A 71,613-nucleotide genomic window follows, 5' to 3' on the forward strand; every position below is an offset into this window, starting at 1 on the left:
AAGAGCAAACATCCCAGCGCATCGTCTTGCAAAGGGAGGAAATAACACAGCAAGGGGGCTGATGTGAAAAATTAATTTCATAGCATCACCTCTTGGCACCACACCACTGGGGATGTGTCACCCTTTTCCACACTGTTCCTGCATGGAAAGGTGCTGCAGGGCCATGAGGGCCATGCTTGGGAGCACCAAATCTGAGTGCTCAGCCTCCGTGGAGCCAGCACTGAGCTGCCAGCTTCTGCCTGCGCATCTTCTGAGTCATCGCTCCCCCCTCCTCCCCGTTACCTTGGCAAACATAGTCGCGGGTACCATTAGAGGAGCTCCAACGCCAAGAGAACATGTTGTTTCGTGTTCTTCCACCGGCACAATTCTGATTCCAGAATCTCAACCTGTTGCTAATTAATTAAATACAATCAGGAGCACATTAGCGGTTGCGGAACGGACTCTCCCGGTGGCACATGCTGCGTGAGCACCCATGAGTGCAGGCAGGGTGCTGCCTCCAGCCCCCTCCACAGCATCCCTGCGGAACTGAGCTCTTGCCCTCAGCACTGCTCGGTTGGGGATTTTTCCCCTCCATTTCCTCCTGTTTCTGGCAGAAAGTACAAAAGGCAGTTCTTTGCACTGGGAGGGGATAGGGTCTGGGCTGATTTTGGATGGGAAGCTGTGCCAGGTGGGACCCAGGCACCATAGGGGACCTCCTGCCCCTCTCCACAATGTCCCTAGGTGCTACAGCCTGGATCGGAGCTTCTGCAGTTGCACCCGCTCCTCTGCCAAAATGCATAAAATCCTCCGCTTTTACCTTACATAACCACAGCCACTAATTACTTCCTTGCAGGGCCTTTGAAGCTGCTGAATAATGCATCAGATTCCCTCTCACATCTCACAGCTTTGGATGAAAGAGGACTGAGCCCTCGCAGACACCAGTGCATCGTGCAAGCCACATTCGCACCACGGCACAAGCAGTACGCGTGTGGCAGGATGGTCTCATCAAGGATGCCGTCCACAGGGATGCAAAGGGAATGGAAAACACTCTCAGACAGCCTTGTAGCAACACTCTGTAAAATCAGGCAGGGAAATTGTCCTTGACCAGCCACCTCTCTCAGCCCTGCTTCATGGAGCTGGCATTAGCAAATGGGCTCTTGTGTGAATAGATCTGTCAAAAGCCATGGCTTTGCTTAGCAGTGTGAGTGACTCCCACCCCAGCCCTGCCTACTCAGTGACATTATTTTGGTACCTGACTACTTAAAAGATGCAAGCATATTCTTTCTAATTTGCTAAATTGACAAATTTACTCCTCTCAGGAGACCACCTCATCTCCACCTTCACACGCTTCAGCCTTGCACACTTGGTTCATAACATGAAAAGGTTTTTCCTTAATTCCTTCTCCAGGAAAGAAGAAATTGATCTTTATTTGTAACAGTTTAAATTGACATGTTGACTGCAAAAATTCACTGCTCATCAAATCAAATGCTGATCCAATAGTGCCTATTACTCCAGTAATGGAGGTCTTACCAGGGCTGAGTGGATTAGTACAAAGGGAAGCATGGGCGGGAGAGGTGAAGTGACAGGGCTGAAATGGATGGGTCTTCTCACTAGAGGTGTGCACCAGTGCAACGAGGCAGAGGAGGAAGCAGAAGCTGAGAAGGCAGCGCCGCTTTAAATCAGGTTATCTGCTGTACAGGGCAAGATAAAACATGACATATTTCTCATCTTGCCAATGGATGCAATTCCAGCCAGTCATCTCCAGCTGTGGAAATGTGGTGCAGTCTAATCCTCACTCACCTGGTAAATGACACAGCTGATCTGAGCTCAGCCTGGAATCCTCTGCTTTGACTTCACGGACTGTGACTCGTGTGTTTGCAATGAGCACAGCAACAACTACTGGCCAGTGGCAGGGGAAGGCTTGCTTATTCATCCTTCCTACTCTCCAAGTATTTCCCTAATAAAATGTACACTGCTTTTTGGACCAAAGCAGTAGAGATGTGAGGTTTTGTGCGCCCCAACAAACCAGCAGCCGATTCATCCCATGGCTCTGCCACTCACGACCGTCAGTTCTGCACAGAGCAGGCAGCAAACCGGTCACTATTTGCATTGCCTGTGGGTTTGGAGTGGGAACTGTGGATCGTCATCAATCCTCAAGTATTTTTGAGTGTTAAATGCTTCACATAATCCCATCCAGATTCTGGTTTTAGGCCAGTCCACACTAGGTTTTGGGAGTGTCCATCAGTGCTCAGGTCAAGAGGATTTCATCACCCTGGAGTGGGGGCTTGTGGCCTCCCTCCAACCTATAACACATTAAAAAAATCTGTTAAGGTCACAATGAAAAATCCTGTGCTAAGCCTCCTTTAAACTCTCTTAACTTATCATTCTGACTGTGAAATGCTATTTAGGAAGATGAGCTTGATCAAATGCAGGACATTTTTGTGTATTTCTATAAAAATGTTTTTTGAAGGTTTAAGATGAAGGATTTTCATGGAACACATTGCCTTCATCACAATTTTTTTCAGCATCCTGTTATTTTGAAGTTTCCACTTTTATCTCCTGCCAACTTTTACCTGCCCAGAGTAACTCATTTTGCTGACAGCTGTCATCTCCATGTACCATTTGCTGAGCCTCAAGCTGCACGAAGGCTCAGGTGCTCACTAAGGGAAAGCTCACTTCCTGCTTTTCAGGACCAAGGAAGGTCTTGCTTGCTCAGTTGGGAAGTGAGACAGTTTGCTTCTCAAACCTACTCCATATGGCAGCACGGATGTATTTTTGACTCAAAGAAATCTGCTGATTGTCTGCTCTTAAATAAAGAGTGAGCGGCTCCTGTGAGCGACACCATGGTGCAGGAAATGCAAATAAGCTGTTACTTAAACACCGTTTCCGAAGGGATTGTGCTCTGCTTTTCAGATAAGATTAAGAGCTCAATTACAGTACAGAAAGGGTCTTTCATTAAAAATTCTTTCATTAAGTCACACATAGAACATAATAAGGACAAATTATAAAGCTCTTCAGAAGCACATCTGTGCCAGACTGCTAGGTAGGGAGGCCCATCAAGGGAAGCATCAGCTATTTCTCCTATCCTTCTAAAGAAATGAGTCCCATTTACCTCATCTAACCATATTTTTGAGAAAAACACATAACCAGATACCTATGGGGCACCCAAAACTTTGAATGCAGCTCTTCCTGTAGTGGAGAGGACCACCATAAGCATCCATCCACTCCTGTTTCCAATGAGCCAGATGAAGCCTCGGGTTAGTACTGACATGCACAGTTTAGATGTGCAGCAGCGTGTTCAGCTAACTCAAGAAAAGCCCAGATGATCGGTGTGTTCCCAGTCCTGGACAGATAACAGAAGATCAGCTGTAGAGTTTAAAGAGTTTTCAAGCCTAGCAGCTAAGGGATGAATCAACTACCTAAAAGCCAGTTACTGCACATCACACCAAAAAACAAGACACTCTCATTCTAGCAATCCTGCCATACTTTCCTGTCTGCAAAGGCTTCCACCAAGGAACCTTCAGATAAGGGGGAAAACCAGGTGAAGAAAGACCAGGTGCAAGCACCTTTTGCAGAGGAGAGAGCCCAAGGGCTCTCAGCCAGAGCGCTCAGTGCCCTAGCAGCCAGGCTGGCCAAATTTGCAAAAGAGAAGATCCTGTGTGCAAAGCCCAGGCACATGAACCACAGGCAGAAATACCCACTGGCCACTTTGGGTTTGCAGGTGGTTGTACACGTGCGAACCTGGAGCAGAGTGACAGGATGCTTTTTTTCCCCAGCTTTTCAAGGCACTGCATAGCAGAGCTCAAAGGAGATGGCAGTGAGTTATGGGGCTGTTCAGGATCCTGCACCTGGGAAAGGGTGGGTCCAAATTCAGTCAGTCTCTCACAGAGTTTTCACTACTTGATTTTGTCCTGTTGTTATTCTGTTCTCCTGAAATACATTATGATTAATTACCAAAGGCAGTTAGCTAATTAGACTGTAAGCGGGTGCTAGTGAAAAAAACATTCCCCTTTGAAACCCTGAACAGAGACTCACTGAAATTCCCTTTGAAAAGAAATCCCAAAAGCTCGTAATCTGTTGATGAAAACAGTCACCTGAAAGGAAAGAAACAGAATTTTTCAGAAGGTTTCACAACTCAGGCAACTGCAACCCCCATCAAGCATTCCCACATTGGCATTCCCACACCAGAAAGTCTGGTCCCTTCCGTGGGAAACAGTGCCAGAATGCACAAACTTGAAAGATGATCCACGAAGGCCTAATATTTCCATCAAGGACAGGACGAGATGAGTAGGAGAGCGTGTCTGGGGCTCTTCAAAAGCCAGACCTCAGAGCTGAGGGGGGATTAAATCCTAACGTCACTGATTATTCCGGAAAAGGATCAAGCCATGAGAGAGCTCAAAAAGCAAAAGTGCTCATAACAAAACATTAGCACGTACACAGAGGGAGGAAGAGAAAGTATGACTGAATACATCCTAATGCTATTCTTTAGACTGACCTGATGTCTAACACACGGTGCAGTGAGTCACAGACACCTCACTCAAAACGTGGGTGGCAGAAATGAAAAGTCCACCAATAAGCAACAGAAATAATTAAAAGCATATAGGAGTGAGCATAGCGATTAGGACTTGGAGAAGAAAGAACCTAAAAAGGCTAGACATCATATAATAATATGTACAATGAAGGTAAAATAGATGCTGTTATTCATTACATATCAAAAGAACGACAGATTGTTCAAAGAAACAAAAAATCCAAAACATTAACTGGCAGATGAAAACTATATTGAAAGCAATCTAGAATTAGAGCCAATACAGCAACTTATCACCTTTGATCTAAAGATTTATCAATATACAGATAAAGGCTTAGCTATTCATATAGATGGCATGGTATCCACATTGAGCTGGGGCAGAGAAGGATGCAAGGTTATGCCCTCCAGGGTGTTGCAATCAGCAGCTGAGTAAGAGAGGGACAACAGAAAGCCTGAGCTCACCCCTGAGGTCTCCAGCTCTGCTCAGGCTCCTTTGCAAGACAGGGCGAAATGAGCACAAACACACTGGCATAAGCTGCAGTCTACAAACCTGGTTTGCTACTGCCTGGTCACGTCTCCTCAACTTCTGATCCTGCCCTGCTCAAAATAGGTGCTAAAATTATTTGGCATACCTATTCTTTGACACTGACAGCTTTACTTGCTAGTCATTGAACTGCCCTTATCCAGCACCTTTGCACATGCTCATCTCCACCAGCTCAGCTGGGAGCTTTGATATCCACAGTAGAGTTCAGAGTGGCTTGGAGTCATGGGATAATACCTGAAAGCCAGGGGACAACTGGCCCTTCCACATCCTGAGCCCCTTTGCCAGTGCTACATTGTGCCCCGAGAAGAAAATCAGCATCAGTCCCCCTGCCCGGCGCATGCTGCAGCCCCCTGCCTGCTCGCTGGCTGCCTGCCAGGCTGTGCTGCTTAATTACCCCAGCACAGATGGCTAATGACTTTGTCCTCTCATCACTGATGAGCTGGAGAAGGATTGTACAAGTTTGCTTGTTAGCAGCATGACCCTTCATGCTGCCTCGTGCAAAAGAAAAGGGGGTCCCAGCACTCCAGCAGTGCAAAAAAAAGGAGGTGGATGCTTTCCAAAGACATCACTTCTGGGAGCAGCCAGGGCACAGTGGGCCTCCGTGGGTCATCATTTGGGCTCTGCATCCGTCTCCTGTTCATTAATCCCTTAGCCCTTCGCTGCCTTTTTTGTCATATGAATGTGCAGTCTGGCACTGAGGGAAACACTAAACCAAAATCCCACCACTCTGATTTTGCCATGCCGTGCTACCAGACACCTCCCTGCTCACCGGCTCCCGCAGAAACGTTGGGCTTTGGGATGTAATCCCAACATAGCAGCATCTGGGCACACATGTGTGAAATACCACCACAGAAAAAGTGCATCCCCACTTCTACAAAATAAGGCGGTTTTAACCTGATCATCAAGCAGCATTAAGCTCCTCTGGAAAACCCTGGGTGCAGAATAACCAGGGACAGAAAAGGGATGTTTCCATGAAGCAGTGGGTTGGTTTAAATTCTCATTAGGTTGTTAACTGCTGGTTTCATTAGGCTGCCTACAGACAAAACATAATTGTTTAGTGGCTACTGCACAGTGAATAGCCATTTCAGTTTATTAATGTTCTCACAGCTGTAAACCTGTCAGTGAAATTATTTTAAATATGCTTTGTAAAGTTTGTTCCTTCTTGAAGAACGTGTCAGGTTGATAGGCTGGTATTTGAAATTAACTCCCCCATAAAAAAGAGTTCTGATGCAGTTTAATAGCACTTGAAAGTGTTCTGCTCCGAGATCCTCTCCCCAAAGTTGAGGTGTACCTTCCTCCATTGGAACTTTTAGAAATCTGTGGAAGTTATGTTTCCCAAGCTTGCTCAAGCCACAGGAAAACCTGGACTTAAAGATCTTCTTGGAGCCCAGGTCTACTAAGTCCTGTTTTGTGGACGTCTGTTTTAAAGCTTAGCTTGCAGCGAAGACAGACCCTTAGTGCTTAATTTAGTTAAATGCTCCCTCTGAGCTGGCATAAATCATAATTGCTCTGCTAAAACTCATGGTTCATCCACTCCTAATTTACTCCTCCTACTTGTATGAGAGCTAGTTATCCTAGCCCTAAGCACCATCCTTACTCCTACAACAGTTTGATGGCTCCCACTTAACCTATTACTATGCAGACACGCATTGGATTAAAGTTTACCTAAATGAGAGCTTTATCCAGTTCCTGCCAAAGCTAATGGAGAAGATATTTCAGTATATTCAATGTGGTTATTATCTCAGAAAGGATCTTGCTTAAATTAGAATAGAAGTTCTGCCAGAATCGGTATTCCTTTTTTTCACCCACCCATTCACTAAAAGCCCCCACTCACTTAAGAGCTTTTTGTTTCACTTCTAGCATTCACTACATAGTCAATTATTAAAAGACCCACAGACCTACAAGTGCAATTTTTTTTCCTCTCCATGTTTTCTTCAAAAATATCTAACCAGGTGCCTTCCGCCTTTTTATGTCCCGTTTAATCTATTTACTATCACATTTCATGGCGCAGCACACGATGTTTCCACAGCACCTCCCATGCATGAGCCTGCACCAGCCACTATTTCATGATTCACCCATAAAAGCCAGCCTCCAGCCTTTACACTCCCACCTATTCATCTTCCTGTCTGTGGAGGAGAGTCAAGGTCAGCCAGATGCAAATGAGGTATTTGAAGCTGAAGCGTGACGGGTGATGATTGCTTGATGAGCGTAAGAGGAGTAAAAGGTCTTGCCTGTGCCTCATTTATTAAATCACCATCAGTTGCGCAAGGAAGATTAAGGACAGAGCAGTGACGCTGCTCTGACCAGCTTCCCCATGTCATCGTTCCTGTCACTAAGACAAAGACAGGCTGGTTACACATATCCTTTTACTCTGACTCCTGCTGTGATGAAAACATTGGGAAAAGGAAAAAAAATAATCTGAGATTTTCATCACATGAGCTCTGGATTTCCAGCTTTCTTACAAAGGGGGAAGATTTGACAGGCAAAGAATATGAGAAGGAGCCTCAAATTCTCCAAAATATCAGTAAAAATATTTTTTCCTATGCAGGCCTTAGCGTACTAAGCAAAGCAGGCTGGTTTTTCAGACCCTTTTGCACACCCCATTTCCCTATGTACGTCTCGCAGGGGTGTGTGTTCTCACTGCCTCAGCATCCCAACACAAAACCCTACGGTGCCACATAGACACAGCCCTGAGGAGCTGCTGCTGTCCCTCCAAGCCCAGGTACCTCCAACAGGCACATCTGAGTGGATCTAAACCAGTTCCTCTCCAAAATTAGATAGTCAATTTATCCCCAAAAAGCTGGATAATATAATTTGTGTCCTCTCAGGAAGAGTTATCGCTTCACGCCTATAATCTCTGTACAGAGATATATTGCACTAAAGTTGTAGAAGGACACGGGCAGCCTCAAGAAAGGCATTTAAGTGAGATCGCTTTAACCCAGGAGAGCTACTTACCTCTTTGCTAAAGCTAAGACAAGCAGTAGAGAATTAATACTCACATAACTGACACCTAACCACCACGAGGCAAGTGAAAGTTGAACTCAGAGAATGAAGGGAACACAGAAAAAACACTAAGTAATAAAAGGTTAGAAAAATCCATCACTCCAACAAGTAAATGAAGATAAACAATTTAAAGAAACACATAGGTAGCTGGAGAAAAAAGAAAGAATAAAACAATTAACAAATAGTGAGCATGACATCCAGCGCCAAAACAAGCCAGGGGAGATCGGGAAAGAGCTAAGCATGTGCTCCAAACAACAGGAGAAGTGAAGTGAGCTTGTGTGAAGGGGGAATGAAAGGACAAGGCAGCCTGAAGAAAGGAAAAAGATGCCTCTGCACTCTTCCTAAGTATCTAATCCAGTCCCTGCCCACTAGGGTTTTTTAAACCCGTAGTTTCTTGTACCGTGCAATAGAAATCCAGAAACATGAGAGTAAAGGTTAGGAGATGCAGGGATTATTGAGAATATTCCTGCATAGTAGACAAGATGCAACCCTGTGGAACAGCAGGGATGTGTCTGGGTAGTGCAACATCTCAGAGAGATCAAGAAAGAAGTAAGAAGAAAGAAAAATGGTCTCAGAAAACACAAAAATTTTCTTCCTTGCTCCTGCATGGACAATTTTAGACCCATGCTTTCCACCAGCTCAGCCTGCAATGAGCCAGGATGGCGGCTGCCCGGTGGTTATGGCAGGTCAGGGACATGCTGCGTGCTGTGGAGCTCAAGATAGCTGCCTCATTTGCAAACAGTGAGGCTAATGATGCAAATGATTCCATGCAGTGCTCACATCTTTAATTGCTTCTTTTCCTCTTCCCGGGGAAGCCAAGGTGCCCTAGTTACTACAAGCGATGTTTTCTTCCTCCTCCCTGCCAAATAACAAGCCCCCCTCTTGGCAAGTGCTCCCAGGGTTACCTAATGCTCATCACACCCGTGCTAAGGGGAAGGGAACAGGTTCATTTATTACTAATTACACTGATTAACTTCCCCAGCCGCTGAGTTCAAGAGCCCCAGAATGCCTCAGGTTACAAACGATCACAGAAGGAAAAAGCTCCACTGAATTAAGCTGCAGATGCACCAGTCCTCTTTGCCTGTCAAATACACCCTGCTGCTCTTATGCTGCCTTCTGAAAATCCCCAATAAAATGCAAGTTATGAAACCCCTCAGCACCCAGGGGAGAGAGCAGCAGGGTGCTGCTTAGGTCTACATTACAGAATTACATGGGATATTTGTGATCTCCCCTTGCAAAGACAACATCTCAGGAAAACGGAACGTTTAGTTTGTACCTCCCAGACCTAAAATCATACCAAACTCATCAATAGTCTCAGAGATATATTTCTAATAAATAACTATGTTTTTCAAGGAAAGGAACATAGCAAACCTTCTTTTGTTTTCTTCCAACTCTTCAAAATCAATGTGAGTTCTTCAGAAAGGGCTGCCACCCCCGTTTCTTATTTTTCCCCATTTGGCGGGACATTTTCTTTCTCTTGTTGTTTGTAGCAGTAAATTTATATATCTGACTGGGGCTGCTTAAAATAGTATGAGATACCAGGGTGCCGGGGTTGGAAAGCTCTGCTTTTGCACATCCAGTGTTTCTATTGTTAGAAGCCTTAAATCGCACCTGTCTGGTGGGATGAAATAGATGCTACTAATGCAATTTCTAAGATATCAGGCATCAAGCTGATACTGTTTTAAGACTGAAAAAAGCCAATTTAATCAAACCTCTACTATTTTCCCTTTTCTCTGTTCCACAATTTATGACAGAAGACAGGAGAGGGAGCTTGTTTTGGGAACAACATATTCAAACCTCTAAAAATAATGTAAAACTGCTCTGTCACATTCTGCGCTGTTACAGCCCCAGCCCCAAAGTACGCTCGCTGTGTTTGCTCAAGGAGTTGCAGTAGTACTGGGACTCTTACCCAAAGGTACCAACCCAGCAGCGTGTTGTTGCTTCCCAGGAGGCAGCGATAGCATTCCCACCTCCCCTATAGCATTGGAGGGAGCAGAGGAAAAATTGCTTCACCTTTTAGATTTCAACCCCAAAAATCTCCCAGAGGCACATGTGGAGTGAAAAACCAACCTTCAAACCTCTACAGAAACATTTATCATCCTGTGCTGGAAACTCCCACTCTATCACCACCGTACTCCTGTTTGCATGGAGCATTGCAAAATCAGGCTTGTCCCTTCATGTTTATTTGGCCATGGCACACTCTTCGTATATCTGCAGGGACAGAGGGTAACTGGAAGCCAGGCACAAGCTAAAGATAAAGCAGAAAATAAATCCTGAGCAGTGAATAATTATTTAATAGCTGGTTTCATTGCTGACAATAAGAAAACACAATGGGGCTCTGGATGCGATAACCAGGATCTTTCTTGTACTTCATATAGATACCACTGAGGTTGGGAGCAAAAGAGCCACTGGTTTGAAAGAGGTAGGATTTGTCACAATAAGCATATGGAAGAGAAACCAGTTAATTCTGACTAGATGTAAAGTCACAGCCCTCTTGCCCAGGAGCAGCCTTCAAAGCAGCCCAGGGAGGCCAGCCTAGCACCTTCTAGCAGCAGTCCATCAATATCCAGGTCAGAGCACTCCTTTCCCTCCTGACAATTTATTTTTAAAGCACTTTTGCTGTATTGATGTCGGGCCATGAACGGTGATGGGAGCAGATGGGGAGCAGTGTTGGAGGGTGCAAAGCCACACCACGTGTGATGGGCTGTCACTGTGCAGCTGTTTGCGGTGGCTGGATGCTGCGTGGTCTGGGGCACTCAGTAATGTCAGCAGGGAAATACATGGTCTTGTGTGCAGCTGTGCATAAATTCCTCCTGACCTTTGCAGATTTCAGGACCGGTATTTGTCTCTGAGATGGTAGGAAGGGGTCGGATACAGTGGCCACTCTGCCAGCTTTTGCAAAGCAGGAAAGGTAACACCATCATCCTCAGGTCTGGGTGCACAGCCAGGAGCCAGCCCTGAGCTTTACCATCCCAAATTGGAGCTGTAATCTCAGGAGGGTGGCAAAAGTGACAACTGGGGGGTAAGCACCAGGGAATTTCTACACGGAGAGACTGTGGCAATTCATGACAATTTACCTTGTTCTCATGCGCTAATCCAAATAGCAAGCTCACAAAGGAAAGTTTGCTTTGAAATAAGCTTTTCCAAAAACAAAGAGCCAGATTTTGGGGGTTGGGTTGAGGTAGGGACTGCATGCTTACTAAGCAGGGTGGGAAAAAAACCAAAAATCAGATATTTCAGCAGCCAGGTCCCACCATCACTCTGTGGCAGCAACGCAGCCACTGTGATTTACGCTGTTGGCAGCCGCAGTCAGCTGGGGTCCTCTTTGTCCCCAGAAACGTCCTGCTGCTGTGTGACCACTCAGGTTACCTGTACATGGGAGGTTACTACGAGAGCTCCCATGGGACAGTCATTTATTGTTCTCTTGTGAATAACTATAGCACTTCTGTCTGGCAAAGCAAACACAAGCCTATTTTAATGGCCCTTGAAATTGGATGTGTGAAATGAGGTACACAAAATCAGAAGCCAGCTGAATCTGTGAATGAGTCTTCGCATTCCTCCCAGGAAGGTGAATTGGAATCACTGTTTTGCCAGTGAAAGTGCATCAGCTGGGAATCTGGTTTAGAAAATGTGCTTTGTGCTCCTTGCTGGGCCAAAATTACTACAGATTTCTTGCCTGGCTAGATGATGACTGTGTTCATCTGAGTGACAGTGAAATAAAATGTCAGTTCAACAATATATTTTTCCATACACAGTATAATCCGTATGCGTGATTGATTAATCACAGGCGCATATGAATAAGTTAAGGAACCCAAATATATCAGTGTACATAAATAAAATCATGCTTGTTGAGGGAAGAAAAGATTTTGCAGACAGACTGGAAACCTCCCATGAAGATCTGATTCAGGGAGAGCCTGAGCTATCTCATGGTTCTGGAGGTGAAGATGCTCAGGACCTTCCACAGATGCTCAGCAGCCAGCAGGATTGCACCCGAATCCCACTCTGGAAATACCAGCAGCTCAACCAAGAGCTGTGGGAATGATTTATGTCGCACTGAGAGGGACCAAGGTCATGGGAGAGTCTTTTATCAGGAGCGAACAGCAGTCTGGGGAAGTGGGGACCACTGGATCCAGCCCACCCCGTGCCCATCCTTCACCTTAGCACAGAGCTACCGCAGCTGGGTTGCCATTTGCCCCTGAGGTCGCCATGTATCACTTGTTATATTTCTCCTGTCACATTTATTTTTCAGCAGCTGGTATATATGGCTCTTCATGATGATCCTGTGGGAAGCATCCATTCACAGGCTGTAATACTCACACAACTAATGCTTGGTTTTGTTGGGGTTTTTTTTAGATAAAGAAATGACTGGTGAGGTTACAATGCCAAACTCAAGAAAATGTAATCCAGGCCTGACTTACCAGAAATTACTTTTGGCTAGGTTTAGCTGCATCCCCAGGTATAGCCGGGCTCAGGATCACCAATGTGTTCACAGATTGTGCTTTACATTGTCAGCCTGCCCAGGCTCTGTGTGCTCGGTGCTGCACAAAGGGATAGGAAGGTGGATGCTGCACTGAGTCCTTTTCAAATGCAAAAACCTGGGTCAGCACAATAGACAAAGCAGGAAGAAAAATAAGACAATATTAATCAGCTCAGAGGAGAGAGATCATCCCACCATCTGCCCCTCTCCTTTTATTAATTTTAGATGTTTAAAGACAAACCTGTGTCTACAGCTACCATTTCTCCTTTCAGTTTCTGACACTATTTGCCACCCTCCAGCTTTGTTTCCCACTGATCTAACTCACCGCTGGCAATACAGAGCGGAGAGGAAAAGCACCAGGTCCTGCATGGGCTGAATTTCCCTTTGAGGCCATCTCTGTCACTAGACTCTGGTACCTGCATAACACAACTTGATCCTCCTAGTTTAAGGTGAGAAGTTAATTGGCATGAATTTGCTCCTCGGACTTTATACCGCAGCACATGCAAGTGCTCGTAATCCCTGTTCTGCAGTCCCTGCTCTGGCACCAAAACAGACGAACACCCAGCACATCTTTCATTAGCACCTACCTGCAGACAGCTACAGGAGGAGAACGTACCACCAGCAACTACATGAAGAAATAAAATACTTTGCTTGGTAGTCTGGCTCAAAGCTGAAATCAAGGAGGGAGTATTTTAATGCCAGGGAGGGAGTTCTTTAATGCTGAATTCATTCTCCAAGAACAATAAGTCTAATGAAAGCTTTAGGCCACCTCATCTGCCACGAATATGCATTGCAGAGGTTTGGTCCTGGATTATGACTGACTTTAGTACATTCAGGACTTTAATATTGTTCCTGGTTAAGATGCAAGGATAATATTTCAGAGCAAGACGAGCTCAGCACGGCTTCTGCAACATGCAATGTGAATTTGCAGACCCAGGCACTTAGGCCATGCAAACTGATACTTTTTCACCCCTGTGTAAAGATAATTATTAGTACGTCACCAATGTGCCGTGCGTTCTCAGAGCTGTCCCTTCACAGATCCCACTCCCAAGCAATTATTGATAGCATTAAGTAGCACATGGCGTTTCATCCTGGCTTTCCTTTGCCTTCTCATCCTGAGCCGTCTTCATACACGGTGTGTGGGCACTGCTTGACAAGCCGACAGCAGCAGCATTAAAGTGTCACCTTCTTGACACTGAGGTGCATGTCACAACATTTCGTCAAGAGCAGCGAATAAGCGATTCGTGCCTGGTCCCACGCAGCCCCACGGGGACCTCGCGTGGCTGCAACTCCAGCACAAGCCCTGGTGCACAGGTGAAACCCAGCCGGGAGCACCCAAGGGATGAGGTGGAGCCTGGCCTGAGCATGATGCTGCTGGGATGAGGCTTCCACAGGTAATGGAGCCACCCTGCAGCATGGAGCTAGAGAGGCTGGGTGTCTCCTGGGTGGAAAGGCAGCAATAAGAAGCTCTGCTAGGGTTTGGCAGGACCTGTATCTTGCATGCTTTTAGGTTTTACCTACTTTTTAGCAAACCATTAAACTAGAAAACAAAAAAAACTTATCAGAAAATAAGTGAATAATAATTAGGTTTTGGAGAGACAAAGATGTATATCTTTTTACAAAACTAAAGTTTACAATGACCAGCTGACCCAATTGTCTTTTCTTGGTTTATGATGCAGAGGACTCTGCCAAGACCCAAGGAACCAACTCAACTCAACTAAAAGTACAATTACGAGCCCCTAATCTCACAGGGGCAGATTTGGCAGATTTGGCAGATCAGCTAGAATTAACATCAGGGCTAGACTACTGCTTTACACTGAATTACACTCCAAGGGCACTTCTACTAAATAGCTTCACTATGGGTCAGTGATCCTCCTTCAGGTGCTGGGCTCTGATGTGCATCCCTGCTGGGCAGCAGTAGGTTTCCATGTGCTGCTCCCATCTCTCCTCCAGCCTGGAACCCCAGGAGTTGCTCTTGGGCTGCTCCCAGGGCAACACATGTGTCTCCCAGGAAATATTACTTGTAAGCAGCAGAATAGAAACCAGTTGGCATGCAAGTAATTTGTGAACATACAGAAAGAGACCAAATCCACAACAGTTTTTCGTCATGAATTATTTCCCAAGCAGAGATGCAATTCCTTAATGAGGCCCCTGCGGCACCACAGCTCCAAGACTGGTGCACAAGCAAAAACCCAAGGCAGCATGTTCATGGGATGCCGTGCCTAAACCCAGATCCATGGCAAGGAAATAAACACTCTTCAGATCTGAACTGACATCTGAGCAGTTTCTCTGCATGACATGCATTAGTTCAGGCAGAGCCAGCTCAGAGCTCCCTAACACGGCACCTTACACCCATCCTAGTTCCTGAGGATTCTGAACTATATTTATCTCCTTTAAGCAACTCCTTGTAACCCAGGGCAGCTCCTCAGGAAGCAGAGCTTGGGGACAGGAGCACTGCAGTGAATTGCCCTTGATCACTCGTCCCCAGCCCTTCTGCCACAGGAGATGGCCTCAATGCCCAGCACAGCCACCTATGGCTTTTAAAAATCAGTGAGTGGCTGGGTTGTAATGACAGGCAATTAGTGGGAGCCTGAAGTGCCCCAATGAGCTACAGTCACTCTCCAAAATGGCACATCTCAAGGGGTTTGCTGTTTGATACCAGCAGAACAAAGAGCTGATTGCAAAATGTGGGGATTTTTTTTTAAAGCACACAAGACAAAATGCAGCCATCTAGCAGCTGGAAGTTGCCCTGTTCTCCATGCAGAGGAAGGCGCCGTTCCGCAGCACAAACACCGCTGCCTGCAGGGCATTTTGGCTGCAGCAGCAAAGGGCAATCGCAGGGACCCCCTCGGGACCCTGGTGTAGTGTCTGAGCATATTGCCTGCTTCCAGAAAGGGATGACAGGAGTCCAAGACAGGGAATATTTTCACTAAGAAGAAAAAGTTATGCCAAAAACATTGAGTAACTCTCCATTTGCAGAAAAAGAGCCAAAGTCACTCTGGAATAATTCACAGGATGAGCTGAAAATAGCCCAGGTACTTTTGCTCATTTAATGTCTAAACATTTTAACTGCTTTCCAAAAGCAAGGGTATGTTAAAGGCACATGGGCAAGGCCAAGAAGGTGATAAGTCTTTAAAGACACCTGGCTCAGGAGATGCTCCTCCATGACAGCAGGATTTCATCCTCATGCCAGGCTGGGAACATCTGCTCCCAGTTGCCTTCAGACACAGGGCAGGGTCGGGCCATGCTGTTCATCGGGCTCAATTCACCACCTGCGATTACACATTCACATCCCACTGTCATTTACGTAGGAATTTCAGGTGGAGATGACACAGGAGGAGTCATCAATTCACAGAGAAAAGCATTAATTCGCTCAGTCCAAATCCCCACAGTGGTGCAGACTGCAGTAACCCAGACACTGCATTTACACTTTTGCCTGCGTGCCTTGTTCTCTGCCTCTCAAAAGTCACCACCAGCTCTCCCCATGCTCAGATTCCCAAGATAATTAAAAGCAGCATTAGAAGCAGGGATGGGCAATGTGTGCAAGCCCAAGGCTTAGCAAAATTTCTCTTCTCAGGGCTGATATTTCCAGCCAAGGAGGGAGGAAAAGCCTGCATGAAAGAGGTGTGAAGTCAAAGCAATAATCAAATTTAGGTATAATGAAAGAAGCTGGAGAGGTTTTCAATGTTTAGAACAAGATTAGCAGCTCCAGGCACAGGAGGAACATGGCATTTCACCTGCTTTAACGAGTCTGCAGTGCAAATCGCATCTCAAATCCTTCTCCCCAGTTCTGGGCCCCATTCAGCTGCCAACACGGTGCTGAATTTTTAAATAAAGTGCAGGCTGGTAGGAGAGATAGTTTGCAAATAAAATTGCAGAGGACAGCTTGTAAGCACCAGCCAGTGCAAAGCAGCAGAACCTGGACCCTGGGGTGCAGAGCAGCCACCTGACACATCCCTGAAGCTCCAAGAAATTAGGGACTTTGCCAATTGTTTCCCCCCCACAGGAGATACAGAAGGTGCTTTACAGAATCCCTACCTCCTTCAGGCTGCATCAGTGTGCAAGAGAGCACAAGGATGAAGCATTACACCATCTTCTGCTGCTGCTTCCATGTCCTGCCTCAAATGTCTCCAAAATCTGACACTACTGGGTCTTCCCAGAGCCCCAGATTTGCTTGGTTCTTGCAGGATTTCAGTGCAGAGGAGCATGAAAGGAAATGGAGGTGCTTGCAGAGACCAGAGGTGCAATTGCTGCCTCAGGTGCATTTCACTGCCCTTCAAGTAAATGCCTCTAAAATCATTAAAATCAACCCCTTTGACAGCATCAAGCCAACATCAGAGCCCACAAATGGTTGAAAATGTCATTTCTTAATATTTCTATCCCAGTCTCCCATTTCATGGTGCCATTGCAGGGGGTGATCCAGCAGCTGCAGCAGATCTTGGCAATCAGCTCCTGATGGATTTTTAGCACCGAGCAAATATAAGGCATTTTTACTCAGTCCACAATGAAAGACATTTCAGCTAAATCAGATAACCTCTTTGCTCTGAAGCTGGCCAGGCAGTAACCACTGCCAGGTCCCCATGCCAAAGCTGTCTGGATGTCAAACTGACACAATTTCATCATGAAGTGGAGCTGATGTCATCACTTAACAGCCTGACCCAAGTGCTGGGCTCTTAGAGAGAAGGTAGCTGTGCCCCAAGGCACAGCTCCAGAAGCAAGGGGCGACCACCGCAAGAACAGCCCCAGACCTGTCAGCATCACTCTTCTCCTGCAAATAGGAGCTCAGCAAATTGCAAATCCTTCCTTTTCTCTCCATGAAAGGAGCAATTCAATCCTCCAGTTTCCCTCAGATTCAGCCCTGCCTCCAAGGATAATGGAGACACACCAGGAAGGGGAGTGATTAATAAGCCTGCTCTGAGTGGGACGGGGACAACAACGATCCAGCTGTGTCCACTGTCAGTCACATCCAGCAACACAATGTTTATAGCCCAGCAGACAGGGATGGCCCAGCAGAAGGACAGCTGATGCCAGGGCATCTCAGCAGGCTGCTGGGGTCGTAGGCAGCCAAGCAAGTGCTATGCCATTTAAATGAGGCCAGGGATTGCTTCCCCAATCTTTTGGTCTCCTTCCTCTCCCACCAAATTATGTCTTTTCTAGTTGGCTTTCATGCATGGAGAGATCCCTTCCAGCAAGTCAGACACTTTGTGTATAGGCAGGTTCTTTTGATTCCCAGGACATGCTGTTACCTCCTTATCTCACCAACAAACAGGAGGTAACACACATAACAGGGGCTTGAAAGCTTAAAAAGAAGCATCGAAAAAAGTGAAAAGTCTCAAACATTGTAAGTTTTTAAAGTGACTTCAGAAATACTGGAAGTTAAGTTTGTTTGCTTTTATATGCAAGATTCTTCCATATGAAGATAATTGGAAGCTATATAACTGCATTTCCAAACACTAAATTCAGACCAGTGAGTTGGTAGTAACCATGTGCTGTAACTCATAGAATCATAGATCATTAAGGTTGGAAAAGGCCTTTAAGATCATCAAGTCCAACCACCAACCCAACATCCCCAGGCCTCCTGAACCGTGCCCTGAAGTGCCACGTCTACACATGTTTTGAACACCTCCAGGGATGGTGACTCCACCACCTCTCTGGGCAGCCTGTGCCAGGGCCTGACCACTCTGGCAGTGAAGAAATTTTTCCTAATAACCACTCTAATCCTCCCCTGACACAACTTGAGGCAATTTTCTCTCATCCTATCACTAGTAATTTGGGAGAAGAGACCAACACCCACCTCACTACACCCTCCTTTCAGGTACTTGCAGAGAGCGATAAGGTCTCCCCTCAGCCTCCTCTTCTCCAGGCTAAACCCCCCCAGCCCCCTCAGCCGCCCCCCAGCACACTTGTGCTCCAGACCCTGCCCCAGCCCCGCTGCCCTTCTCTGGACACGCTCCAGCCCCTCAATGTCCTTCTTGTCCCGAGGGGCCCAAACCTGAGCCCAGCATTCGAGGTGGGGCCTCCCCAGGGCCGAGCACAGGGCCCCCATCCCTGCCCGGCCCCTGCTGGCCACACCAGTGCTGACACAAGCCCGGGGGCTGGTGGCCTCCTTGGCCACCCGGGCACTGCTGGCTCATGCCCAGCCGGCTGTCAGCCAGCACCCCCAGGGCCTGCCCCGCCGGGCACTTCCCAGCCCCTCTGCCCCAGGCCTGGAGCGTTGCCTGGGGTTGGTGTGACCCAAGGGCAGGACCCGGCCCTTGGTCTTGTTACACCTCATACAATTGGCCTCGGCCCATGGATCCAGCCTGTCCTGGTCCCTCTGCAGAGCCTTCCTGCCCTCGAGCAGATCGACAGTCCTGCCCACATTACTCCTTTGAGTGCTTTGAGGCAAAGAGTTTCTTCCCATACCCTCTTGTAATCAGTCACCAAGAGAAATATTTTCTCAGAAGACCTCTTCAAAAATTTGGAGTTATTTTTAACATAAATAACTTTGTTATTTTGTTCCAAATGATAAGGGAATTCAATTTGGCTCTGTTAGCTTTAAAAAAAGTGTTTCTTCTGACTCCTTCAGAGAGATGCAAAATGCTTGGTTGCAGAAAAATGAAGGTAGGAACAAGTTTCTTTCCCCCAAGCTGCACAATATCAGGAGGCAGCAAAAAACATCTAATTTACAGTTATTGTAGTTTAAGGGAAAAAAACTCTGAATATCAGAGCTGTGGGAAAGATGGAACGGTAAGAAGAGGGAGTCTGCTGGGGGTTTTTTTGGGTGCAGATTGGAGAAATACCGCTGTATTCAAGCAAAACCAGGGAGAAAGACTCCATCCCTTAGAGAAGAAATGCATTGATTTGGCCCAAATGCCAAGCCAGACAGAGAGGCTGGGGTGTTTCCCCAAGCTCTGCTGAGCCAACAGGTACAAATCAAATTGCCCCTGTGGGACCAGACCTGCTGCTGTCCAGGCAGTGGCTCCCTGGCTACAGGGCAGGGATGCTCCCTCAGAAAGCTTCCTGCATTGGCCATGGGACTCACAAGGTCTGCCTTTACAGCCCCCATATCCAAAAAGCTCCACCTTAGAAGTCTTCAGTTTGTGATTTTCCTTCTCTATCTGCCTGTTGTCACTGGGCAGCCGGTCAATGTCTGCACCTTTCTGATGGGCACAAAGTCTCTCCTCATTTCCAGACTAAATGGCAAGCTATTTCCATTCATTCTTCTGCAAATACTTTTTTTGTACCTAATTTGCTCTTGCACTCCCTAGTGTGCATTTCTACACATAGGGTGCCAAGGCAGAGAGCATTTAATTACTTAAAGTATGCCATTTCTCCATATTATTTTCTTCCTAGATTATTGAATGGATTTTGAGCTGCTTTGACACTCAGAGCGTTGACACCTCGAAGTCAACAACAGTTTTCCTACCAATCTTCCAAGGCTTTGGATCAAGCCCATAAAGAAGAAAATACAGCAAAGAAATTCCAAGCAGAGGCTGTAGAAAAGCTAATAAAATGATGCATGCCTGTCTTTGCTGTGGGGAAAGACCAGCTTCCCTGTTTAGTGCTGCTTATTAAGTCTTTACAAACAATTAAAGCAGCAGAGGAGAGAAAGACAGAGCTATCGTTTCCAGCTCCCCAGCTTGCCTTTCTGCCCCCCGGCATGAATTTCATAAAGCACAGATCTCCCAGTGGGAATCCCTCAGCAATTGATTTCCTACTGGTGAAAAACAGCAGGCAGACGTCCTGGCTTTTCTGGCGAGAAAGGGAGATGAAAGGGAAAATTTGCCTCAATGTTTTTTGCAAGCCGCACGGCTGCAATGTCAAATCTCCTCCTGCCAGAAGGTCCCTACAGGAACATGGTTCCATGGGGTGACAACCCTCTGTAGATGCACAGAGAGCATCATGTGAGCTTAGGGGACTCTCACAAGAACAGATCACTATTCAGGCTCCATTTTTGCTCACCAGCAGGTCTCAAAAGAAAACTCTCAGTGGCAGCGCTTCCCCAGAATGGGTAATGTCCAGCACGTTTTTCTCTTCAGCTATTCTTCCTTCCACAAAACCAGCATGCCTGGGATTGCTTCAGAGCAAATAGCCCCATCACCAGTAGGAGCACTGGGAAGCAGCAAAACACCTAACAGCCAAGACAATACAAACCCACTTATCAGCCCATCCCTGCATCTCCTGGACTCGAATGCTCAACAGAGTTAAAAAAGCCAACCTGTTTTCTAAGAACAAGCTGTGCAATCAAAACATAAATGATAGGCACAATCAGCTGCAACACAAGCGCCTATCGGCAGGCGAAGGAGCAGGTGCAGTGGCAGAGATCAGAGATGCTCCATTAGTGGCAATGATGCCAGCTCAATTGATGTTCGCTTACTATTTGGGTCATTTTTTTGCTTTTACATTAACAACGTGTCTCACACACCGCAATTGTTTTCCCTCCCTGCAGCCACATGAAAGAGATCCACTGATCACCTGTCTTTTTCTCACTGCTTTCTGCCCGATATAGGTTTTGCCCATTTTATAAATGGGCAAAACAGGCCTTGTTTTCACCCTGGAAACAAGTCCATAAACTCATCTACCAGTTTCAATACGGACAACAAACCTACAAAAACTCCATTATTCAGGTGCCCCAGGGCAGCAGTGAAGGGAAAAACTGAGAGTAGAGGGAGCCAGCCGCAGGTAACAACATCATATTTTGCCTCTCTCATGGATGTTTTTCTTTCCAACCCAGAAAACCTCATCCCTCAGAGGGCTGTGGAAGGATCCTGGCTGCCCCACACAATGAGGAGCAAGCCAAGCAGGAGTGCTGCAGAGCTGCACAGGGAAAACAGGGGAGATGCTATAACAGCCCAAAAACTCTTCTCACCTTAAGTCCTGGCCAGATAATAGGGAGATTCAAAGTCTCAAAAGTAAAAAGCACCTCGATTCCTGCACAAGCTGGCTGCTGAGCACAGAGTTATTCTGCTGGGCCCATAAACGCGCAAGAGAACAGGCAGTGCCAGCGCCTGATAGCAGAGAAAGGAGTTCATCACAGCCTCCCTGTAAATTAGGATGTATTGGAGATGTATAATTGATTGCCAAGTAACCCGCAGAGACACACAACCGCTCTACAGTTATCTAGGACTCACTAAGCAACACAAAAAGGTTATTGATGCAGTTGGGGAGTGTTTCTGTACAGCTTGTGATGCTGTACCTTCTGACATCTGAGGTGGGGAAACGCATCACTTAACATTTACAAGAAAACAATTCTTATTACAAAAAAAATCAACTTCCCGGCAAGGAGCCTCAGTGAGGGCTTGCAGAAGTCAGTGGAAATGGGCCATTTACAAGGAAATCATTTTCCTCCACCTTCAAGTGGAATTGAGAAGCAGGTGGAGATGAAGAGCTCTCACAGAGCTGAAGCATGCTCCTTATTGACAAAATGACACTGATATTACCAACGATCACTGGTATTAGAAGTGGAAAGACTTATTTGGTCATAACTCAGCCCTCCAACACAAAACACCTTCTCCTGCTCATTCAGCTTGTCTGAAATTAGTCACCTGGCCAGAGGCGCTGCATGGCCCGGGGAGTTTTGTGCTTCAGAAATTATTCTCCGTAGAAAACACAGAGGTATATTTTTGTTTCTTTTCTTTTTCTGCTTCTCCTCCACAAGCATCTGAAACATCTTCTCTATGGGGTGGCTGTCTGAAATTAAATTTGCATCAGTAGGATTTCCGATGGGGACCTCATTTTCCCCAGCAAGCTGTGAAAACCCCAGTCAGTGACCTGGCAGCTTCAGTGCCCCAGGGAATTAAATTCTGGGTCTTTCTTTTGGGGACCAAATTAGTTTTTAAAGAGAGAAGAGCCAGGTCCTACTGGCTGTTGCTGCTCTTTTGGTTACTTCTGGTGCACGTACTGAATCCACTCCCTGCCCCCCTTGCTCAGAGACAAATGTCCCTACTATATCCATGACCCTGGGGTGCAGATGCACCAGCCGTAAACCTCACTTTGCAGCAATGCCTTCTCTTCCCTTTTCCTTTTATTTTTTTTCTTGGTGTTTCACAGCACACCACTTTCTACTAAGTTCACCCCTGTTATCCAACTTTCATTTTCTCCATCATGCTGACACATCCAACAAGGATCATGCTCTTAAAACTGAATTTTCATTAGCAGATATTTGGCCACATGAATTACAATGACCTATTTAAGTAGGTCAGGTTGGTATTAATTGCAAAAAAGAGCTATAGTAAGTGATTATAGACCAAACCATAGAGTCAAGTTTTACTAAGCTCAAATCAGGCCTCCTGCTTTTCTCTTTTCTCCTTAGAATAATCGACACTATCATTAACTTTGCATGTATGTTGGCCTGAAGAGCATATGGAGAAAGGTGATGGCTCCGCATAATTGCACTGTGTATATATATAATACGTATATATATATATATGTGTGTGTATTTATATACACGCATAATGCTGTGCCAGAGACAGATTTCACATGTTGGATTTTGCGGGTTTTGCTTGTTTGTTTGATTTTTTTTTAATACAATGAACATTGTATAAAATATTAAAACATTTCTCTAAAATATAATATTAAGGTGAAGATGAGCCTTTTCACTGTCATAACACAGGCAGGGAAGGGAAACTGAAGTGAACAAAGCAGCAAATTCATTCAGCAGCAATTTGCACTCCATAACCCTCCGATGATTAGGCTTTTAGGCCAGAGGAGCTCTGCTACTTAAGCAGACGAGGTGACACATTTAGCTGTTGCTTAGAGATATTGGAATATATTGCACAGAGCCTGCTCCCAGCAAGCCTCCCTGAAGGGCTCCGTGCTGGTTTTCCAAGGATGAATTATAGCCCTATTGCAATGCCGTTGTTTGCAAAGCCTCATAGCTTTCAAAGCAGGTCAAGCAATTTCAGATGTCATTAGAAAAGTCAAAGCGACAACTCATATCACCCAGAAGTGGCACAGATACCAAGAGCTCTTAGCAGCTGTATAACAACCAGCTTAATAAGGACTAAATAATGTGTAGTTCCTGCATGGGATAGCAATGGGTTGCAGCACTAGACAGCACGTGTGTCCTACACAAGCCTTGTCTGCCAGCAGCACAGCACTGGAAAGCACGGTGTGGATGGGGAACCAAGAGGAGAGCAGATCTCTACCTGCTGATTCACACCCAGTTAGGGCAACTAACTTCCTCTTATTTCTCTTTTACTCTAACCTTTTTAAACTAGGATTCCTCCTTATGTCTTAGTTGTTACCTCTGCAATCCAACAATGGTGCTGGAGAACCCCCTTGTAGACATGCCATGTACATCTGCTAAAGGCAACCAGCAGGAAAACAGAATCCTGCTAACATTTCAATGGTCATTGATAGTTTCAAGAGTTAACACCATTCCAAGATAACTGCAAAAGTAATCAATCAACTGTACCTGGAATACTGCAGCACAAGGTACTGTCATAGATGATGCTTTTTCCTCGCAGGCAGAGGTCGCGTATCAGATTACGCAGAAGCCATGACTCACGTGGGCTGACAGAACAAACCCAAGGTAGGGAACAGCAGAAAATCAAAGCCCAGAAGAACAAATCGCTCCATTGATTGATCCAGCAGATTGATTTCCCCTGATTTCAGATACAGTTAAGGAGGATAAGGCAGCAGCTCCCCCACAGTAGTCAGAGCTGTCGCAGGACACACTGTGGGACAGCCTTTGCCCACTGCTCATAGCAGCTCTGGCACAAGAAGGGGAGCGCCAGGCTACTGCCCAGCACCTCCAGCAGCTGCCCTGAGCCCCACAAACCCCGCAAAGCTGATGAGCAGCACTGAAAAGGGTGATAGCCCCCTTCCAGAAACCTTCCTCTCCCAAAGGGCTCTGGTCTGGACAGAGTCAGCTGGCTCAGGGCAGAAAACAAACTAAAGTATAGAATCACTTCCAGCCCTAGGGAAAAGCAGGAAAAATACTGTAGAATAAAAGCATCCTGGAATGGAAACCCATTTTAATTTCTCTCTGGAACAAGGCTGTTTGAAGCCAGACCAAGGGTGGGGAGGTGTTTAAAGAAGCTGCGTAGTTTTCTGCCTGCACTCTTTAAATCATCACGGATATGTATAAATTGCAGCAAGACTGGCACTGTGTCTTTGCTCTTATGGCCCTGAGCACACTGCCAGAGTTCTATTAGTTAACATGCCACTGCCAGCATGGCAGAGGCACTCTGACAGCACGGGCTTCTTGCTGGGAGCCAGGCAGCCTCTTGCAATGCCACTTGCCCTCCACAGCTGGATCACACCTCTGGGAATATGCCCAGGCCAAGGCTGTGCGAGCACCATGGGGCTGGGGGTGCTCTGCAGAAGAATCAGGGTCTTCAAAAGTTGCTGGGAATGAGGGCTGACCCACTGCAGGAGCTTCACAGTCTCCTTCCTGACTTGCAGGAAAGGTGCAAACAGCCCCAGGTGTCCACCCACCCACCACCTCCTGGTGCTACAGTTTTATTCCCCATCACCTCTGGTCTGAGGAAATAACTCACACAGCATTTGTCTTGATTGCTCCCCTGCAGAGGTGGAGATGGGGCAGTTATTGATACATCCCTTGCTTGACAAAAACAGGCTGTTCATAAGTAAGACTCATTACTCTTTTTCTTTAAAGCACCTCCAGTACCACTTTGCCTTTACTCCAGCCTGTGGCAGGTTGGATGTGTCACCAGCTGTAGGATCCATTGCAATTGTTATGATCAAAAGCATTTTCTTCACCCACAATTGACCAGTTCACTGATGGAGACATCTGCTCTACCCTCATCCCCCAGAAAAATAAGCACCCACACACCTCGCCTGGTTCCCAGGCATGTCCCACAAGGTGAGGACAATCATCTGTCTAAGCCAAGCTGGCTCAATTTGGCTGGGAAGGATTAGGAATCAGGAGGACAACTCCTATCTTATCGCAAAGGGGAAAACACCCAGCACAGGTGTGATGAATAAGCTCAGGTTTCTCCTTTCCAGTTCACCCCAACACCCACCAACTGCTCCTTTGCTGAGCCAGCACTACACTGAGGAGGAGCAGGTGGTTCCTGGGGGATGCGGCGTCCAACCGCGGTGGGGATGCACCCCCAGGCTGGGACCAGGGCAGCTTGGGGGAGGCTCAGTCCCAGGACAGAGGTTACAGCATAGTGACAATTATCCTACAATAAATAACCTGGGTAGGCACACTGGCTTTACTCACCAAAAGCCATCACTTACTGACTGTTGGACATAATCGGTTCTGAATATTAACCTGCAGTGTTGTACCATCTTTTGAAAAGCCTGAACACCTCATACAAATAAATAACCCTAATAAGCAGTGACTGGAAGATAGTCAGCTGAGAACATTTTGTTTTGCTGAGCAAAGAGTATTGATTGTGTATCTGTGTCCTTGATATGAACTTGACTCTTTGACCACAGCTGGAGCCCAAGAAAACAGCATTATCTCCTCTCAAGGGGCAGGGGTGGGAAGAAAAGCAGTCTTACCAAGAACGAGTCACAGGACTTCTCTGGGGCTGCAGGAGTTCCATGGTCATGTCCAGGGCCTGTGAAGCAGAGGGCTGCTGCTCCCTGGCTTAGCTGGTGGGAGGGATGTTGAGCCCAGCACTGCACAACCCCTTCATCCAATGCTGGGAAGTGAAGCGAAGTGGAAAACAATCCCTTTAGGTGTCTGGGAAAGCTGGAGTCCTAGAACAGCAATCCCAATCCAGATCTGACCTGTTCATCTGATTACACCCTCCTCTGAGTCCCAGCTTTTCAGACAAACCTCTGCTCTGTCTCTGCAAATTGTTTATGGATCTTCCCAGGATGACTGGCAAAGAGATGGAGGTGAGGTTCAAAGCCTGCCCCAGAAAGGACAAGGATTACCAGGACTGTGACCACAGGGGGATGATCATACCTTGTCACCAAAGTGAGAATGCCAAAAGTAAGGTGCATCCTGAGGGGTACCCTGGGTGACAAAGAAGCCATCTTCATTTTGCTTTATTTAGAAGCTCTCCTTGAACTCTACTCAAAGACAATATTATAGTTTTAAAAGGGGGTGAAAAAGCCCCGGAAAGCTACTGCCTGACCAGCAGGTGATCTGACTCTAGGCAGCAGTAGCACAGGTGCATTAAGAATTTCAAACATTACCACCCCCAGTAAAGCAGAGCATAATCAGTTCTGAGTTTTCTTTCCCACAGTTAATGCATTTCATTTTAAATGACTGAACATGTCTGCTATTCCTATGAGACCTTGCAGGAAGGGCACACTCATTCCTTTCCCCAGTGAAGTCACCCCTCTAGCAAGCCTGACTTCATCTCCCTTGGTGCTCCTGGATGGAATAAAAAACAGCTTTATTTCAACAAAGTATCAAAATTAAATCCATCCAAGATTACTGTGACTTTGAAATAGGAAAAGGAAAAGGAGGTCCATCTCAGAGGCTGATCCAGAGTAATTAATCCTCTTCAATTACCCCTGTGGATTAACAAGGGAGGTGAGGTAGGCTTCACTCCTAGTGACCTGGAGAGGTTCTCCTCAAAATGACTGAAACCTGGTTAGAGGCAGCCTTCTGCCTTATACAACCACCCTTCTGCCTTAGATGACAACCCTTTAGACAACATGTCCCCACTGGAGGGCTGAAGCATCTTAGAGGGCTCAGATAGCATCACTCACACTGTTGGTGGGGAAATAATCCCATCGTTCAAACAGATATTTTGCAGTTCTCTCCAAAAACAACCCAGGCAAAGAAAGCTTCTGCCCTGGCTGTCCCAAGCAAGGTGTGAGCTGCTGCTGTGGCTCAGCCCTGCCGGTGCCAGGCACTCCTGATGCCCTCCAGGCACAGGTGGCAGCACAGTTCTCCATAACTCCAAACTTATGGATGGTCTTTGTCTGGAGTCAGCAGCACATCAACTTTTTGAAGGCAACAGATCGCTATTGATTCAGCGTTGCAAGAGATTTCCCCCTCCCTAATTTACAGCCTTTTCTTTTTGTTTGCACAGCTGACTCCAGTGTGAACACGGGTTTCGAGAGGCAAAGTCCATCTCCAAGGCATAGATTTGCCAGGGATAGAAACTTTGTCCCTCTTGCACCATGCTGGCAATGGAGCTGCCCGTGCAAGAATAAGTCCAAGTGGCTCAGAGGGAAAATAACAGCTCATGTTCTTCGTAACAGCAACTTGAACTACTGCTTGGTTTTTAGGGCTTTGTGCCACACTAAGATTTATAATCAAGTGGAATGGACACCCAGCCAGAGAAAACAAGATGAATAAAAGATCCTCTCAGCCTTCCCTCCAGGCACTCCCTATTTCACATCATGCCAACACACACAAAGTGCCTCCTCTGTGCTCAGCCACTGGCTCTGGCTGGCTCCAGAGCCAACACAAGGGAAAGGTTTTTTCTTTGTTGATGGAGGTGTTCCTGCTGCAATGCAAGTTCATGCATGAATTTAGATCTGTTTGCAATCGCTCTCCCCAAAGCAGGTGAGTTTTACTGCAAATCTGTTAGAGGAACTAAGTAAGGAGCACAGCTCAGAAAGCAGGTGCCATGCATTTTCTTGGGGATATAAAAGAAACAAAAGCCCCTCTACTCACACCAGACAATGAGATTAAATTCTCAGTCTCCATCTCATTTCTGACAAAGTTGTTTTAATCAAACACATCCTAACCAAGGCGCACAGGAGACCATGCTCACTATGGATAAAAGGAGTAGGGCGGCTCAGGCAGCTGGGGAGGGATGTGGCTCCCGTACAGGGCACAGCCACCCCAGCAGCCCTCTCCAGCTCCCAGACTCCCATCCCCTTAAGCATATGTCCCAAAACACACAGCACCTGGGCACACAGCCACTGGCCAAGGCAGTGTGACAGCCAATTCCAAGATAACACAGTTTGGGGAGTGAAGAGACAGCTTTTCAGCTCTCCCAGAGACCTGAGAGATGTGCTTTATGCTGAAAAACAGAAAGCCACAATGGAAGCATTTTCAATGCAAAATATTTTTACACCCTTTTGCCCTGGGGAATAGTTACTGATCAGTAAATTTAACATAAAATTCTTCTGAAATTCTCTGTCTTCCAGTATTTTCTTCTCTTTGACAAAGACAACAGCGACACCTGGAAAACTGCCTTCCCCTTGCAGACCCATCAAAACCTTGCTTCCCTTACAACAGAATCACAGGATGGTGGGGGTTGGAAGGGACCTCTGGAGAGCATCTGTCCAACCCCGTGCTGGAGCAGCCACCCCCAGAGCAGGGGCACAGGGCCGCGTCCAGGCGGGGGGTGAATGTCTCCAGGGAAGGGACCCCACAGCCTCCCTGGGCAGCCTGTGCCCCTGCTCGGGCACCCGCACAGGGAAGGGGTTTGTCCTCATATTGAGGTGGAACTTCCCATGTTCCAACCCGTGCCCGTTGCCCCTTGGCCTGTCACTGGGCACTATTGAAAAGAGCCTAGTCCCATCGTACTGACACCCACCCTTTAGATATTTATAGGTATTGATGAAATCCCCCCTCAGCCTTCTCTTCTCCGGGCTGAACAAGCCCAGGTCTCTCAGCCTTTCCTCATAAGGGAGATGCTCCAGTCCCCTGATCATCTTGGTAGCTCTCGGCTGGACTGGCTCAAGCAGTTCCACGTCCTTCTTAACTGGGGGGGCCAAAACTGGACACAGCACTCCAGGTGTGGTCTCACCAGGGCAAACTACCTACAAACTGTGCCAGCTTTCCCAAAACAGGCAAGAGGAGGGCTCTGGGAGACAGTCTTTCATCTGAAGAAAAATTATCCATATCATTCCCATGGGTCTTCTTGCATAGTCTTTAATTTCTGTTTAATTTTGCTTAGGCCTAATAGCTGGCCACATTTTGGCCAAGATACAGAAATCAGCTGTAAGAATTGTACACTGGGTATAAAGAAAAATTACCATCTGCTGAAAAGTCAGTTATACCCATGGCCTTAAGAACTCACCTCCCTGAGTGCAATGAAGTGCTTTGCTCCCACCCAGTTACTGGTGCACAGTAATCTTGCTAGAAAAAGGGTAAACAACCCCAGAAGAGGAGCAAAGTCAGATACAGCTCTTAGTTCATATAAACGAGCTGACCTCCTTGGTTAAATGACACTGCATACTGTCAGGCATAGCTCTGATGGACGCCTGCATTTTCTCTCGACTAGTATTGAAACAAAGGTCAGGCAACCTGCAGGCGGGCAATATATTTAGAAGACTAAAGGAGAATCAAAAGACCCTTGATATCCTTTTTCCTTTTTTTATAGGGACATGAAGGTAAAGTGATCTAACATTGTTGCTGGTTTTGCTGTGTAACCTGGAGTGCATTTCTGCCAAGCTTCACAGGACTCCTGCATCTTGTGATGCACATCTGAAGGATTTAGCTGCATTTCCAAAGCTGGACCAGAGACCCAGCTGGGGAAAACCAGCTGAGCTTCCCCAGAGCAGCTGAAACCAGCACAGATCTGGCAAGGTACATCTGTTTATTCGTTCATTTTGAGCACTGTAGTGTTGTGTACCCTCCTCCCACTCCCCCCCCCCCCCCCCCCCATTTGTGCATCTTCCTTTGTTAAAACCAGCCAGTGTTTCCTATTGAAGCAGTTTAACGTTCACACACACACCCCCCCGCTGTTTCCCACCATTTCAGATAGCCCTCATTCAGCCAGCCACAGCTTGCCAGCCCAGGGTGCTGCCTGTGCCCCTCAACATATCCCTCATTACTGAAGAGAACAGCCCTGGAGCATCGGCTGTTCGCCAGCATCTACCTTATTTACTATTTAAATAGTCCTGCAGAGAAAAAACTTTTTTCCCCCCTTCTGTGGTGTGAACAAGTGCTAATTGCTCAGACATGCAATGCACACACAGAGCCACCATGTTGATATGATTGCAAAGCCCGGTAACGTCAGCATCCCACAGACCCTCCTCCAACTCGGATTAGAGAGAAGAGGCTCAACAGTGCCGAGCAGCAGGTGCCGGAGGAGGCAGCCGGAGACGCTCACCAGGTAAGGGATGCTTGAACCCTCAATTCCCAGTGACAGCTTTCCTGCTCACTATATTGCTCTGCGACAACAAAACGCAAGTGAAGTGAGGCACTTCTCTTTGCAGGGGCTGGGGACCAGTTGCCAAATCTTTGATCTTCGTGGGGGGTTGGTTTTTCGTTCGCTTCCCTGCAGAGGAATTCTTGGAAGTACGGGTCAGGCAATAGTGATGGAAGTGGCAACTGCTAGACATGTAGACAGATGGGGTAATTCTTGCTTTGACTCTAAACTGGATTTGCTTTCAGGGTACTTCTCCCCCCTCTTCCCAGAATAATCCTGAACTTTTGAGATTTACAGGTCTGTCTGTCCATTGTGCCAAGTTTTGTGTGCTGCCACGGTTGTTTGCAATGGGGATGGTCTTCATATTGAATAAGATCATAACCTACCCTTGGTTAAAGAGTTACTTTAATTGTGGGTTAAGCCCCTTTAAGCCATAGTTGTGGAAATACTCCTTGAACTCTATTTCCCCCCCTTCTTCTTTTGATAGGGGACCCTGGGAGTGGGGAGTAGCCATGTCGGAAACTTCATTGTTTGTGAAATCTCAGTCAATGAAAGGAGTCTGAACTTCAGCACAAAGAAAGGCACTAATTAAATACTGCAACACTTCTGCTCTGGCATGGAAAAGCAAGCGCTATGCAAGTGAGACAGCAGCCATCGCTCGAGTCCTCCAAGGGCTGCGAATAGCAGACCAGACACAAAGCTTCCTCTCTCTCCCCTCCCTGTTCCTGCCAGCCCCAAGAAGGACTCTTGCTGCAGAGAGCTCAACTGGAGCTACTTGACTTTCACAGCAGAAAAAAACCATAGCTCACCAGGATGCTCTCAGAGAGAAGAGTTCCTTGACTTACCTAGGGAGTTATAACTCTCGTTTGCTTTGTTCATGGAGCCTTACGTGTCTTTCCATCTCCCCCTCTCCCCAATCACTTCAAAAATCTAACTTCCCCAGTGGTAGGGGACAGGAAAAGTAAGTTAGATGATCCATGCTGCCTCACAACCCACCCTTTGGAAACAACCCACTTCTGAATGAGATAGCAGCTGCTTCTCAAATAGAAAAAAGGCTCTCCCTCCTGAGCTAGCAAGGCTTTCAGTGACATCTGAGGGTAGTCTGTGACCAGCAGGCATGGGAAACAGCTCTCTTTGGGATGATCTGAACAGCACCTGCAGCAATGCAGGCAACAGCTGCTACCTGGACAACAGTATGAGGTTCAACTTAACCTTCCAAGAGCAGGCAGCTGATTTCTACATTGTCCTCCCTGTGATTTACTCTGTGATCTGTGCTGTTGGGCTCACAGGCAACACTGCTGTCATCTATGTGATCCTCAAGGCCCCTAAGATGAAGACTGTGACAAACATGTTCATCCTGAACCTTGCTATAGCTGATGACTTGTTCACACTTGTCTTGCCCATTAATATTGCTGAACACCTCCTCCACTACTGGCCCTTTGGAGAAGTCCTTTGCAAGGTTATCTTGTCCATAGACCACTACAATATCTTCTCCAGCATTTATTTCCTCACAGTGATGAGCATAGACAGGTATCTGGTAGTACTGGCTACAGTCAGGTCCAAGAGGATGCCACATCGTACATACCGAGCAGCCAGGATTGTCAGTTTGTGCATCTGGATTCTAGTCACCATCATAGTTCTCCCTTTCAGCATCTTTGCCAATGTCTACATAGATGACCTAGAGATCAAGAGTTGTGGTCTCAATTTTCCCAAGCCTGAAAGGTTTTGGTTCAAAGCCAGCAGGATCTATACCCTCATTCTTGGCTTTGCCATTCCGGTATCCACAATCTGCATCCTCTACACCATGATGCTCTACAAGCTAAGGAACATGCACTTGAACTCTAATGCTAAAGCCCTGGACAAAGCCAAAAAGAAAGTCACTATTATGGTCTTCATAGTCCTGGCTGTGTGTCTCTTCTGTTGGACCCCCTTCCACTTGGCCACCATTGTGGCTTTGACCACGGACTTACCCCAGACCTCCATGGTCATCGGTATATCCTACTTCATCACCAGCCTAAGCTATGCCAATTCATGCCTGAATCCTTTCTTATACGCTTTCCTGGATGACAGCTTTCGGAAAAGTTTCCGGAAGATGCTGGAATGCAGAACTTCTTGAACAGTGGTTGGGGCTTGCAGATCCCTTCCCTCCCATGGCTTTGCAGGACCACCTTTGCAGACAGAAGGGGTGGCTAATGAACACATAATATTCTTTCTTTCATTTACAAGTAATATATGCGTCTGGTTATCATTATCATTCACATGGTTTGTCCCTCTTACTTGTGAGTCTTGCATTTTCCACTCTCTGTGCCTCCCAACTACTCAAAGTTTCATTTCTATATTCTTGTTTTTAATCATACACCCTGAAAAATTAAGGACAGAAAACTTTGTCAGAGGTGTACTTCTACTACGTAGTGGTCCTTTATTGCCATCTGCTGTACAGCTGGAGCCCAGCTTTCAGGTTAATGTAATGCTCAGTTTTTAATAGCTATGTTCATCTATGAACATCTATGTTCATCTGAGGATGGTTTCACGGAACAGAGCTAACAAACACTTTCAATGACATATGAATAAAATGGACAGAGGATGCAAGAGGACTATTTGGAAGAAAATACTCACCATTTTCGTGTCCGTGTGTGTATATGTGTGTTATGGCTTTGATTTTGAGGGAATGTTTATTTTCCACCCCAAATTTCCATTTTCCTGTTAACACAATTTAACTGTTAACACAAGTTAAATTTAAACTAAATGCAAGATCTGGGTCTCAAAAATAGTGTTAAACAACACACCATACAAATACAATGGCAACTGGGGGAATCGTGTCAGAAATTATTTTTAATTAGTTGTTCCTGATAAGTGTCAAATACATATTTAAGAGCAATTAATGAAATAAACCTCATGGGGAAAGGAAAGAGTGGTCCTTCTTTCACCAGAGAAAGCTTATGCTGCTTGTCCTATGTCATTGCTATATATATTGCATTTTACCTACTGTAAAAGAAATTATTGTAGATATTATAACAAAATTAAGGTGTTTTGTAAGTCACAAGAAAAACCCAAACAAACACTGCAGATAAAATTCCTTCTTCAACAGGTAAATAGTAAAGCAAGGTACTTCAACAGAGCCAAGGCCTGAGAGGAATGCTGGAGATCAGAAACACAGCACTGAAAGCTTCAAGAACTACCATAAACACATTGAAATCCCATTCCCCTCCCAGCAAGGGAACCTCTCCCTCACTGATAGTGGGATGAGCACACCACATCTTCCAGCTTTTACAGTGGTGGAAAAGCCTACCTGTGGAGGTGAGCAGGGCTTATTCCCACATTCAGTCCTTAGCAGTGACCTACCACAGCCAGGATAGCACACATGCCACAGCTCCCTTGTTTTGGCTCTATATTAGCCACCAAAGCACCTTGTTAAATGCAAGTGGACTTTTTATTGCCAAAGCAATGCCAGAGAATGCCTCTCCTCGTCACCTCTGCAAAAACCAAACTGCTCCAAGCCCTTGTCCGAGGGGGCAATGCCCAGCTGAATACAGCAGTAAGCTGTCTTGTAGGGCTGTGGTAAGCAGGAGGTCTGTAAAGAGCTTATCCTCACATCCTGTAATCCCTGCAGGGCATACATACTACTGGTTTAAGGGTGGCTGCCTCAGTTAATATTTAACTCTCTGGCTTTCCCCAGGTCCACAAGCACCAAGCTGGGTTCTTACTTCTCCAAGCTCCACCAGGAAAGTACACAACAGGTAAAACAAAAGATGGGGCTAGAGACCAGCTATATTGCACACACCAGAACCCAGCCAGGAGACAAGCTACCTAGAGCAGTCATCCAAGGTCTATCCAGAAAATGGTGCTAAAGATAAGGCTGCCACATGAGCCCAAAATCCATCCAGCAGGTAGAGCTGGAAACATGGGATGCTGTAGGGCTCAGCTTAAATGGGTTCCTGGAGCAACAGGCAAGAGCATGGCTGGAGGCCCCATCTGAGGCCACTCAGGGCAATTCAGTCCTATCAGTGCTCTCAGGGCTCTGACACCAAAATTAATGACCTTCAATACATCATGATGGCAACTTCATTTTTCCCTTTTAGAAAACTGAAGGAGATTTGTGAATACAGGATAAATTGTGTTGCCTTCTCCTTATTAAAGGTGTTAACTTTGGAAGAACAATGAAGGAGAACACATTCTACACATTCTTCCAGGTGAAACTTCTCCAGGAACTTTTTTTTTTTATACCAACTGTAACATTAACTTGCTGTAAAGACTAACAGCTGAATCCCCTGTCTCAACCAGCCTGATGAGGAACAGACCACAGCAGTGGGTCCTTAATCTCACAGTCTTAAACCACCCAGACTTAGTGCCCACAAAATTCCCAGAGCCAAGTTTCATGGCTCATCTGTATTTCGCATTAGGTGCACCTTACAGCTATCAGCAAACACAAGGATTTTTCAAAACCTGGTCTGGAGAGTGTGTGTTGGCACATCCAGGTGTGTGGTGTGGTCACTTAGCAAGCCCCAGCCACAAAGGGAGGAACAGGGAGGCTCCTGGAGAATAGATCAGCTCCACTTAGAAGGTGCTGATGGCTCTCAAGAGGTGTCAAATGACAAGAATTTGGAGAAGAGGGGGAAGAGCTGGCAGACGGAGGAGTGAAGACCATACAGGTGGCCGATTCTGGAAGGACAGCTGGGTGCTGTGGTCCTGACCGACCTTCACGGGGAAGGAGGCAGGTGCCAGCAGCAGAGGAGGGAGTGCAGAGAGGTGTTGCATGACCCGTTGGGGCAGCCCAGGGAGGCAGGCATCTCCGGCACCCACTGCTTTAGCACGGTTGCCACCTGCTGGCAATGGGCTCCCCAGGAGGAAAAACCTCTCTGAGTGCAGAAAACAGACTCGGGTGATACCACCTCACACACAAAGTGTCTAGTTAGCTGCAGTGCCACTATTCATTAGCATTAGGGCTGTAGGAGAGACAATACATTTTATTAGGTGGAAAACCTAATATATTTCATTAGGTGGAAAGGACTTTTCAGGTGCAAGTCACCCGCTTTAAAACTTGACAGTGTCATTGCTGGAGCTTTTCCCCTTTGAATCATATGTCATGTTTGTCACAGAATCACAGAGTGCCTAAGGGTGGAGGCACCCCGGAGATCGCCCAGTCCAAGCTCCCGGCTCAAGCAGGGTCACCTACAGCATGTTGCCCAGGACCATGCCCACTTGGGTTTGAATGTCTCCAAGGAGGGAGATGCCAAAACACCTTTGGGCAAGCTGTTCTAGTACTTCACCACTCTCACAGTAAAACTTTTTTCCTGTGTTTAAATGGAATTTCCCATATTTCAGTTTGTGCCTCCTGTCCTGCCGCTGACACCGCTGAGAAGTGTCTGGCTCCCTCTTCTCTGCACCCTCCATCAGCCATTTACAGATATTGCTCAGATCCCCCCAAGCCCTCTCTCCCTGACCATGGGGAGCCCCATCTCTAAGCATCTCCTCTTACAACAGCATCCCGCCTGCCTCTGTGCTTTTCTCCATGTGAAATGCTTAAGACAGGAGTGTTGGCTTCTCTTTGCTGTCATGGGGTGCAAGGCTACAAGGGGAGAAGGGGCTTGCTCTGGCCAAGGCCCCCTCCCATGCTTAGGAGGGGCTCCAGCTCCCATCGGTGCACCGAGCTGGCCGGTCTGCCACCCAGCAAAGCGCCCAGCGGGGCCCTGTGTTTCAGCCCAGCAGCACTAAGCGGCACTCTCTGCTTTCAGCTCGGCATTGCCGGGTCTCCTGCAGCGCTGCTCAGCCTCGCACGCAGGCTGGTCCTGTGCTTCTGCGAGGAAAGCTGCAAACTCAGGCTGTCCCTGCCCGGGCAGACCCTCTGAGCACAGCACCCGAGGCCAGGCTGCTGCGGCTGTTTCTGGGAGAGCAGAAACCACCTTCAGGGAGGCACTTGCCCACTCGTTGCACACATTCACCCCAGGGAAAACCTGCATGCCCACTCATTCGTTTTAATTTCATCAGGCCGCTGGGGCTGGCTTGCTGCAGATCACAACAGCCCACATTAGCCACAAATTGCAGGCTGGAAGTGGGGAAATAAATCCCCTTAACAATTCACCAAATAAATCCCCTTCTAAACCAAGCATCCCTCCCAGAGCCTGCAGGGTTGCAGGAAGCTGAATGAGGGACCTGCATGGCTACCTCCTGTCCTAACCACCTTCCCAGACAGCCGTGTATCAAGTGGGGAAGCCAGTTCAGCCCCAAAGCTGGGCAAATTTCCTTCCAGGACAGTTCAGGATGTCCTAATGAGTGCAAAAGTGCCAGTTAACCTCTCAGCTCCCTGGTTACAGCGGGAGCTGAAGGTTTTCTTCTTGCTCCTGCCCACTGCAGCAGCACAGAGGAAGGCAGCAGGCTCCTGCCTGCATCCTCTCTGGGAAGGACGTCACCTTCCCCGCTCCAGCTGCACCCACAGGACAGACAGCCATGGAGGACTTTGCTTCATCATCCCTGGGAGAGGGAGAAGAAGCTGTTTTCCACCCCAGACACAGGAATTAGGGCTCATACAGGGCTCATATTCCCGCCGCAGGCTTTAAACGCAGACATCTGAGATAAGAAGCGGGGATCGGAAATTACTATTGCTTTTTAAGTCTTCGTGCTGCAGCAAGTAATAATGGCTGTTTCAATCAATTGTCCTCATCCAAGCTGTGCTGCAGCTTGTTCCCCCGCAAAGCTGTAATCCCCCAATACTTATGCAGCCTCCCACTGTCTCCTACTGCTGGTCACGATTTCGGGTGGGAAAAGAAATAATACCCCACTGAGAGATGAAGGCCCAGCTCTCAGAAGCATCTTTAGATGAAAAATAAAAAGAAAAAAGAGATTAAAAATCTATGAGCAAAAACCCAGAATATAGAAAATATGGAGCAGAAGCATCTCTAGAGGATACTGTTAAAAACAATCCAAAAGAGAGAATTTGTCCCTCTTCTGTACAGCTTGACTTATCCACCTGCCTTGTCACCTGTGGGATGCTGGGACCCCCTGGGTGTCATGCGCTAATGTGCCACTGGTGGTCCCACTACAAACCCAAAGAAACGGTGACCCTCCAGCTTTACTGCTAGTTCTGGGAGAGACGAGCCCCGGTCAGTGCCTTCAGACGGTCTCAACACCTCAAGGTTTGACATTCCCAGCTGCTGCTGAAGAGAATGGGACTCCCCAGGTCCCTTTCACTGTGAGTCAGGAGTTCACCTGAAGACCCCCTGTGGGCCATGGGGTCACAGCGCTGGCAGCTCCCTGTCCCATGCCTGAGGCAAAGCATGCTGGGTCTTACCCCATCTACACCACCACTGCAATGGAGGCCGTGCCAAGAGCTGTTTCTGGGGTGATAAACTCTTGATCCAGGGCAGCTCTGAGGCCTCCAGAGGAGCTCCACACTTGCTGTCATCATGGAGTGACAGGACACCAGGCACCCTCCAAGAAAAATAAGCTTTCCAAAGAAACCCCTCTTGAAAAGCCACATGCCACATTGCCGCATTTCTCTTCCCCCACGTCATGGTTTTAGCTGGGATGGTGTTTAGCTGCCAGCTAAGGCAGAACCACGACACTCCACCTCCCTTTTGCTGAAAGGGAGGAAGAGGAGTTAATTTAAAGGCAAATGCCAAGAATAGTGACAGTAAATATTGCCAAGAGTTTCTCATTGGCATATGTTTTTGGTAAGTGGATATGCAGAGGGAAAGATCAAAGCTGTCTGAATAGCTTTTAATTACGAGCCTCAATTGCTCTATTTTCTCTCAGAAAAGTATTACAATTATCTAACAAAGCTCTTTGAGTGGAATTAGACACTAGCCTGAAGCTTCAAGAGCTGTTTAGTGGCTATTTTCCCTTTAAAAAAAAAATCTGATGTCTAGAGAAAAAACAGGCACTCCCGTAAATGCCTACAGCCAAGTCCAATGCTCACTGGATAAACAGAGAGAGGCTGGAAAGCTTTTCCTGGGAGGAGGTGAGCAGCCTGGGCTGCACTGAAGGCTGATGGTGGCTCTGGTAAAGCACCCACCACAGTGTCCCCTCACTGGGCATGGAGGGGGGCTCTGGGTGATGCCACCACCATCCCATGTAGGAAGCGGGAATTCCCAGAGAGGGGAAAATAAGCTATAGTTTGGGAGTAAGACCTTCGACAGCAGGCAACTGTCCCCATTTTCAGTTTTCCTGAGATATTTCTTTCTCTGTCTTTCCCCAGGACTTCTGTACGTCCCCATCATCTCCCCTTGCTCCGCTGCTGCCCCTGCACAACTCATGGCTGAAGAACAAGACACCTTGGGAGTTTCCAAGGTCCAAGCCATCCACTGTACAAAACTCAATAATGCAGCTGAATAAGGAAGCAGAGAAATAAGGATTCAGTTTCATAAACTTAACCCTCAAATGCGATCAGAGGCTGGTAATTAATAAAGTCAGGTTTCAACGCAACGAAAAACCTCCCCTGAGACTCAACCTGCTTCTGCTTGGTATTGATGGAAATACTATGAATGTAATTACATTTCTCTTATCTGTGCAATGGAGGCAGTGGACTTCTCTGTGCCATAGGCTGCTCTTGGCTGAGCTTCTTCCTTCCAAGCTGATCATAAGCCAGGGAGGTGAGGCTGATTGATAGCCACTGTTTCACAGTGGACTGGACAGGTCAGAGCCGGGCAGCTCATCATACACCATCCTGGCAGATAGCCCCAAGGCAGAAGGGCTCAGTGGCATGGCTAACACTCACTCGTCAAAAGACAAGAGGCAGTTTTCCAGCCAAACGCAGTCTAACTAAACCCCAGTGTGGATGCCAAAGCAAACTGCAGGAAAAGCAGCCCTGGTCAGCTTTCCATACCCACCTCTGAGCTGCCGCAGGAATGCACAGAGCTAGGATAAACACCAGCACCAGAGGTTGGGCTCATTTTCTGCTCTTTTAGGCTTAATCCCTGCAGGCAGGTGATTATCTCCGGGAATTTTCTCTGTGGTTAAGCAAAGCAAGAGCAGTGCAAAACTGAGATGAGGGAAAGTCCAAACTATTTGAGCAAATGCCCTGTGCATGCGGAGAAGTTGTTAGTAATGCCTAACATTGAACAAACATTAAATAGCCAAATCACAACACGGGATTCATTTCACACAGTGGAAATCAAGCCGAAAAGCCATTAATCTTGATTTCATATTGACTACATGGCTTGTGTTTTTATTCCCCATCACTGAATGAATCAGCATGGAACGAGCTTTTCGGAGCACTCGCTGCACATGGCAGACTGAAAACACACAGAGAAATCAATGTTTATAGAATGGACAGAGCCAGTTCAAACTTTTTCTGGTCTCCTCTCTGTGGCCAGGAGAAAGGTGGTCTGATGTAACCAAAAACCAGACTGTGGGAAGATGTGAATTCTGTCAGTGGTTTCCTCGGAAAAAATCAAGTTTCCTGCTTGGTTTCTTGCAGATTCATCCTTCGCTTCACTATGCTGAAAATCTGCTGTTTGGCAGGGCTGGTGCTGCTCAGCTCTTGGCGCCAGCCCATCCTGCCTGGCTGCAGGCCCGGCAGGGAGGGAAGCAGCGGGTGCTCTCCCTAACCACTGCAGGCTTGCAGGAGGACTCCATCCACACAGGCGATACATCCCCTTGCAGCAACAACATATACTGGAGGAAAAATACCTTTTGCTGCAAGAGTGGGCTGGTTGCATAGGTTATGAGCCCTCCCAGCAATAGCTGCCTGTATGGGCTCTGCAGGTAGGATTTCCCACCCAGCACCTATATACTGCAAAAAGCACAAGGATTTGAGAGCAAAGCAGGAGCAAGAGGCAAGGATGTGTATAACACCACATTATACAGACCCACAAATGATCCAACCTGCTCATTACTCAGGAAGATCCCAGGTTATGTCATGTGCCAGCACAGAGGGATGGGGTTTGTTCCCAGAGGCCCTTCCAGCAGCCTAACCATAGGGGGGACCAGATCCCCAAGAATCCGTACACAGGGCGTGTTCTCCAGGGGTGATCCCAGCTGGCGTTGAATATTATTGTGCACTTTCTACCCCAAGGAGCATTTAACAGTGAGTTGTTGGGTTGCTGAAGCAGAAACCTTGTGTGTAGTAGGAGTGGCAGCAGGTGGGGGCAAGGGCTGCCTGTGTCCCCCAGCACTACAGAGAGCCAGCATCACTGTTACTGCAGGCAGCTGGGATTTCACTGTATTAAGGGAGAGAGGGAAACCAAACTCAGTTTACATGGTTGACTAGCATCATCGTTGCCAAGATACATAACCACGTTGCTCTATTTATTGATTATTTCATTCTGTCATGCAATTTACCCAGGCTTCAGGGTGCTGAAAAAAGGAACAAAGAGAGTTCATGAGCTGTGAGGCTTTTTGACCTAAAGTGCACCCACCCCAATAGCAGTCCCTTTTCTTGAAAAAAAAATCCATAAAATTCCTTCTTTCAAAATGAGTTATGGCCTTAACGCACCTGTTACCACGCATTTTGAGGAAAGGTGGCATGTAGCCCCAATCTAAAGGGGTAAGAGCACAGGTGCTTGCAGCCACTGTGGGCCACTCAAAATAGATGTGCATCAGCTCAGCCATGGCAAGGAGGGGCTATAGATCCTGTCACATCACACCCCCATCCCCAAAAAACCCATGTGTCAAACACCCATTGGCATCATACAGCATATGCTCTATTTTCTTACAGTCTATCTTTGTTCCTTGTGCACCACAATGACTCTTGGATTATGGGCTCATGCTGAAGCCTCAGGTCCACCTGCCATTTCCTCTCCTTTATTCCAGCCTCACCACCTCATAAGCCTTTTTCACCGCGAAGCTGAGACACTTTTCCCTCCTGCAACCCTCCATCTCTCCCACCTCAGCTGCATGGTTCCCCTCAACACAGGAGAAGGCCAGGGAGTAAGAACTGGTTCTTCAGGCAGCCCTGGCCAGGGCTTGGGAGGTGAGGATCAGGGATGTGAATTACCAGCTGATTCTGCAAAGTCACAGCAATGAAGCTCTGCCACCAGAGAGGTTCACACAGAAACACAGCATTAAGCCATGAATGCAAAATCAGGGCTACAGCTCAGGATCTGACTGAAGGACGTTCCCCCTGTTGAAGGAAGGAGAAATTTGTTTATGCATATCTACAAAAATAGCTGAAGGAAAGCACAGGGAAATGTGTGGGAAAGCAAACTGGAGTTTTTCTGGCACAGCCCACTTTGCTGCTACTCTAAGAGTCCCTCTTCTGAACAGGTAGCAAAGACCACACTGGCATCAGCTGCTTCTGGAGATCCTTTTCATTTAAACAAAGAGGCTGTAACTGTGGAAAGCACCCATTTTCCCTACAAAGCATTGCAGGGTGAGAGGCATCCCATTCCGGGCACACATTGTCCTACCCAGAAATTATATTCCAAAGCACCCAAAGAGAGATCAGAGCCCAGTTACAGCTCCTTAAAGAGTTAACAAATCTTCCTCAGGGGGAAATAATTAAAAAAAAAAAAAGAAGAAGAGGAGGGGGAAACATATTTACAGTCTAGTTCCTCACGAAAACACCGTGGGAAAACAGACATGGGAACTGCTCATCATCAGAGAGCATCTTCATCAGGGCAATTCCCCAGCTGCAGAGCAAGGGGTACCATGTGAGGCAAACGCAGCTTTTGCCTTCTGCAGTCAGGACTTCTTCCATCTGCTAAAATTGTCATCAGCGTTGGAGGACAGAGGAATTCAGAGCAGGTGAAAGGCTTTGTGGCTCCTACGGGCAGTGGGCAAGAGGAGGGTGATTTCAACTGAATACTCACCCAGACAAACTAACCTCATTCTTACCTGCAGCTTGGTAAAGGATAACTCAACACCTCCCTGGGTAAGTCCTTCCCATGGCATAAAACCATCCAAACTTCACTAAGGGTACAAATTTCTGCTTTTAGAAATTGTGATTCATGTTGGGGGAAAGTTGTTGGCTGAACAGCCTGGACAGGGAGAGAGGAAGGGACATGCGCACCAGCAGAGCAAAGCACCCTTCAAAAGGCAGAGCTTTGCTCAGATGTGCCAGTGCCATGAGCCAAGGAGCTCCCTGAGGGAGAGCTCAGCCCCCAGCTCATCCATTCCTCTGCCTTTCCAGCAGTTGACTCAAGCCACCAGCAGGGAAGACACTTAGTACATTGATAAATCTCATAATACTGAATAAAGCACTTTGGTTTATGGTTTTGCTATAAGAACACACTGCTGGGTACTTATAATTAACTGAACTAGAAAAGAAATAAAGATTTCAATTCTTCCCCACCAATTTTCTTTCTCTTTGTTGGTTTTTTTTTTTTTTTTAAAGAAAATCACCACTGCTAATAAAAACCCTCTCCTTATACTTACCTGCCTGGGTAGGAATACTGATCTCTGTGCAGAGAGAAGGCACTTTCCATATTGCACATCTCACCAGCTAATCCATCTTTCCTGGCTCCAGGATAGGGCTGTGGCTTTATTTTCAGAGCAGTTCTGTAATTCAGTGTTCTCCATGATCATGCCTAACCCCATAACTTCTGAGAAGTGTGTGGGGAGTAAGTGGAAAGAGTTCAATTTTAATCCTACCTCAGACTTCACCTCTAACAGCAGGCAGCTGCCAGCATCACTGCCCTACCTGCACGGGAGAGCTGCCTGTTGCGAGACCCAGAGTAACTGTGGAGGCTGGCAGGGTGTGTGCAGCTCACACTCATCTCCAACTACTGATTTTCTAGCATTTTCACATTTTCTGTGTCCAGGTTGCCTGCAGACAAAGTTGCCTGCATTACAGAAGTTCCCACTGGCCTCAGTAAAAAGGGATGGGATGCTTCAGTGTTATTGCATGTGCTCAGCAGTGGTTTTGGCTAGAAAAATAAGCCCACGTGCAAAGATCCCAGCAGCGCTGGTGTTGAAACAACCCCTTGATGCACACAGCTAAATCTTTTGGACTCCACATCATTCAAAATACAGGGGGGGTTATTTTCCTTTATTAATGCACACAAGTAGCCACCTAGGAAATTGCAATTTACACTGTGGTAATTGTAAAATCATACCAACACAACCATTTCAGAGGAGAATTAAAAGAGCCTGCACTTCAGCCAGCCAGCCGATTGCAGGCCTTTAATTCCATAGGCACAGTACAATAAAGCTTTTTCTTTCAGGTTTTTGTTGCTCTTATAACAAACTCCACTGAGCATTGAACAGAATGCCTAAACACATTCACTGCAAGGGCCACAAAATTACCCAAAAGCTTAGTAAACGCACATTTATTGAGTACTTGATTATGTAAGATCATTGCAGCATAGTCATTATAACAAAATTCTTACTTAAAAAAATGCCAAACACTGGTGTATATTTTTTAGGTGACATAAATCTATTTAAAAATCCAACCAAGAACTACAAAGGGAGTGCGGCTGTGCCTTAGCCAGCCACTAACAAACACTCTCCTGCTCCCCAATAGCACTGCAAGAAAAGCCCAGCAGTCACTTCCCAGCTTCACGTACAACCGTACCCAGCACTCTGTCAGACCATTCGATGGCTGATGGGCTGAGAAGACTCGAGGTTGCACCAATGCTGTTATTGTATCCACAAACAACAGCCCACCAAACAAATTTTTTCAATGGCACGGATACAACTTGCCAGCAGCATGGTTCTCAGGGAGCTGTTTTTAGCATGCTTGGGGGTTGTATGAGATTTCCTAGTGAGTGCTTGGGGATAAACACCCATTCCAAAGTGCTTAAAGTGCCCAGATTTCCTCCTCCCCTTACATTATTCGGGGGAAGCACTAATTGCAAAGTTTGCCTGGTATCCCTCCAGATTCCCAGTCAAATGCTAATCAGCATGAAAATCCTCCCAGCTTGAGCAGTTTACAAGGGATCTGGGTCCTATACGTGGGACACTAGATTTGCATCTATAATTTAAGCCCAACCATAAGGGAACCACTCTACATAGAAATATAACATTGGATTCTTTTATACAGCATATATAAAGAACATGACAGGATTAAAATATTGGCAAATCAATACATTAAAAGTACAGAATCTCATAGACCAGAGCACAGGAAATATATTCACATGAAATCTGTACAGTCCGGACAATGCTGCCGGTTCTCGCGTTGGAGCTGACCTCCCATCTCCAAATGGAGGTCGTTGCTTTGCTTCCCCATCAGCACCACTGGTCACCGCTGCCCAGATTTCCCCAGGGTTTTGTGCTACAGGGAGAATACAAATCTGCTGTCCCTGCCAGCATGGAGGGAATTCAGTGGTTAAACTCTTCGGGAATGCTTTCATTATCAAATGAAATGACAGGGCATTTCATTTTACACAAATCTCTGACCTACTGGGAGAGGAAAATCAATCTATGGTCAGCAGGAGGGGTGGTACCTCAGCAGCATTTCCCAAGTGCTCTCAGCATTGTGGATCTCGCTTCATTAAAAAAAAAAAAAAAAAAAACAACAACAAAAACAACCCCACCTTTTGTATGGTTTTGCCCCACTTACCTTGCACGGAGCAGGTGGGACTGTTTCAGGCTGCCCCTCCTACCAGAAATGTCCATGTCTTCTGGAGGAGCTCCTGTTCTGACTTCTCCAAAATGTCTTTCCCCTACACATAAATATATGTATGCATAGGCCACTTCATTCTTTCCTCCTCTCACTGAGGAAGATCCCCAAGGCATGCTTGGCAAGATGAAATCCTACTTTTTATCTGTACCTATAGCACTATAGAGATGTGTATATACAGACTCATTCTGTCCATTATTACAATGGAAATACACAATTTTAACAAAAAAGCAATAGCAGCATGTAAACAAGGATCTGTGTTCATTTCACCCATCTTTTTTTCCTCCTCTTCTGAGCTACATTCATCAGTTTTGACACTCCCTTCTCATCACCTTGCTCCCCTCTCAAGGGTTTACTGCAGACCCCTTCCACAGGAGCTGGCACTGGCCTCCCCAGGCTCCTCGCCCCGGCTGCCTGCCTTGGGGCAGTTCGGATTTCCCTTTCCACCGGCTCCCTCCTCTCCCTCCCCACATCCTTTCTTTTGTGATGTGATGACTCATCCTGGAGACCATCTTGGGTTTTCGTCTGACAGCTGCTGCCCACTTCGGCTTCAGCAAAGTCTGATCTCAGGGTGATACTGCGGGAATAAAACCCGCACCCGAGTGCCTGGTGAGCCACGTGAGCTGTTAGCGCCTTAAACAACTCTGGGAGGAAAAAAGACATGGAATAGTTTGTATTTTGTCTGTCTCCCAGCAGCAGAAGTGTAAGTCCCAGCAGCAGTGCCCATTTTTAAACCCTTAATTCCCAAATTCTCGATAAAGTTGCAAACCCCCAGGGTTTTGCAGGAATCAAAGAGCTGATTTCAAACACGTTCCTTAGCGCAGGGTGCACTGGAATTAAAAATACGTCAAATGGGCTCACTTTTTCTGCATGCTCTTGCAGTATCCAGTTTTCCCAACCCCCAAATTGTTTCCTCGGTTTCTTGCCTCTCAGTTTTGAGGTCCTGCTAAAGAGCTGTTATCTGGGTTAGCTCTGATGTGGGGGTGGTTGGACTCTGCTGGGCGACAGCCACCATGGGAATTTCCATGCCTAGTCAGGCCGGATTGTTAGTCCCCTCTGAGTTCTTGCAGGCATAGGCCACATCCTTGGCGATGCTGCACATCCTGTTGGACATCTGGAGCTCGGTCCTGAAGGCAGTGGGGAAGCAGAACTTCTTGAAGCACGCCTTGAAGTTCTCATCTAAGAAGGCATAGAGCACAGGGTTCAGGCTGCTGTTGGCATACCCCAGCGCGGTGCAGAAGCAGGAGATGGCCAGCTCGAGCTCGCTTTCTGCCTTGGCACCCAAGCACTGGACCAGCACAAAAATCTGGATGGGAGTCCAACAAATGATAAAGACTGCCACCACCACCAGGACCATTCGGGTGATGCGCCTCAGGTTTCGATCCTTCTCCTTGGAGCCTGAGAGGACACGGACGTTTTTGAGTCGTCTGATCATGAGACTGTAGCAAATGGTGATGATCAACACAGGGATCATAAAGGAGAAGAGAAAGACACAGATGCCAAACACTGGATCCCAGTAATCCACAGGTGAAGGGAGTTTAATTAGACAATCTATTTCTGCAAGTCAAAACATAAAAAGGAAGGTAAGATCAGCAAACCCATATCAAGAAGAAAAGAAAGCACCTACACATTCAGTTTAGTTTAGGCATGTTTAATACTGGGAAAGCAGTAGCAGTGATGCAGAGAGGCAAGTGCAGAAAGGAAAGAGCGGAAAGAGTTAAGATGGCTTTATAACAGAGAGCTCACCACACTGATGAAACTGGTACCCCTCTCCCATGGCTCCCCAAGCCCATGGGCTCTCCTGGCCACCAACACCTCCCACCCGTTGGATGCATTTTTACTGACCATTGTTTTCATTCTCTGCAGATCCCATCACCATTGCTGGGATGCCAAAGACGGAAGCCAGTGCCCAGATGCAGACGTTCACCACTTTGGCCTTGTGGGGAGTGCGGATGTCTAGTGCTTTAATAGGGTGACAGATAGCAATATAGCGGTCCACACTCATCATTGTCAGGGTGAAAGTGCTTGTGAACATGTTATAGTAGTCTATAGAGATGGCAATCTTGCAGAGGACATTGCCAAAGGGCCAGAAACCCAGAAACGTGTCTGTACCCTGGAAGGGTAAGGTCATCAGACACAAGGTATCTGCCAGAGCAAGGTTAAAGATGTAAATGTTGGTTGCTGTCTTCATCTTGGTGAATCTGAAATGGAGGAATAAGCGATGGTTAGAACTCCACCTGGCCATAATAGGTAAGACACTGAAGTCTACCAAAGAGGGCATTCTGCCACTTTAGGAAGGAGGTGCTGTATTTTTCTTACGTAACAAGGGATTGACCACCACCCTTTCCTTTCTACCTCCCACATGCTTATCAACACACAGCTCAGCCCAGCTCCTGCAACAATACAAATGGTGCCTTCACAATCAGTTTCATGGGCAGAAGCTTATTCCCTTAGACTGTAAGTGAGGACCACGAAAGCCTGAGGATGTCAACTCAGACCATGCTTTTTCAAAAATTACTTCAGTAAGGCTAATCTAGGATTTCATCACATATGGCTTCATTATTATAAATATTGGTGAGAGCTTTACCTGGTAAGCTGATTTGAAAGGCATCATATGGTCCAGGAGTAAGTTGATTAGCCATTTTGTATGGGCTCATAGCCAAAGACAATGGCTAATGTGAGCTGTCAAATCAGAATGGGTAAGATGGCCAGCGGCAGCTAAAAACTGGTGAGGAATGAGGTTTGTATCAGAAATCAAAATATCACAACAGATCTTTCTAAAGAAACGGGTAGTTTGCAGATAAAGTCATGAGTCAACTCTACTTCAAAGGGTTTTGTCATTTCTATAATACTTTTATTGCATGAACTGACCACTCCAACAGAAGATTCACCTTGCTTTAATGGTAATAATGTCCTTTTCACACATGGGAAATGATGCAAAGAAAGATGTGATCGCCTACCCAAGGATACATGCAGAGTCTGCAGAAATGGAAACTCAACAGTGACTCTGTGATTGAATCTAACATTTCAGCTCCAGGATGTTCCCCTCATGGGCAAAATAAGAGCTCAAATAGGTATAATTTTGAAACTACAGCTCATCTATAATTTACTATACCAATAGCCTTTGCAGAAATGTTGCCAGAAATGGCAGCCAATTACGTGTGTTATTAACGGAGGGCAAGTTCATTTGAGGGCAACACTTAAACCCATAAACTACTGCACTGTTTCCAGTTTGATATGTGTTGGAATATTATGGGGTCTGATTTGACCTAAAAAGCTCTTTTTGTCAAATTGATTTTGAACAGCAAACCTACAACTGCACTCTCAGCACCGTACCCCACCTCCCCCCAGTGCTCTGAGCTTCAGCTCTTGACAGGTTATTTGAATGCTTGGAGGAACATTATCACTGCCACACTCTGAACTCTGTTGAGATACATGGTGAGATAGCCAGGTTTGCAAGAACAACAGCCAGGGGATCCACAATCCAGAATATAAAGTCTGTTTTTTACCCCTCTTAGAGCTCTAAGCTGTGCTTGTATTAGAAGTCAGATGTTTGAAAGTGGCTTGAGAAAGCAAGAACAAATGATCCTACATTTGACCTTGAAAGGCAAGGGAAGCTTTTGGAGCAGGTGAACTTTGATGCAAGCACTCGAGGTCCCCATGTAAGCCTGAGTCAGGCTCTTCCTGACCCAGAAACCAGAGCAGCTGAGCAAGAGAGTGGGTTCTTAGAAAGCCAGCCCAGATCAGATGAACTTATATAACCAAAAGCTGTAAAGGAAAAATACCAACGTCTTTCCTATTGTGGTGGGATGAACAAGCAAAACACTTTGCAAATCCAGCACAAGCAGGCAACTGCCAGGGCTTCAAAGCTTTGGTACTTGCTAAGCAGAATTACACAGAAACAGACAGGCTCCAGTGCTGTGAACCCCAGAGCAGCAGCATCTCAGGATAGGCGAGTTTTGCTTTTTTGTTTGAATCCTCGCAGTTGGCATAAGCAAGGCAATGCACACAGGGAGCATGAGATGGGGCTGTGAATGGATTCAGACACTTTCCCCCCCTAGATCAACGGGGGGGGTAATTGAAATTAAGAAATTAAATCACTGTTCTTTAACAGCCCACACAAAAATAAGTATTGTCAGCTTAGGCTTCAGGAAATTATTCCATCACCTAAGACTGTGTTAGCAAAGGACTCCTGGGAGCTGTAGTCTTCCTCTGTTTACCACAGACCTGGCTGGGCTCACCCAAGCTTCCCAGAGGTCAAGCTTGTTCCAGTCCATCCTTCCAGAAGGTCTGGACTTGGAGGCAATTCATCAACCTGCCTGTAACCCTCACTGCTCTAACTGATGTTACAACTTGAGGGAATAACAACTGCATTTTTGAACCATGATGGGCAACTTCACCACTGTGAAACAGAGAAAATAAAGTTGTTTTTGGTGTTTTGTTTTTTTTTAACCAGTGGGAGGAAAAAGCAGCAATCCACCCACCTCTACCACCCATCCAGCATCGACAGGGGACAACATTGCCTCCAGGCACACTCCTGTGTCCCCAGAGTTTGAGGCATCTCAGCTAATCCTGAGCTTAGGGTGTGCAGATTGCAAACCTTCAGCTCTCTCTTGCTCCCCTCCACGCCAGGGGACCTTGCTGGTCCCTCTCCTCCAAGACACTTCTCAACAAGAATTCAAAGTCTAGGTGCAATTGCTCAGCCTGGTCCTGCAAAACCTGCTCTCCCCCAGTGCACATATCCCTCTCCGCTGCCCCTTTCCTCACTCCCTCCTAGGTGATGGCAGAGTTGCCTTCCCTCGCTGCCTCCAATGTGGGAACATGCTGGGGTGGCTGGCCCACTGCTTACCTCCTTCAGCCCACCTTCAAGTGGATTTTAAGGCCAACTTGTGCTCTTAAAAGGTGGGAAATTAATTTACACCTAATTAATTACTTCTAGCTCCACTTTCTCTGCATGCTGAGAGCCAACAGCCATTATCCCAACCAATGTTCCCAAACATTTCCAGAATGTTCAGTACAAACAAAAATCAATTAATCACTTATCTGTGGATTAACCTTTTTTTCTTTTCCTCCGGGAACTGAAAGTGTTCTCTTTTTTAATCTGCACAAAAAGACAAATTAAACTCTCGGGCTTTAGGAGGCACCTAAGGTCCCCATAACAGCACAGTTCCAATGCGGATAAGCCTGTGGACTCCATGGAAGACATTAGCTCCCTGCTGAGCCACTTTCTTGCACTTGGTCACGAAGGCAATTTCCTAATGGAGCATCTCCCACAGGGCAGTTCTCAGCTCTCCATCCAGCTCCACCTTTCTCACAAAAGTAACAATTGCTTTGCTCTGCTCTCCTGTTTTCCCAGGTGCTGACACCTAAGAGGAAAAACACCTGAATATCAGCTCAGCACTCAGCTTCCCCCTCCTTTTTGCTAAGTGGACCTCAAGCAGCATTACCTGGAATAAAGCTGTGCTTCACTGAGGGGAACCCACCTTCTGGGAGAGGAGGAGATGGGTAGGAAACAGCTCTTCAACATACTGGCCTTTGAGGTCCTGTCTTAACAAGGACAGATTTTGTCCCTGGCTGAGCCTCAGGGCAAGCTGCAAACCTGTTGTCTTAGTAGCACTCCCTCCTTTCCACACAGCCACTGTGAGACTGCAGGGTAGCAAGAAGCCCCAGGGCTAAGGACCAGCTGGCTGCAGCAAATCAAGAACCCAAAATGGGGCTACAGATACCAGGGGCAGAGGGACCAGAACAAAGCCTTCAGCCCTGGGGAACCATGAGCATTATCTCCAGGAGCTCTCTGCCTCTTGATTTTGATATTCATGGTCCATCTAATTGGAATGCAGACAGTGGTGTCACCTTGAGCAGCTCCCTCCTTTCCCACCCCACGCCCTGGCATCAGTGACAGCATTTGCCATCCTCCCTGGACAGGCACAGGGAAGAAAAACAGAACAGAAGAGGCTCAGGGAGGATTTTTGCCAAGCTGCTCCCACCCTCTGACAGTGGAAATCAGCACTGGTTCACTGACATCTCTGCTCCCAACCTGCTCTTAGCTCATAGGTTGTATGAAGCTGATATTTGATCTGGCACGTACATCATGATTGGTGTCCTCCCAGCCATACACCCACACCATGCTCCCCGTGTCCCTGCTGCTCTGATCACCTTTTCAGAGCCCCCTCATCCTGAAATTATCCAATTAAAGCCAGTTTATTCTTAATGGTTCAACGGGCCACAAAAAACCCCAGAGAATTTAAGAAGGACAAATTTAAATCACTGTAGATAGGTGCTACAGCAAAAGCAGCCAGCAATGCCAGCATGTTAAAGCGTAATAATTACCTGGCAGGACGGTGACGGACTAGCAGGGGTTAAGGTGTCTGCCGCCAGCCAGGGCGAGCAGCAACACTTTGGGACAGATTATTTTCTTGCCCTTTGAGTCTCGCTGCTGTGTCTGAGTGACACTGGTGCCCTCCCTCCTCAGGGTGCTCTCTGGGGACCAAACTGGACAGGGATATTGCGTGGCCCCAATAGCTGCCATGCTGAGGGCAGAGGCTGGGTAGCTGCTGCTGCAAAAGCCTCTGAAACTTCCATAGGGGCTCACAGGGATGCTCATGCAACCCCAAGCAGGCACATGACCACCAGGAATGGTGCTTCAGTCGAAGGAGGACGTTTGCCAGCACCCATCCTGCAGCCAGATGCTCTCTTTTCTGTTCATGTGCTGGACTTGCCTCTGCTGAATTGCTCATGTCCTAAATGCTGCTGGGAATTGCCCAGGCCCTAAAAAGCACTGGGAACCAAGTCCCACATTAAACATCACAGAACTACTGCTGCACATGGGTAGTTCCTTTCCACTCATCCCACCAAAGCCGGGGGAAACCAAGAGCCCTCCAGCACACATTGGAGTCACAGGAGTTGTGTTAGCAGGGGCCACACACAGCTGCTATGGGCCATGTGGCTGGGCCCAGCTCACGCAGGCTCACGAGGGCCTGGAAACTGGGGAGCTGCAGACCTGCCCTTTGCAGAAGGTCCCCCTCCTGCTCACCTCACCATCCTCCCCGGCTCCAACCACCCTGCACAGCACAGAGCCCTTGGCATGGGTTTCCCTTCTCGACAACTTGCAACAATTGTCTCTGGGGCTTTTTTGCCGGGAAAAACTAAAAGGGGGGGATCTGGAGAGAGATGGAGTCTCAGATGGCCCTCCCGGTGTCTGTTGGGTCAATGTCGCATTAAACACTCGATTTCAGCTCTGAGACACAGAGCTGGTCGAGGCTCTTCCCTTAGAAAGCTTTCTATTAAGAAAGCAGCATCTATGCAATGTCATAATTAACTTTGTTTTCCCTGCCTCATCACAGCCAGCTGCCTTACCCTATTCTCAGGGATTGATGCAGTTTTCAAGCAGAATAATGGCTGGTGCAGCCATCCCCAGGCAGGCACCTCCCCATCACAGCCCTCCTCCTAAAGCTTCACCTGCAAGCAGCAAATAAACCTGCAGAGGCCTAACAGCCCTAATCTACCTAAACAGCTGCTTCAAATGCTCTGAAACAGTGCTCTTCGACAGAGAGCGCTGAACATCCCCAGTACTTTGCTAGGCTCCCAACAGAGAGCTGCCGTGGCAGAGAGAAGTGCCCTAGAAACAAGGCATGATTCCCACAGGGTCTGATCCAGGCAAGCAGAGCCAACATGGAGGGAGTCCTCCAAATCATCACTGCTGAGCATCGCAGCAGCATGATGGAGCAGGGGACAACGGAGGACTTCCTGGGCCAGAAGCTGTGTGTTGGCCCTGGCCTCTTCCCTGGCACAGCAGTGGAGGCTTGGGGGTCTGTCGCACCCCATGCAGCAACACTTTGGTTGCTCTCATGAATGGGTCAGCTTCACCTCCAGACCCATGGCCCATTGGTCATCCAACGCCATGGCCATTGCAAGAACGATACATTCCCGTTCTCTTTTCTTCCTAAAACCAAAGCTCTCGGGCATGCAGCATTGCAGCATTCAGTTAATAGGTAAGAGGGACTCAGGCTCAGCAGCCTGGTTTCCCCCACTCTTCCCCCAAACCCTGCCTCGTGCTGTTCAACTCCTTGTTTCACATTCATTAAAAAACAGTACAGAAAATATATGCAGAAGAGAGCAAACAGCAGAAGGAGAAAGGGGGAGGGAGGCATTATCTCCCCTGGCAAGGAACTCCACAATGAGCAAGCAGAACAAAGCCGCAGACAAGGCAGATTTCCACAATAGGCCCTTTACTGTCCAGGAAATCATGTTCCTGACGAGAGCCCTTCTCAGTCTTATCCAATTAGCGCTGCTCAGCACTAGAAGAGGATTGACAGTCACATGATGACTGTCTCTATAAATTAATCATTCCAAATGTTAAATCACTCCAAATATAATAGAGATGTAGGCTGGGTTCTACAACAGAGGGGAAAACCCAGAGGAGGCTTTGAATTTGTATTTTTGCGTGAAATACCGGGAGATTTTAAACTTTTCCCTCAGTACTGCAAAAAACTCATTCAAGAGGAACAAAAAACAAGCCTTCCTGATGCCTCCAATTTCCTCGAGTGCTGATATTAGAGTCTTTGTATTTCCCAACTCACTCTTAAACAGGAAACAATTACTGTCTATGCCACTGCACCATTCCTTTTCTGGAAGATAATACACCGGTTCCTTATAGATTGTGTTGCATGCTGAAGTCTGATTATCCCTGGTGAAATATAAGCACAGAAGGGGGTGGGAGAGACAAAAAAAAAAAAGAGAACCCCAAAGAATAAAAACCAAGAAGCCACCACGAGCTTTAGTAGGGTGCACCATAGCTATAGATGATCGGGGTGCAGCACAGAGGGTTTGACAGTTGTTTTTCCCATTAATGGAGGAGATATATCATTAGAAGTCCCAAATCCCCATGTTGACTTACCAGCAACATTGCTGAAAAAAGATGCTATTTAAGGCATGAAGCCCAGAAGCACCAATGCTCCCATCTGGGGAGAAAACTTGTACTTGAGAAGTCATCAACATCTTCTTTGCATGGCCACTAATTTGGCAGCTCTGTGTGAATCTGCATACATGACCAGGGTCAAGAGTTTGAGCTATCGAGTCCAGCTTGTCACCAAACCTGCTCCTGACCTTAACAGAAGGGCAAGGAGGAAAAAATCCTGGGCAGAAATAATCAGACATCGTAGCTCCTCACCAAACCAAGAAGGGTCATTTCCCTGGGTATAACTCAGCACTAGTCTCAGCCAGTACTGAGCTCCCAGTGGACGCGGATGGAGAGAAACAGTAGTTTCTTCTACATGTGTTCTAGCTCAGTTATAACTTCCCCAGCACACATTATTCAAGTGGCCCCTCCAGGCTCTCATAGAAGATTTCGGGGAAAACAGGTGTGAATAATAAATAATTAAACCTTCTATTAGCTCTTTTGTATATATAGGGATTTACTGGATAAAGGAGAAACAGAAGTGGGAAAGGGCTGTGGGAGATGGGGGTGACATCTGCTTTCAGTTTTCTATTGTCTAGAACCAGTAAAACCAGAGGACACACAAAAAAACTAAGTTCCAAGGGATATGCCAGTGTTAAATCTCACTTTCTTTTCTTGAGTTCCATTTATCCGACCAGAAGGTATCAAAGCCAAAAAGGAGCAGAACAGAAGCCACCATTTTGAAAGCGTAGCCTCACATAGCCACGGCACACATCCACCCCGACCAGGATGCCGGTTTGGGACATCCATATTCTTGGCGATACACCAGTCACAGCCCCAGGCAGGGGCCAGCACGGTCCTACCATCCACATCCCACAAGACCTTTGCACACAGATTTCTGCCAAGGTTTCTCCTTCTTACACATGTCTAAGGTTCATGCATGGGGCATGGACTCCTTTCCCCTGCATGCACACTGGCTGGCATTCCCTGGGAGCTGCATTGCCGTGGGACGAGGACTTCTCAGTCCCAGAGCCTTACTACTCACCACACTTACACACACCCACAAACTCCATGCCTACTTGAATGGTTGCTACTACATGGAAGAGAAACACGAGCTCTCCAAACTGTCACTGCTGCACTGCAAACCTCCTCTCTCCATCCCCAAATTCCCCAGGGCTACTGTGATCCCTTCTCCCTGCCATAACTCCTCAGCAGAAAGAGCACAGACAGGCAGCCTGCTGAACAGTCACGTTGCTTTGCCCTTGTAGCAGAGATTTAGCCACCGTTCACCAGCCTGTGATACCAAAGATTTCCTTTTGCAGCATCTCCCCCAGATGAGTTGTGTGTATTCAAGGGAAAGATGCTTTGGAAGCAGCAGGGCTCCTGGCAGGAGCAAGACTTAATCTCATCAGTGTCTGAATATCTGCTAAATATTTTCATCCTCTATTGGAGGAGAAAACAAATTGATCCTGTTTTTTCTGTGCTGGCAGCACCCACCTGCACCAGGATTCTGCTCTGAGATGTGTATAAAATGGAAGCTCATTCCTAACATACAGAGTACAGAGATCAGAAGGGGGTTGCTGGCCATTTGACTCAGAATCACAGCCCTAAGGGTTGCTAAACTTATTTTGTACTTACGGGGGGAACAGGGTTTCTGATTCCAGGAAATAGGGTGGTTTGAGCCACAGGAAAACCAGACAGGGACACTTAAAATACCAGGAATCCTGCAGGGAGGCTGGACAGTGCTGCTGGACTGGTGCAGGCTCCATGCTTTTCTCCTCTGCAAAGGTCCCCCTGCTCTCCCCACTTCAGCATGAGGAGCTGGAGAAGTTGCCCTCAACTCTGCAGCATCCCATCACATCTTATTTATGTCTACAGTTTCCAAAGAGTTGGAAATGCTACATTTGTGATTTTTCCCTTGTAAGAGTAAGACTGAGCCTCCCAGCAGGCTCTTTCCCTTGCAACTAAATTCAGCTTTGGAGAGCTCCAGCTCCCAGATGGAGCAGCACCTGCAGCCACAGCTGGGGTGCTGGACACAGCACAGGAGGGAGAGATCCTGTTAAAGATCCAGCACTCCCTGGCAGCGGGATGTTCCCAGAGCTTTTCCCTCCCCAGGTACATCCAGCTCCCTGCCTGGCAGTTTGCAAAAAGCCCCATTTTTTGAGCAGATCTGATCCCTCTGTTCCATTCTCTGGGTTAAACTTTAGGAGGCACCAGAGGGCAGCTGAAAGCTGGTGGGAACCTTCATCACAGCCTAGGAAGGGAGAAAAACAAATAAAACCAAAACAATAAATGGAATGCCACACCGCTACCTCTAAAGCGCATCACAATTGCCAGGGAAGCGCCTGCCTGCTTCACCCGCAGCAGGGATTTAGGGGGGAAGGTCTGTCCCGCTCACAGCCCTCCCCCGAGCCTCCCTGGAGCGCTGCCTGCGTGTCCTACCTGACAATCACATACATGACGGAGCAGTTGCCCACCAGCCCCACAATGCACACAATGGAGTAGACAACCACAATGGTGATCTTGATGCTCAGCGGCAGGAAGCTGTCCCCTGTGCCGTTGTTAAACCAGTTACTGGGGAGAAAGCTCAGGTTCAGCATGGAGGAGTCATTCAGCAGCTTTCTCAGGTCAGGGTCTTCCAAAATATGGGCAGGAAAGAGCGGGTCCATCCTGAAGCACCAGCCTGTGCCAAAGACCTGGGGCACCAAAGAGACAGTTTTAAGATCTGCTGATCAATCAGGTAGCGCGGGACCATAGCAAAGCATGTGCGTGAGAAACGCTGGAGGAAAGGGATGATTTATCGCCGGGGAGAGCACAGCCCCCCTCAAACCTCCCCAGGAGCATTTTAATGGGATGCAGCCCTGAGAGCTTGGTGCAGTCTGAGCACACAGGGAGCTCACGCATATCTCCACACCGCCAGCGCAGGGGACATGCGGGCTGCACAACGCCATCCCTCCCAAGCGCTGGATGCTCATACCTGCCTCTCCCAGCCTTGCCGGGTCGGTGAGTCCCCGCACGCGGCTTGGTGCCCCCCAAACCTTCTCTCCCCCCGTTCCTCCCACCGGGGCTGGGGGCTCGCCCCGCCGCTGGAGCACGACACCCCCCACCACCATCCAGCCCCAGCAGAACGTCAGGAAAAGCCCAAAGTTGCCAAATAAGCCGCCGCTGGCTGCTTACCTGCGTGCGGGTTTCTCCTGTAACGCGGCTCCGCGCCCCGCGGCTCCGGGCGAGGCTGCGCTCCCCGGGGCCGCATCCAGCACCCCCGGGCTGGGGGGGGACCGGGGCAGGCTGCGGGCACGGCCGGGGGGGTCCGCTCCGGAGGCAGCCGGTGGAAGGGGAGCGGGGGAGGGGACGGTAAGGGGCTGCTCCTCGCAGGCAGGGATGCTGCCAGCGCAGGGGGCTGCGCCTCGGAGCCCACGTTTTTAACGAAAAGGGAGGGATGGGGAGAGGGAGGGAGGACGGACGGCGGCTGGGCAGAGCCAGCCCCGGCTGCCTGGCTTCTCCCACTGCGTAAGAGAAAAGCGGGGGGGGCGGGGGGGGAGAAGAGGAAAAAGGAGGGGTGGGGAGATAATAAATAACCAAAGGCACCAAACGGAAAGCGAGCCCACACCTGCGAGCCCAAGGGCAGCCTTCTCCCCCCGCTCCCGCAGGCGCTACGAGCTGCCGGCGGCCCCCCCGTCCCACCCCCGGCGCGGGGAGGGGGTCCAGCGCCGCCCCCACCCCCCCACCCGCCGCAGCCCCCAGCTGCGGAGGGGACCCGCAGCCTACCTGGGGTGGGCTTCCACCCAGATGCGCTGGGAAGAAGGGAAGGGAAGGATGGGGGCACTGGGGAGATACAGCTCCGGGAAGCGAGTTCCTCCCTCCCCTGCAATTGTGCAACCTGAAAGCTGTGCTAGCGCAGGAGAAGCAGAATGGGGAATTTGACCTAGAAACTGCCAAAAATACAAGGAGGACTGAGAACGGAGGGGGGAGAAAATTGTTATTATTTAGTATTCTTACAGTGGCATTCGCTAAAGGCCATTTTTGTAACCCAAAACATCCTGCACTTTGGATCAGAGTTAAAGTAGTGCATTTTAAGAAGCTGCAATGGTAAATTCGTTACCTTAGGGTGGGGTGACCCATGCAGACCCCACAGGTCCCTGCCCTCCCCAAGCTGGCCATGGGACATAGACCCTAATAGACTCAGTGCCCAAGAACTGCAGAGCCCTCAGGTATGCCACCCCTCCAAACAGGGTGCAAAGAGGTCTTTGGGGTCCATGCCCAGCTTGATCCCATATCAGGGGCAGACCGACTGCTGAGAAATAGAGCCTCATGGTCTGGTGCCTCCACCCATCTATAGTGTTTCCCTGAAGAAGCCATTTCCCAACAGTTTGTGTTGGGGACACAAGCAGGGACATGTGGGTCAGATCCAATTTGGGGCACATTGCTATCACCCAGGAGATGGAGAAAAGGAAAAAGACATCTTGGGCAGCAAACGCTCCCTTCCAGACCCCACAGACAGCCCAACACAGAGGTGCTTGGGCCCAGCAGACACATTCAGGACTAGCCCTTTCTACTCTCCTTCTGCTTTAATGGATGTCTGGGGATATTTAGCACAGAAGCTGCACCTTCTTCACAAGAAATGTAATAGTGTGGTATGGTAATGCATGGTAATTTCCCTGAATGCTTCCATAAGAGCAGGTCTCAGCTCTAACAGGGAACAAGGAAAAAAGCACAACCCAGAGATACAGACTTCTTGTGAAATACAACAGTCTTAGTGCTTGAAGGGTTTTTTTTTTTGTCAGTCCATTAACGAGAGAGTGTGAAATAAATACTAGACTAGACATACTTTAATTGTTAATGGATTGATTTTCAAAGGCTGAAGGAAGGACAGCAGTAAATCAGTGCGAGAGCGCCTGGCTGGACAGCCCAGGAGTGTTTGCAAATTCAGCTCTGTCCTCTCTGTTGGCTCCCACCTCAATAAATGCACTTAGCCCTTCACATACTCATTTTATGTTAATTCAGTGCAGCAAATACAGTATGTTCACCTATTTATCTTGTTGTGGTGCTTGTTTTGACTTGACACAGCCTAGTGTTTTGGAATGACTGCTGTAAAAGGGGATCAGGATTGCCACCTTGAACTACTGACAGCCAAGACATGTTTTGTGCCCAGGACAAAAACTCTTCCAAGTATTCTCCTCCTCCATCCATCTAGCACCTTCACACCGTTCAGCCCTGTCCTCTTGCACAAGTAAAAGCCCAGGATGTTCATGCTGCACCTTCAGACCCAAGCCTGCTCTTCTACATGATTTGACCCAAATCCTAATTCAACCATGAAGAGATCTGTCCTCATGGTATCTTACCTTCTAGTCTTCTCAGGATCCCTGGGAAGAGAGGAGGACAGCCATCTCAAGAGCAGGACGCTGACCAGATTTCTTCCTCATCAGAAGTCTTCCCCATGTCCATTGGGGTCTATGCACCAAGGCTGAGAAAGAAGGCCGTCAAGATTTCATCTGCATGATCCAAAAAGACTTTTGCCAGCCTATTTCTTTGAAAAATAGATCAACTCTTCTGCTTGAAGCTTTCTATGCAGACAGCAACGTAAAGCCAAAAAGACAAGCAAAAAATGCCAACCCTGTCCCAGGCAATGATTGCCCAGAAAGCACGCCTGAAGGCAGCAGGTGACACACCATGAATAGATGCTGGATTTACAAAAGAGTGCCCAGAGCATCAACATACAAGTCAAAAACACATTCACAGGGCAAATACCATTTTTCCTCAAGCCCATTTTTCATTAAATATCCACAAAAGAGGATTCAAATGTATACAAAAGGGTTTTGATGAATTGGGTAAATAATTAGAATATCCATTAAAAATGAAAACTTGACTGAAAATGAGCTTTGTGCATATTTGGAGTCTGATTGCAAATTTTCAGAGGCTTATATTATAAAGAACCACAGCTGGGGCCCAAGCAGGCTTGTTCTTTGCTTGGTTAATGGATGTATCCTGGCAGAGGCAGGACCCTGGGCTTTCCCCACATACCTATAGCATATCTATCTCCAACCTCCTGGAGCATCAGTACAGTCTATCCAGTTGCAGATGAATGAACCTTACCTATTTCAAGCTAATCTAGTTCTAGTGCCATTGATTACATCTATCCTTGTTTCAGCTAGGTTAACTTTACAGACACTCTTCCTAAACATGAAGAATTTTTGCTGGTTTTGCAGAAAAGAGCCCATAGCCACCTGCATTTCCTAATAGCAACAGCCCACGGTTTTTTGCTTTTCCTTTCAGGAGGTGAAGATGTCTGCATGTCAGAGCTGTTTTGCCACCTTTAGCAAAGTTTGCCAATCTGTTTAATCAAGGCCATCATGAACAGAGAATTAATTTTGCAAGATGTGAAATAATTTCTCACGTAGGGAACAAGCATCTGGACTGAAGAGGAGAGGGAGGAAGGCGGGAGGGGGATGCAGAGTGTGCTGGACAGGCTGGAAAGCAAAGGTTCAAAAATGCATCCATCACTCCTGGGATGATGGGCACCTGCCAACCAGGTGCAAAGGCTAATTAGATAAGTTTACACCACAATGATGGTGGGTGAAATTTGTTTTTTGGACATTAATCATCACACAAATTCAGCAGCCAAGAACAAGAGGCACACACAAAGAGACACACAGCCTCATTTCTCCCACCACCGTCTGCAACATAAACACTGAAAACATCCCTGGTTAATATACATATCCTCCATTCATCAAAACTGATGGCATTGGTCGTGCATTACCAGTGGTGAACGCATTTGTTTCAAGTCTCATAAAACCGGGCTCAAGCTGTTTGGAAGAATGAGAAAGATGTGACAGGCAGGTAAAATTATTATTTGCTGTTAAACTTCATGCAAAAAAGCATGAAAGGGCTGATTTTCCTGATCAACTGTTCATGCTTTTCAATAATCAGCTGTTGGCTGCTCAAGAGCCCCCACATTCACCCCTCCAGCAAGAATTGCATCCTCAGAGCATTCTCTCTGGTTCCTCATTTCACCCTCTTCAGCCTTGGCCTTACAAGTGCCTCCCTGAGCTCTCCCAGCTTCCTGGTTTTGGTAAACATAGGTACAAGTCAAGGAAAGCCCAGCAGTGGCCCAGGCTAGCCATGGCCTGCCCAAGGCCAGCGTTACCAGCAAGCACAGGGAGGGCCCTGAGCATTGCTGCTCCCTTCACTGCTGAGCAGGGACATTAACTGTGTCTGCAGCTGAGCAGGCAGAGCAGCGCCAGCAGGCACTGCATCTTTCAGCAAACCATTAAACACTAAGGAAACAGCCAGAGCAGGTATTGGGTTTTAGCAGGAAGGAAAAAAAAAAAAAACACAACAAAAAAAGAAAAAAAAAAACACAACACAAAAAAAAACCCCACACCCAAACAAACCACCAGCATTACAGCTAGAGAATTAGAGCAAAAGCTCTTTTCCAGAGCTGGAAAACCTGCAAAACAGATACGGAAAATGACGCCTAGGATGGTGAAGCTATGGAAGAGCACAGGGAAGTCACTGCTCAGCCCTGCAGCAGCTCCAGAAGAGCAACAGATGCTGGGTTCAGCATATGAACACTCCGTCTGCTTTACATAATATCACAGATCTATGGCAAACATCTAGAGCATCAGAGAAACTGGCAGGAAGTAATGAATGAAAAGTCATAACAAAACGAAAAAAGGTCTCTTGAGCCCCAAAACCCACCTCCCCAGAGTCCTCTTTACAAGGAATTTCAGCAGTCCTTCACAGAGATGGTGCTGACAAATTCTGTTCCTTGTGTGATGTTATAAATGATGTAATAATGCAAGGTGAGAGATATTCCAGAAGTGGATTATCTGTCCTCCATCACAGATGGACTTGTTCAAAGAATGAGAAATAATATCTATTAAGAAGGGGGACATTGGCTTCTTCAATATTTGCAATAATACATATTCATTGTAGCTTCTGTATTTACTCCATCAGACTCCTTTTAGAGATGGCAGAAATCTCTGCAGACCTTCTTTTGTAATGCTAAGCACCAGAACAAAGAAAGAAAAATTGAATAACTTTCACAAGGAGCAAACAGGTGCCTGGGAACAAACACATTGTGGAAAAAAAGGTTCCTGCTGACTTCAGCTTGCATTGAGACACTACTTAGAAGACAGATATACTGAGGGGAACAGGGTCAGCAGGATGTCACAGGCCATGTCCCCACCTCTTTCAAAGTCCCTGTTTCCCTTCTATGATCATTGAACTTCTTGTGGAGAGCACATTTGAGACAAGATCTCAGGATGCACGTGGCAGGGTGATGGTGAGGGTCCAGTCCGCCTCACATGTGACTGATCCCAGCACATCCCATCTACTCTCAGACCTAGCCATAAATATAAGCCAAGACATTTGCACATAGCCTATAGCTCAAGCCAGCAGAGAAAGGCAGCTGAGCTCATCCACCCCCACATCCCTGAAAGGCAGCTCCACCTGCCTGCTCTCTATGCTTGATGTGCCAGAGCCATGGGGTCAGCACCTGCTTCCCTCTGTACCCTGAAGAACCAACATTGCTGCTGGCTGGGTACCTCCCCACCCATTTCTGAGGCTGCAGGCAAGGAAGTAATCCGTAGGAACAGGCATATTATACAATAAAACAATTTCCTGCAGAGACAGCTGATCCCCAGGGGCACCTAACAGAGCTGGAGTCAATTGATTCCTCTTTCTAAAATAGCAGGACAGCAAATTAAGTATAATTCATGACCATTTCAAACACAAACACAAAGGAAATCTCTCCACTTCTCTTCCACCCATCTTTTTCCTTCCATTTGCTCTCCAGCTCCCAAAGCCATGGAGTTACTGTATGAAGAAATACATCAGCTCCTGCTACATTCCCTGGGACCACGCAATAGGAGGAGAAAGAGCTGTTTAGCTCCCAAAACCTGAGCACAAACTCACAAGAATAGTTGCTTCAGGCCTATTGCAGTCTCTCCCATGTTTCCGTGACGGGCTCATGCCCTTCAGTCACATCCAAAGGACAGCAGCCACCAAGATCAGAGGTCCCACACCCCCTTAAGCTACAAGGTCCATAATAAGGAAAATAACCAGATGCACTTAATGCCAGCAGCCACCTGCATTTTGAAGAACACCATGTGCAGTGGTGAGCCTGATCCTTACTGCCTACAAATAATTAGAGTGGATCTTGCTTTCACCCAAAATTCATTTAGAGCAAAATCCCTCAAGCTCTAACAGGAAAAAGAGAGTACACGATGCTACCCGCTTCACTGATATTTTATTGTTTGCCATCATTATTTTCAATTTTCCAGGGACTGATCATTTCAGGTGATTGTGGATGAGACCATTAACAATCCTCTCTGCAACATTATATTCTTTTTTATAGTCTTATTCTTCTTTGCATCTCAAACCCATCAACCTTAAAGTGAGCAAGACAGAAATGTTCCTTCCCCCGCTATCCCCTCCCCAGGACACCAGGTGTGGATTTTTCCACCATTTTGGGAGTGGGCACCCAGCATCCAGGGTTCACTGTCTGGGGGTCCCCACAGCCCAGACGCTGAGAGAGGAAGGGTTTCTGACTTAAAGAAAGGAAATGACGGTTGCACGATGTACACAGGTACTCAGTAAGAAACAAGAAACAAGCAAATGCTGAATTCAGATCCTCCAAGCTCCATCCCAGCACTTTAACCTCTTATCCCTTAGGGAGGAAAACATCTCTGTGCTCAGATGGCGATTTTCACAGAAGTCCTTCAAAGTAAGGATCTGTTTATCACCTCTATAGTGCAGTCATTTTACATAGTGAACAGCTCTGAGAGCAACGAATTCACTGCATAAAAGTCTAGCACCAAGATATTCAGTATCCATTTGCTGTTTGCTTCCCTCTAAGCTCGCTTTCCTCAAAGAGGTGTCACTCAAGATCTTGCTGTTATTTGGATCAATAGCAGCTGATGCCTGATAACTTGCTTTTGGGCAGCTTGTTTTCACAGTTTTAACCCACCTAAATGCAGTCTCAGGAGCCCTCCCTTGTTCCATTTTCTAGCAAGAGGAAACAATAGATGTTTACTGAAAATTTCAAGCAACTGTAGAGGAAGAGATATTCCCATCAGTTTTTCAAAGGCTTGAAAAGACTCCAGTCTATAACAAATCTATAACTAGGAAGAACCATCAGCTAGGTATAGGATATGTATGTAAATAATATGCAACAAGCAGCAGCTATGTAATGTCTCCTCACATATGCTATTTATGCAGCTGTCATGCTCACTCAGAGGATGTCATGCGAAAAGCCATGCCAGAAGTACTGTACATACACTCCAGCTCCCCATAATTTTATGTGGGATTGAGAGTTAACAGCCCTGCTGGGATAAGTTGATTCCAGCAAAGCTGTGCTGCTTCACAGGAGCCAAAAAAACAGGGCCTGAAGGTCTGACAGAATAGAACATTTCTAAATTTATGTCACAGAGATGCCAATGACAGCGCCCAGCCGTGCCTGCTCGCAGGACCACGGGCACACAAGACTGAGGGTGCAGAATGCACTGGTGACCATGAAAGGGGCTATCCAGCACCCTGGGCTGCTCAGCTGTCACTCCCAGCTAGGGAAACAATTGTACCATTCCCCTACAAAAACCCCAATATTTAACCTCCATCAAGATCCTCTCCTGCCTTGCTCCAAGCCAAAGCCTTACCTAGAAGCTGCTTGGTGGCACTAGAGCTGATCTACTTCCACACGCTCCCCACCCTTCACATCACCAAACCATGCCCCTGGCCCACACAGACCTTTTATCCCTCACCCACCCAACCTTCATCACCTGCACTCATCATGGGATGAAATCGTGTCACCTGGGGCTACTCCTGTCCATGGGCCTCAGCCTCAGCCAGGCTTGGTGCACAAATGGTGCAAGGGTGGTTAGGGAACTGTGAGAGGATTCCAGACCTGATTCAGCAAAAGCACCTATGCTGGGACTGAGTGTGTGTGATTGAGCCAGGCTTTTCAACGTGAAAAATTGTGTGAAAAGCCCTTGAGAAACGTATATCCTACTACAATTTCCTCTTCCAAATGTGAAAAATTGTGTGAAAGGTCTTTACGAAATAGATACCTTGCCACAATTTTCACTACTGGGCTCTCAGAAACACAAAAGGAACAAGTCTGGGGCTTTTATTTAAGTGCTTTCCAACCAGGAGGTGTAAAGATCCTTAAAGGCCCTCTTGTGATGGGGCAGCCCTCAGTGCAGCATTGTTTTGCGTCCAGTTCATGCTGTGGTTAACTTAAGGCTTGGGATGAGGAGTAAATGAAAGCGGGGCACAGCTGTGGAGTTGGGAAATTATGGGTGGCATGGGAATACCTCGCTTCTGGCACTAACGAGAGCAGCATTGGTTCTTCACACAGAGGTCTAACACTGGGCTCCTGGGCATCCTTGCAGAGGGATCTGGAAACTTTGGGGTGTCTGTTGGGACTCAACTCCCAAGTCAAAGGGAACTGGGAACCCAAACTGAGATCCCTCCATGTGTGTGCATTATCCCAGGTCAGGACTCATCAGCCCAGCTTTGGTCCCTGCCATGGCTCCCTCCTCACTTTTGTGGGCAGCCTGTGCGGGGCGAGCAGCTGCAGGACCAAGGGGATGCCAGCGCTGAGCACAAACAAGACCAGATGCGCTGGCAAAGCTGGTCAACCACCAAGTGAGGGGGCTGAGAGAAGTGGCTGTGTGAGAGAGAAAGGTCTCCAAGGTCCCTTCCCGCACTCTTGGCTGATTTCTTTGACAGAGGAGATGGGATATGGGGCATGAATGTGCCGTGCTGCATGTTAGCACTGGAGGAGGGACTGGAGGCAGCAGGAGGAATGAGAATGGTGTTCTGGAAATGTTCCTGGCAGTGGGAAGGGATGGATGAGCCCCTGGCATTGCACCCAGCCCTCCAGCATCAGCCATTTCACACCCTGCTCTGCTCCCCCCGCTCTCCCATGCTTCCCTTTTTGCTCAGCCCAAGGAGAAGCAAGCAGTTAAAGAAGATGCTGGAGGTGCCAAAGATGTTCCTAATCAGAGCAAGGAAGCCACAGAGAGGAGTTGTATCAGACACTTCTCAGAGGTGAAGAGATTGAGATCTTCCCAAAGAGTGACCCGCTGCAGAAATGGTCGGATCTCTCGCTAACCATCACATGACTCAGAAGACACCCCAGGTGGTCGGCGGGGTACACCTGCACTTTGGCACCTCGTCCTCTCCCTCAGGCACAGGGAATGCTCCTGCCAGGCCTGTTGACAGCTCAGTCCCAGTTCCTGAACCTCTCATTACTTCCACCAAATTGCCCTCAAGACCGTTTCGCTTCACATCTTCTGCTTTTTCCAGATTTGCGCAGTCCATCACCTTCACTAAGGCAGTGTCAGGTTGAATCCGTCTCCCAAAGCAGTGCGAGCTCAGTGCCGGAGGCAGGATCTGCCAGCTACACTAATCACAGAAATAAGGATTGACTTTTTACACCGTATTTCTCCTGCAGAAACCCAGACAGAGCTGCAAACTCATTTACAAAATGAATGGAGGGGGAGAGATACGAGGAACCTGGAGCTAAAATACAGGAGGTGAGAGTAAAGGAGCACCCCAGAGAGGTAAAAATGCCTCTGCCTTGTGTAAGGGACTAGAAACTTGTCTCAACATTGTCAGCAGAATGGCTTGACTACCAAGGCTTCACCACGACAGCAACTGAGGAAGTTCTACCCAACAGGAACATACATATATCTATATCTTCTTCTCTCGGAGGACATAGGCCCAGTCCTCTGCACATGCGCCTGGCCCCAGGGTCATCTTACAACATATGGGTCTTGGACCCCCTGGAACCCCCTGGAACCGTTGAGCACCCGCTAGTGACGATACTGCGCATGCGCCCCCCTGCCGAGCGGGAGGTGGGGCCGTGCAAACCAGCTCATGGACTATGCAACGGCCGCGCTATAAATGGCGGAACCAGCGGAGACCAGTTGGGACGTTCCCCGGCCGGACTGAAGAGACGTCGGACAGACGGGACGCCGCAGATCCGTGGTGGTAGCTATTGTAACTCTTTCTCACTGTCTCCCTCTCTCTTTTCTTTTTTTTATCTTTCTCTCCTTTTCTCTTGCATATTTGTTGTTGGCCAAATAAAGTGACTTGGCACTTGACTCCGGTTTGAGTCTTAATTCTGTTCCCGAGAATACAACAAGCCTGGTCACAATAAAACATCCAGTTAAACATCACTCCAAAGTTAAGCCCAGCTGCCCTAGCCACCCAGAATTATCTGAGGTTGGTTAGAAAGCAAGGGGGCTTAATTTCTGCCAAATTGTGCAACCCAGCAGAGGATTGTGACACCTTGCAAAGTGCGGTTGCCATGCCAGAGGAGCTGCAGTCATGAAAGCTATCCAAATCGAGGGCACCGACATCTGAAAACAACATCCCACCAGTGAGCCTGATGGACAGGGACACCCACCCCTGATGGCTTTCCCACCCATCCCCTCACCAGCACCAGCACAGCCATGAGGATCCCCAGTCCTCTTCCCATTTATCACATCCCCTGCTCAGCTCACATCACAACCTCTCAAGGCATCCAAACAGTCCATCTCTAATACAAACCAGATCAGATTTCCCCTGGAAGCCATCCCAGATTCCTGAGAGGTTCTGATAGCACTCGCAAGTGCTAAAGCTTTCTGAGATCACAGACATGCCCAGCTATCATGTTGCTCAGATCCCAGCAACATCAAAGCATGGGACAGCTGTAACATATGAAACTGGGAAATTTCACATGCTTTTGTGAAATCGTACTATTAATTTGGGTTTTTTTCACTACCTAGAAGTGTCTCAAACTCCATCCAGTAAGTAAGGGAGGTTTTCTAATCATTCAGCATACTATGTAGGACAAGAAAACTATTCCCTCCCCAGGTCTCACCTAGTCATCTGAGTGCCAAACCTCCACACTTTGGAGTGACAGAGCTGCTTTGGGGAGTGCAGAAAGTCTTACACATCTAATTGCTCTGGAATCTCACTGAATTAATTTCTGAGGAAACTTTGGGAGACCTTGCGCCGTTTTTTATTTTTTATTAATACTATATATGTTGGACGCCTCCAGCTACCACCCCTGATGTGTGATTGAAGCTTTCTAGTTCTAACATAATAAAAATGCTGCATAGGGAAGGGACAATCCTAGGAGCAATTTTTCATCCCTGCCCCAACACCCTCTGCCTCATGACTCCTGTACTGGGCAACATGTGCTGTCTGAGCTTTCACTGCATGGTCATTCACCAGTATTTTTCCAGGACCGGCTGTTTTAAAAAGGTGTTTCTGCAAGTTCTTCCCAAGGATTCCCCATGCTGAGGCTCAGTGCAGATGGATTAAGCCCCCATTCTGCATTGAGGGTCAGCCCAGGTGAGCAGACAGACTTGAGAGCAAAAAAAACTCTCCCAGAGTTTTCAAAACACTGTTCTTGAAATCTAAAAAAATGTCCAAAAATTATAAAGCTCAGCTGAGATCTATCTTCATGTGAGATCACCCTACAAGCTGGAGCATCATCTCATGCTATCAGTTGGTTTCATGAAAATCTGAATGAGGGCTGAGGAAAGGGAAAGGGAAAAATATGGGAAACGGCACTTTTAATATTGATCCTGGAGCTCAGGGGCAGTTACACTTTTGGAAGTTTGGATTTGTGCTTTCCTGCAGATTTTGATCTTTCAGACAAGACGGATTAGATTTTGCAATATACTTGGAGTTGCTTCAACTAACTTTAGATACTAAAGCAGTTCAGTGCCACAGTCACCAAGGGTGGTTGTTAAATTTTGCCCAAGAGTGCATTTTATTGTCTCCTCATTGTGGATGTCAGAGTACAAGAGTGAAATTTAAATGATTTAACAAGCCTGCCTGTCGTCCTCGCCCTTGTTTTCTTCATTTAAAACTTCAGATAGTGAGCCATTACAGAGCAGCACGCATGCCTCCCATGAAAAATCCCAAAGCCTGCAAAATAGGCCACTTTGCACCTCTGCCCAGCACCTCCTGAGCTCTTTCATGGGTTTGCAAATCCCATTGGAACCAGCAGGTGATGCTGAAGCAGAAAACATGGAGTTCATTCTGCCTTCTATTAGGCTTTTATTTTCCTTCCATAAAACTCATAAGTGAGAAAAATACTGTGATCTTGGTGGGGGATTTAGAAAGCGTAGGATATAAATGATGACACATAGCATATGGCTTTGTTCTCACTAGTCGGCTCTTCAATCCCAGCAAATACACATGGCCTTTTTCACACCTAGGATGGAGTGAGGACACCTGAAAGAAAACAGGAATATTTCTCTAATGGAAGGTTAGCGGGGTCTAAGCTTTCCTTGAGCTGACCTTCTCACAGCACTTGCAAAGCCCCGAAGCTGCACTTTCCTGACCTCGCTCTGACATTCCCAGTGTGTGACAGGCACCATGTGTCCCCTTGCAAGTCTGCAGGTGTTGGAGTGAACGTTGTGGGAAGCAGCTGTGTTGGGAGAGGAGGCTCACGTTCAGCATCCTCCTAACTTCTAGTGCACTCCTCTGCAAACATAAGGTAGTGCAGTAAATGACACTGTCTAAAGCAAGAAGAGATGGCTTTTTCTTTTCCAAGGCATGCATCAGCAGCAGTTTATGAGATTCATACTGATTTGCAAGTCTCCCTGGCAAATCATTTTGATGGTCTTCCCTTGATGCTTGAACATTGCAGGGGTTAACAGTGCTACAGGTGCACCTCTCTGGGTTGTTTTTTGCTTTTAGTTTTTGAGTTAATTCTGCATCTAAATGTTTCGTCTGAGAGAGAGATCATATTTATTAAATAAAAAGAAGGAGAAATGGATATGTCGTCAATAATATCAGTAGAATCCCTTGCTGTTGCCAGTGTTCCCTAAGAGATATAAATGGTCTGCCATCCTTCTACAACACCCCACCACTGCAGGGGCACCCAGATGCCTGCACAAGGCCCTCCTCACCTCCCTTCTCCAGCCAACCATGGCACACAGCTGGTCAGTCCCGGCCCCATCCACGCATCCAGCCGCCAGCTCATCCTCCCAGTTTCCACACCAGTTGATACCCACCAGCTGCCACCAAGGGCAGGCGCAGCATGGCCGGTGCGATGGCACATTCGCCCTGCAAGCATTCACCCCTATAACTAGTGCAGACCCTGTCCCAGTGCCCTACTTGTCATTCACCTCTTGTCACTGTCATCCATGTAATGTGCAAAGTGGGATCCCATGGACTAAATGGCTTTTGCCTTCTAGGATTGGTCTACTGATGTAGCCCCAGGAGGAATAACTTATTTTATTTCCCTGACCATTCCTTGGCTTTTCCCTTAACTGGCAGGCAAAGCATATGATATATGCTAATTCTGTTCAGACAACACCTGAAAATCAAATCAGTAGTTTTACCGGAAACATTAAACTGTAGAGAAGAGGCGCTTGATAGGCAGCCTCCACTCCAGGGGATGGGAAATGCAAAATATCTTCCTGACAAGCAACGACATTTGCAAGTGTTGCCAAACTTCAGAAGCTGAAGGGGAAACAATAATCTTCAGTATTTCAAGGGAATAGTTTGACACCTTCAGTCCTGCCCTGCTCACCATGGGGACGAAGACCCAAACATCCAGGAGAGCATGGAAGCGGACACCAGCAAATTGGCTGGTGGCTCCACAACACGCCAGTTTCTGTGTTATATTTGTAACAGTGTGCGTAAATTGGGACCTGGGGGCTGCAGCACATTGATCCAAGCATGCAAAGACTGTGCACATCAGTGGGCATGCAGAGAGTATACGCACACATGTTTTCATCCAGTCCTGCTGGATCTGATGGATTTGCACAGGGGATGTTTTAGTCCCTGCCTTCCTCACTGCTTTGCCTGCACAAATCCCATACATCCTCTTCTAGGGAAGCTCACCACTGTACCCGGGCGCCTTCCACATAAAACCAACAGCAAAATCTGGTAGTCTGGGGGTCTGTAGGATGCTTTTATATCCAGCATGGAAATTTACTGGGCTTAAAAGTTTTGCTTGATGAATATTTTGGTAAAAAGATTTTAGTTTCTTTTACTTTCATTCCCCTGAGGATTTAGTTCAGTTGCTGTGTACTGATTTCCCTGAAAGCACATGCAGCATGAGGATCCAAACAGAACAAAGACAACAAGTTCAAAGCAAGGTTTCATATCCCCTTTTCATTTCTAGCTCAATCCTAGGTGAGTTTCATCCAAATTTTCATGCAGTTTCAGCCAACCTTGCGTAGCATTTTTCCCAGAAAGAAATGATGCCACTAACATTTTCTTGAAAGCTCCAGCCAAAGTAAGAGCCAAACCCTGAGTAAGAGGCACAGTGACCTTGATGGAAAATAAACACAAGAAATGTGAAACAGAAATGTTCAAAGTCCTCCACAGCATCCTCCCGTGACATCGGCTACCTCAGCTGTGGAAAATGTCACCTCTGGCAACCAGATGGTGTGACTGAAAATTAATTTCTAGGAAAAAGGAAGAAACAAAGGAAGAAAGAAAAATATTTGCTTTCATTCTAAGAAATACCAAGTGCAGCTGCCATCCTCAAGGACAGTGTTGAAAAACCAGTTCCTACTTAGCTGGGGGGCTGTTGGGATTTTTACTCCTTAACAATGAGACACAGCACAACCTAACAAGGGAATTGGACCAGGCACGTGAAGCTCTCCGAAGCCAGAGGAGAGCTCTGCTCTTTTGGCCCTTAAGAAGCAGGGCTGGCAGCTGCCTGCTCTCGGAGCACTCCTGTGCCCATGCGATGCAGCAAA

General features: G+C 47.3%; 2 protein-coding genes across 2 annotated transcripts; one reads left to right on the top strand and one right to left on the bottom strand.

Annotated features, from left to right (window-relative positions):
• The first annotated feature begins 31,145 nt into the window (after nucleotides 1–31,145).
• Nucleotides 31,146–32,719, top strand: NPBWR2 (neuropeptides B and W receptor 2). The gene has a single exon (XM_009507808.2). It carries the CDS (start codon nucleotides 31,618–31,620, stop codon nucleotides 32,614–32,616), a length of 999 nt encoding a protein of 332 aa, XP_009506103.1. The 5' UTR covers nucleotides 31,146–31,617; the 3' UTR covers nucleotides 32,617–32,719.
• Nucleotides 32,720–43,411: 10,692 nt separating this feature from the next.
• OPRL1 (opioid related nociceptin receptor 1) lies at nucleotides 43,412–56,664 on the bottom strand. Its single transcript, XM_009507807.2, has 3 exons — nucleotides 56,333–56,664; nucleotides 46,840–47,195; nucleotides 43,412–46,551 (listed from the first exon to the last, which is right to left on the bottom strand). The coding sequence occupies exons 1-3, from the start codon at nucleotides 56,557–56,559 to the stop codon at nucleotides 46,028–46,030; spliced, it is 1,107 nt and encodes a 368-aa protein (XP_009506102.2). The 5' UTR covers nucleotides 56,560–56,664; the 3' UTR covers nucleotides 43,412–46,027.
• Nucleotides 56,665–71,613: the final 14,949 nt, after the last annotated feature.

This window comes from Phalacrocorax carbo, chromosome 14, assembly GCF_963921805.1.
Source record: "Phalacrocorax carbo chromosome 14, bPhaCar2.1, whole genome shotgun sequence".
In the NCBI taxonomy this organism is placed as follows: Eukaryota; Metazoa; Chordata; class Aves; order Suliformes; family Phalacrocoracidae; genus Phalacrocorax; species Phalacrocorax carbo.

Bases quoted from the DNA above. Each gene is read 5' to 3' on its own strand.
- NPBWR2 (XM_009507808.2), top strand. From the start codon at position 31,618: ATGGGAAACAGCTCTCTTTGGGATGATCTGAACAGCACCTGCAGCAAT.
- OPRL1 (XM_009507807.2), bottom strand. From the start codon at position 56,559: ATGGACCCGCTCTTTCCTGCCCATATTTTGGAAGACCCTGACCTGAGA. The intron at 47,196-56,332 runs GTAGGACACGCA...CCTCCATTTCAG, and splicing joins GTCATGTATGTGATTGTCAG to ATTCACCAAGATGAAGACAG. The intron at 46,552-46,839 runs GTCAGTAAAAAT...TTTGACTTGCAG, and splicing joins TGCAGAGAATGAAAACAATG to AAATAGATTGTCTAATTAAA.